The sequence below is a fragment of the Drosophila sulfurigaster genome, chromosome 3 (assembly GCF_023558435.1).
Source record: "Drosophila sulfurigaster albostrigata strain 15112-1811.04 chromosome 3, ASM2355843v2, whole genome shotgun sequence".
NCBI classification, from domain to species: Eukaryota; Metazoa; Arthropoda; class Insecta; order Diptera; family Drosophilidae; genus Drosophila; species Drosophila sulfurigaster.
Genome location: NC_084883.1, coordinates 23,966,729 through 24,038,817, shown reverse-complemented (window position 1 = coordinate 24,038,817; position 72,089 = coordinate 23,966,729). Strand labels below are relative to the sequence as shown.

Below are 72,089 nucleotides of genomic sequence, written 5' to 3'. Positions count from 1 at the left end.
CATGGCGCATGAAGTGATCAATGCGCCTAACAATGATTGACAGCGATTCAATGCGGAGGAGAGTGCGGGGGCTTTGGGCCAGACAGAGCTGCCATGAAAAGGCAGTTGAATGAGCAAAGATTGAAGAGGAAAGACTGCAGGGAAGAGGGGAAGGCAAGTCATGTTGATGACAAACAATTATGCAGAATTGCAAACGTTTGCAATTTTGTGCAAAATTAATTTTGCATTTTTAATTTCGCATGAGGGTTGTCAATGTATGTGAGTGTAAACGTGTGTGTGTGTAAGTCTATTTATATGTGTGTGTGTGTCGTGGCTTTAAGAGTAGCTTGTGGTCTTTAAATAAAAGCAAAGAGATTAATGCTGAGCCAGCAGCAGCAACAATCGAAAACACAAAACAGCGACAACAAGCTATCGCAAAGGATTGATAAGTGCTCGACTTCGACTGGCATCAGGCGAGAGCTACACTGAAAACAAAGATCAGTTTCTAAAATCAAGAACATTCATCTTACAAATTGTTGTCTTAAAGACCACTTTAAGAACGAATTCTTAAAACTAAGAACACATTCTTAAAACTAAGAACGAATTCTTAAAACTAAGAACGAATTCTTAAAACTAAGAACATTAGTCTCCAAATAATAACAAAAATACTAGATTTAGTTTACTAAATTCGGTAATCCATCGGAATTCTTATAAAATTTTTATCCAGCTTACGTGGTTTTCGTTAATAGCTCTGTTAAAGAAACCATAAGTTCTCTTCAAATACTGTTCGCAAATTGATCACATAAGTGTTTTGTAAGTAGAGTGGTTAACAACATACAACTGAATAAAATAGTAAAATAATAAATAAAGAGAAAAAATAACAATTAAACATAATGTAAAATATATTTGATCTTTCAGTAAGATTTCTGGTCTTAAAATGAACTAATTTTGTACTTCTTATTAATATAAACTTGAGCCTTATATTAAAAGATCTTCGAACTAAATTCTGTTTCTGACATTAAGATTTTTATGTTTAGTACTAAGATCACAATCTTTATTTTATGTCTTTTTTTCAGTGTACAGTGATCTCCTATATAGATGAGAACAAGCTTGATTCTAGGCGTCGTCGCTTGGTGCTGTTTGGGCCACGTGTCTTTAACAAACTGACCATGGGCTGCTGCTCAGCTACTGTTGCTTCGGTTGGTGTTGCTGATGCTTTAGCTGCTGCTGCTTCAACTGCTGCTGTAGCTGTCACTTCAGCTGCTTGATGAACTGTTGTCTCAATTCAATCTCAGCTCGTTCGTCTCCAGCTGAGGTTGTGTCGAAATAGACAGCTTAAAGATGCAGGTGAGCAGAGATCTGCAGCAGGAGCTGGTGTTGTTGCGCGCATCCTTTGAGCAGCCAGCGATGCAATTCCCCGAGATTTGGCTGCGCGACAATTGCCAATGTCCCAAGTGCTACATGCAACAGACACGCAGTCGCTTGCCACATGGCTGGAATTGCCTAGACACTGCGGTGCATGTGCAGCAGCTTAGTTGGTGTGTGGCACAGCAAACACTGAACATCGAGTGGAACGATGGACATCAGTCCAGCTACACGTACAGTTGGCTCAAAGAACGCGACTTCTCGCCAGCGAATCGCGCGCGATATCTGCGCGATTTTTATCGCCCCGAGCCGCGCCACTGGTCGGGGAAACAATTCGCTCTAATTCAACGTGAGTTTCAGTATCAAGACTTGCTCAGTTCAGATAAAGTACTGCTGGAGTGGCTGCATCATTTGGCTGTCTATGGCGTGGCGCTGATCAAGCAGGCGCCACTGGAGGCAGATGTGCTTCGAAAGCTATGCAACCGCGTCGGGTTCATGCGACGCACCACGTATGGCGATGAGTGGAGCGTTCGAGCTCAGCCTGGAGCCAGCAACTATGCCTACTTGGCAGCTCCGTTGCCACTGCACACAGATATGCCCTATTTTGAGTACAAGCCGGGTGTGACGCTGCTGCACACGTTGGAGCAATCGGATTCGCCTGGTGGTTGGAATCTGCTGAGCGATGCCTTCCATGTGGCTGACTTGCTGCGCCAACGACATCCCAGAGCCTTTCAGGTGCTCTGTGAAACGCCTGTGGATTGGGCGGACATTGGCAGCGACAAGGAGTTGAGCTTCCATAACATTTGGCGTGAGCCTGTTATCAAGTAAGTTTGGTGTTTTTTTGTATTCAAGCTATTCGCTAGTTGCTCAACTATCTCCACTGTTTGGCAGCCTCGATGCGAATGGCCGGTATAAGCGCATCAACCATAGCATTCCACAGCGTGACAGTCACTTTAGTGTGGCAGCGGGGCAAGTACGTCCTTGGTACGAGGCGATGGCATTGTTTATCCAGCTGGCCAACGCAGAGGCATGCACCTTCAAGACCACACCCGGAGATGTGCTTACGTTCGACAACCTGCGCATGGTCCATGGACGCACGGGCTACGATGACACGGATCGCAATGTTCGACACATTGTTGGCGCCTTCGTCGATTGGGACATTGCTTTCTCTCGGTGGCGTGTGCTGCGGCATGCCCAAGGCTATTGCAAGTAGTTGCGCCACTCAATCTCAACTATCTATAGAATGCTCGCTCTTGCTCAGCTATCGGCTTATCAGTGAGCAAAACACGTGAATAACAAAATACTCACTACGAGGTCAACATGCGGCACGTTTTCAGCAATAACATCAGCTTCAAATCATGTACAATAATTTCTAATAAATTACCATAATAATTTTACTTGAAATATACATTCAAATGCATTTACTTATGTCAAATTATATAACACCTTGTTAAATTAGTTATGACAAAGACTATTTATAGTCTATTCTGTAGTGATTGAATTGAGTTATGGCAATTCAGTGATTTTAATAGTTTTAGTTGGTTGACAAATTAAAGTCAAATGAAAATTTAAGTCTGTTTAGTTCGCTGACAAATTAATGAAATCGTCAATGACGTTAATAAATAATTGCTAGCTGCTGACTGAAAAATTTAATTTATAGTAATCACATTTTAAAACGGACTTCATTTGAAATATATAGTACCATTACATATTTTACTGTTACGTTTAGAGCGTTTATCATACAAGTATATTCAAATATATCAATACTCTTTAATATTAATCCCTTGTTAATCATCTGTTTATGTTATCTGAATGTTTCACCCAGTGCAAAGAACAAATTATTCATTGCAGAACTTAAGCAAATTATTATCTTTACTTATTAATTTATTGAACACTTTAGTAGTTTATAAGTGTAAAGAAAATAACACAAGTAAGAAAGCTACAGTCGAGCACACTTGACTGTAGCTATCTTACTTGTGTTACAGTCGAGTGTGCTCGACTGTGAGATACCCGCTACCCATTTCAAATAAAAGCAAAATTTTGCGGAAATAATCTAAACTGAAACAATTTTTATCTGATCGCAACCAAATTTTCAGTAATCACAAATACCATTGTTATTATTGTATATACCAAAATTCGTAAATCTAGTATTAATATTATTCTTGTTATTATTGATTTGCGCGAGCGGAAGTGGGCGTCGCAAAAATTTGAAACAAACTTGATCTGCGTGCAAACATAACAAATACTGTCGAAAAAAAATTACAGCTCTATCTCTTATAGTCTCTGAGATCTAGGTGTTCATACGGACAGACGGACAGGCGGACATGTAGAGGCAAATTCGGACTTTGCACTTAATCAGATTAACTAAGCGAAACATAAAACAATGTATGGAACATAATGTAGTATAATTTGTTGAGAGAATCTAATTATTATTACATGTTAATTTACATTTCATTTCGTTTTAGTGTAGAGCTAATGACTGAACAGTTTATTTGTCATACTTTATTTCTGCTCATTTCATTTAAGTATATAAATACAATACAAAATAGAATTTAATCTATCGGCAGACTCACTGTAAACATGTGATGCGGATGGCAACAAACTATAAAACTAGCTGAAAACTTGCTGCTAATGAATGAGCTGGGAATCTCGCCTGATACTATTACGGATGATTAAGCAACCACAAAAGCGAAGTAAACACATGACAACAAGTGAAAGTCCACGACACGTCATTGTTTACTTGAGCAAAATTTTGAGCAGAGATTGAATTGAATAGAATTGAATGCAGATGCCTGTTATCAGTGGCAGAGTGAATCAGTATTTGTGGCGAGTATTGCTGAGTTACTTTTGTGGCGTGTTTATCAATTTGTGAAAAAGCCAGAGTAAAAGGAAGAGAGATGGGAAGAGTATGAGAATGGGGTAAACAGTCATTGAAGTGTCGGCAGCTTTTAGTGTCGTCTGTAAATCACGCAAATGTGTTGCCAAGCACAGAGACAAAAAACCCTTTAAACAAGCAACAAGCCAGAATGTCCTTCTTCCCTTCTCCACACACACACAAGCACACACCTTCGGGTAAAGATTTTTACGGCATTGCCACATTTTGACGGCACCTTTTGGCAGTGCCGGAAGCAGTCCGTAGATGTTCTTGTTGTTGTTGTTCTGGCTGTTGTTATTTTTTGTTCATTTTTGTATGTGTTTGTGTCTTTTTTTTGGGTGCGGTTACCCACTGGCAAATCCTTAGCAAATCTTTTTATTTATGTCATTGATGCCAGCAAGAAACACACAAAGCACACGAAAGACACACGAAATACACACACACTCGGCATCTGATTTTCAGCTTGCGAGCAAATAGAGAAGGTAAGGAAAGGGAAGGGAAGAGAAGGGAGAGAACACATGAATTTGTGCATGCCAGCCAAGTAAATCCCTCTAATAATCCACATAATAAGCAGCTGGAGAATGTTGTAGATGCCAGTCCAAGCCAAGACAAGCCAAGCCAAGGCAGCAGCAACAGCAACAGCAACAGCTGACAAAAGGGTTGCAACTTCAACTCGCCTCGCTTCAAAGAGTCTCGCAAGTCTCCTGCCTCCTCTTGTTTATAAGTTCATAAAACTCAACGAGCCAGGGGGAGGGAATCGCATGAAATGGAATTGCTGCCACATAAAAGCAACGTAACGGGAGAGGAAATACGAAAAGCAAAAAATACAAAAAAAAATGCGACAACGAAGAAAAAAAAAAAACAGTCGCAAATCCAATTTCTGGTCGGTGGCTTTTGGGCCAAGAAAAAAGACGAAACTCTTTTACTGCCCCAACCATAATGTGTAATTGAAAACCTGCGCTATATTGCACCCCAGGGCACGGGGTTCGATATGACCAACTAATTGGCACAGTTGCCACAAAAGGTGGCAAGCACATTCACTGTGACACTGACACCAACACCGAGACAGAGGCGGAGACGGAGACGAAGACTGACACCGCTGGCCATTATGTAAACAAGGCCAAGAGAGCAAGACCAAGAGAAACCCTTGCCAAAAAGCTGTCGCGTTGCAAATAATGCGCTCAATTTGTAGACACATTTCAAGAGCAGACAGACAGACAGACAGCGACTCGGGTTTGAGGGCGCACACAACACAATTGGCAAACTAAAACGCTTACATACAATTTCCACAATTTCCGCGAGCGAGCGAGAGAGTGAGAGAGAGAGAGAGATAAAGTGATGAAGAAGGGTTTGTGTCCCAGATTCGTGCCAAGATCTGGACAGAACTTTGGCTGTCACAATGATAAACATGCGGCAATTGACGCAATCATTGTCTGTCCATGAATTGAATTAAATCAACTCAAGTGCGACAATTCTTCTTCGTTTTTTTTTCCTTCAAGCAATATGAATATGCTTGCCACATTGGCACATTTCTCTCTGTGTGTGTGTGTGTGTGTGGCAAATGAATGGGTTGCGTCATGCATGCCCGCCTCCAAACTAAAAGTAATAGAAGTATAAGTATATGCCACTCTTATATACAGAGCATGATTGTCAATCCTTTGTGTCGTATGCGTAATATGTGTTGCCCTGTAATTCCGTTTGATTTCGCTGCTGCAGGACATTAGCGCGGCTCAACGGCGCATTTTGCTTATTAGAATTCGTTTGTGCCGCTGGAGTATAATAAATTTTCCGAGCTGCCTTTCCTCCTTTCTCCTTCTGCCACGTGCCACATACGTTCTGCAGCAATTTCAAAGTTTATCACCAAAGCGTCTGCAACTTATGTACAACGTCTGTCGCTGTCTCTCTCTATATCTATCTGTGCTGTGTGTGTGTGTGTGTGTGTCTGCACGTCTGCTGTGGTTATGTGAAATCACATCGTAAAAAATGTCCAAGTCCAAATGCCGCGCAGGCAAAGCTCATAAGTCCTTGCTTGCTTCAGTTGTTGCTTTTGCTCTCTCCTTATCCTTATCGTTTCACCTGTCGCCTGGAATTGGCATTAGCGGTCCAACCCTTTGGCCCCCCATGTCCTTTCAATTTATAGATGGCGCGCATATAAATATTTATTTCGATGTGCAGCTGCCTCTCTCTTACACTCACTCACTCGCTTACACTTCAGTCGTCATACCTTTGCATCATTATTATTTTTATGATGGCCTTAAAAGCATCGCCTTGGCGATCAATAAACATTCATGTCTGCGTCTCGATTTGCAGTTTTTTTTTTTTCTTTCCCACATTTTCAATAAGCGAAAGTGCTTGCCCGCAAACGTTCTTTCTGTGCTTCTTCTCCGCTTTATGGCAGCAAATAATTAAAGGTCAACAACAACCACAACAACAACAAGCACGTGTTTTATGTAAATGCCTCTCTTAAATGGCCCATCATCTGCCTCTGTGTGTGTGTGTTTGGCCAAAAAATCAACAAAACTAAACTAAAACCAACTGAAAATTGTGCCACATCAGCAGCATACAGTAAATTATATTTTCGGATTGAGTGTTGTGTGTGGGCAGGGCAGGGAAAAAGGGGAAGCTGGCTTGATATCACGATATGAGTTGGGCCCTTTCATTATTATCATTTCGCATTAGCTGCATTTTATGGCCACTGTCACATAAAACAATGCAAATACAAATACGAGTGGCTGGCTGCCTCTGGGCCTGGAGCTGTTTTCACATTTCGTGCCAAACATATCACAATTTTAATTAGGCTAAATCGCTGCATGATGCACATTGCTGTCGCTGTTCCTGCTGTTGTCTGACTCTTAAATGCCAGCCAGCAATTGCGAAAGTGAAATTTTGCAACCAGCACGTGGCAACATTTGACTAGCTCTGCTCTCTCTATAATATTTCGTTAGTGCATCCGCATTTTGTGACGTGAATCTAACGTTAAATAAAAGCTGAATTTATTTGCGAATTCAAATGGCAAGTCATTAGTTTCTAATTACTTATTACATTCGCAAAATTCAAATATTGATTTTGAGGAAACGAAATGTTGAATATTTTGAAACAGAACATACAAGTTCTGATGTTTTCATTATACACATATATGTATTATTATTATAGTGAACATTTCATTTGTTTTGAAAGATTATATTTACTTAAAGTAACTAATATTTATTATACAACATTATTTTCGTTTTAATACATAGTTTTTCATGCTTATATTACAAGAAAAAGAAGCATAAAAAATACAATTATTTTAAAAAGTATGCAGAACTTAAGATATTTGCAAAATTATTAAATGAATATTTATATATGTATATTTTAATTTAAATCTTTGAATAAATTTGAACTAATTTTAAATCAGTTTTGAACTAAAAATTTTACAAGAATTAAATTTTGGGTATAAGCCTGCGTCGATATTCTCATGCGTTTCTTTAGTGTATTTATTAGTTTTTAATTACTTACCTGTGTTGATAAACCGCATGAAACTTTCACAGTAATCAGTTAATAGAAAACACTAATCGAATAAAATATTTACGAATTTTTAAAAAATTTTGTTCCTTGTTAGGCCGATTTTTTTTCAGCCTACCCTCGTACAGCATTTCCCAATGGAAATATAGAACATTAAAGTTTTGATATTTCTATAAAAGATTATATTTACATGGAGTAAATTTTATTTATTATAAAAGGTTAAATTTATTTATAAAAAGTATGCAGACAAATTTCTGAGTAGCTTTAACTTAATACAGCAGCTTTATGCGCTTCAATTCCATTTGATTTTAGTGCTAATTTTGGGTTAATGAAAATAATTGACAGTTGAATTGCTAAGTTAAGTACAAGATAAGCATTACAGACAGTGGAGAGAGAGGAAAAGTAAGGAAAGGGGGAGTGGGAGTGGAAGGTAAGCGACAATATCAACAATGTGGCAAGACTGCAATTATTTGGCAAATTGAGTTGTATTATGCATTAATTACATTTGCAGCATAATAATTTGGACAGCGTTCGCATATCGTTGTTTGGCCATGGCTCTGTAATATTTGTAGCCGACAGCAGTCGAAGAACAGCAACAGCAACAGCAAATGGCAAATGGCAACGGCAAACGGTAAATTGGTTAACAATTACACAAATCTCATAATGAAGTTAAAACGGTTCACTTGCACCGGAAGAAGAACAGGAAGTGGAAGTCGAAGTGGAACTGGAACTGAATTGAGGTTGAGGTTTGAGATGAGCTTGAGTTCGAGGTTGAGGTTGAGGATTATTAGCATTGCCTGCGGTTAGGAAAATCTCGCTCTAGCTTGCTGCGGTGGCTTCTGCTCCATTTGCTCCAAGACCAAGAGTCCTGGAAAATTGATTAGCTGTTGTTACCGGCCACCGGTTACGGGTTACGGGTTACGCTCTATGCTCTGCAGTTTACAGTTTACGGATTGCATTTACCCTTGGCAATGGTTTAGTCTGCTTGCTGGCTGCAGCATTTGTTCTCTCTTCTCTGCAAATGAGAATCCCTTAACAGGTGTTGATGTTTGCTAAGTAGTTGCTGCTGTTGTCCCTGCTGCTCTCTGCTGTGGCACGCTTCGCTTCGCTGCACATTGCTTTGATTATTTTCTATTTTCAACAAATTGTATGCAAATAGTTGCGGCTTCCACAGCCAAAGGGCCAAAGAGATTTAATATTTTCCAGTAACAACCACAATATTGACTTTTCACCTAAGCAACCTGAAAAAGAAGAGCCAAGCAGAAGGACAAACTAAACAGAGACTGTTGTTCAGACTCTGTTTTCAGTATGCGGGCTACAGATTCGAAAATCTTTTGCCTCTAAAACGAAACAAAGTTCAATTTTGGCAAATACACCTGTATCGATTGCAGGCTAATGAAGAGGTTTAATCAACGCCCCAATTGATTAACCATAAACAAATTGTGTTGCAATTCCAATTAGGAAACTCAAGTGCGAGTCGAGTCGAGTTGAGTTGAGTCGAGAGACTCGTAACTTGAGAGCTGAAAGCTTGCCGCAAGCTGTTGTTGCCTGGCAGCATTTGAACTGCAATTTGGTTAATTGCTTTACGCTCACTTAGTGTATGTGTGTGCGAGTGTGTGTGTTCACAGGTGTGTCTGCTATCATAATTTCATATGTATATATTTTGGCAATATTTTCCAAAGTTGGTTTAAATTACTAGCGAATGCTATGAACTTAATAGTCAATAAGCCAAAACATTTTCACAACTTACTGCCATCGTATATATGTCTATATATAGTATAGTGTGTGTATGTGTATGTGTGTTTGTGTGCGCTGTCAACCCTTTTTTGCGTGTGTGTGTGTGTGTGCTGGGGTTTGCCTCATTAGACGACAACACATTTTGGCATTGATGCTGGGGCGTTAGAATAAAATTCAAGTTTTTTATGTGAGCTCGTAAACAGAATTGAATTGCCGCCTCTATGCGTGTGACTATGAGTGTGAGTGTGAGTGTATGTGTGGGTCTACTATTGTGTGTGTGTGTGTATTTGTGCTTGCCTTTTTAATAGTTAACGAGCTCCAAAAACTTGGCGCCCTTTTGTGTTTTTGCCTCGCACATCCTGGCAATCTTCCAGGGAGGGAGGGAAAGGGAAACCCTTGTGCAAAAATGGGTACGGTCAACACAGGGCTAGGAGGGGGAGGGGTACGGAGCTCATTGTTAACCATTGTTGCAAATTTTCTTTTATGAGTTTTGCAAGAGGTTATAAAAATGGCATGACCGGAAATTACAAATGTCCATATAATGTCAATACAAGTGCAGATTAGTGGCTGTCATGTGGCTCGTTTCAGCAGCGGGGGCGGGGGGCGTGTACGATTTGGCAATTGTGCTAAATTTAAAACTGAATTGCCTAACCAACAGCCTACGCTTGCCCTTCCCCGCCCCCACCCAAACCACCTTTATTTGCTTTAAACAAACAAACTGCCAAATGCCGGAAGTCATTTGCATGCAGCGCAGAGTCTCCCTCTCTCGCTCTCTCTCTATACCTATCTCTCTCTCTGTCTCTCTGTTTTGTTCCATGCATGTTTAGATGGATTTGTCGATTTGTGGCTGGACTGCAAATGCATTAAATGGGAGCGTAAACACTGCCACAACTGGGTTCAGATGCTGCAAGCAGCAACCAGCAACCAACAACCAGCAACCAGACAGCAGCAGTAGCAGCAGAGAACACAGAGTTGCGCCCTTCTACGTGCCACGCCCACATTTGCTGGTGTTTTGGCATTTGTGTTAATTTCATGCCAGGCACACACACACACATTCACACACACACACATACGTTCAGTCTCATTGTGGTCTCTGTGCATCTCTGAATTATGTTTTTGATTTTAGTTGACAATGAGCGGGGCACAAATTTATTGTCTACAACTGCAAAATCGAAGCGTTGACAACGCCAGCAACAACAGCAGTTGCCGTTGCTATTGCAGCGTGGGCGTTTTAGCAAGTGCCAACTGCGACAAGGCGTGGCACTGACAGCTAAACATAAACAAACAAATGGACAGACAAACAAACGAACAACACACAAATGCAACTGCAACAAGCGCCTAAGCGTATGCAACATGCAGCAGCAGCAGCAGCAGCAGCCACATCTGAGTTGCAAGTGCAACACTCTCTGCAACTGCACTTGATATTAAAGTGATGCGAGTGTATGTGTATGTGTGTGTTGGTGGTGCAATTGTGGTTTCTGCCGCCTTGTTCAACCATTCTCTGCTGCTGCTGCTGTTGCTGCCTCACGCTGCTTGCTGCCATTTTAATTGAAAATTGCCACTATTTACGATCTCAGTCACAGTCAGCGAAACAATTATATAGTACTATTGTTTTTTGTTCGGGTACATTCAAAATATGCATGTATTTTATTAATTTAATATTATGAAACTGGTATTTTTGACCAGAAAGAAAAATTAAGTGAAATTCACTTACTCTTATATGATTTTAAAATTTTAGTGAAAATAATTGGCGGTAATTATAAATATGCTTTTAAATTTATAAATTTTGCTGACTACTTTATTAAGTATACGTTCCAAAAGTTGAGTCTCCAAATGTTTATGTTACTCTCAATCTATTTTTCAATCATTTGTGTTTGCTATAATTTTATTGCATTAACGTTGACATTGTAAACTCACTTTCGAGAAAATGGTTAGTTGTGGTAAATATTTGAAAATTGAGTATTCTATTTAAGTCTAAAATATTGTGTCTCCAAGTGTTTGGCATTTAACATCTCTTGTTCAATTGTTCGTGTTTGCGCATAGAATTTTTAAATCCTAAATGATAAAATATATTTTTTATTCAAGTATTGTCAAAACAATACAAAATATTTTCTGAAATATACGTAATTTTTATTCAACTTAATCTCTGCGAAAACAAGATTATTTTTCTACAAATGAATTGACAGAATAAAACTAATTTTTATTAAAATCATCTATTTTTTTATTTGCCAAGTGTGTAGAATGAATTTTCAGAAAAATTTTACTCTACGTAAATGTAGCCACAAATAAAGAATGTCAATGAATGCAATTTCTTTTAGAAAACCAGTCAACCTCAACTCACCGCAGGATGCTTGCATCCTTGCCGCGTTCTTAGAGCCATCTATTATTGCAGTTGACAGTTAAAAATGTTTTACATGGCGCTGGCTAAATTAGTAACGGGGTCATTAAGCGACTTTATTTGTGTGTTGCATAAAATTGAAGATGACATCGTAAACTTGCAACTGCCGCTGGCTGGCCTGGGCCAAGAAGAGGAAGAGGAAGGGGAAGGGGAGAGAGAGAGGGTGCATTACACTTTCAGTCTTGCAGCAGCAAATTTTTTGGCATGCAGTCAAGATGTGCCTCGACAGTGGGCCGAATGGGTGGTCCCAAGCTCAGTGGGGAGCTAAAAAGCAGCCGTAAAGGTGTTTTTATAGCTGCCATGGCAAAGGCTTAAGGTGTGGGCTGCGGGGGAGGAGCAGTGCGATGGGCAGCATGTTGTTTGCGCCTGGCAGTAGAGTCGATATTTACACGCGAAGCTGTCCTGTCCGACTGTCCGACTGCGACTGTGACTGCTGCCAGGACTTGTTTGCTAAGCGCCAAGGATTGGCTGCCAGGTAACGGCCAGCAGAAGAGACAGAGATGGAGAGACTCAGAGTGAGAGAGAGAGAGAGAGAGCGTGTGATAGCTGCTAAGTTGGCTTGCAGGTGTGATTTTATGCAATTTGCTTTCATATTAAATGAGTAGCTGCTGTCGAGCTGCTCTCTGATGTGCTAAAAGTGGGCGAGGGGGTGAGGGGAGGCGAAGAAAGGGCACTCGATAGTTTGGGGGCATGTGGGGCACATAAAGAACTTTCATTCATGGCTGTGGAAGTGCTGTTGGGTATCGGGAATCGGGGCCCCTATATGCCGGCTATATGTCGGCTATACTCCACTGGCAAAGTAACTGTGCAAACGTTGCAGCTGCAAATCCGCAATCAGACAAAGCAAATAATTTTGCAAAAATAAATATGAGGGATTATTGTGCAGGCAGGCAGTCGACAGCAGGCAGAAGGGGGGCGTGCCTGAAAAGTATGCTATAATAAAATGCAGCTAAGTCGAGAGACGACAGACGGACAGAAAGACAGAAAGACGGACGGACAGACAGACAGACGGCCTGCATAGCGATATTAAATTTCAAGTGCATGTGTTAAGCCGCCAGTCGACGACGTCGATGACGACGACTGTACCGCCTTGTGGCTGCCACTATTTGTGGCACACAGCAGAGCAGAGCAGAGTCGGGCGGGCCTGCCATTGAAATGTTGTCCTTGTCTTGTGCAGCAAATGCTGCATCAGCAGAAGCTGAAGCAGAAGCAGAAGCATCTGTAGCATCCCCTAATATGTTGCTCAATATTACGACGACATTCAACTGAATGCACTTGCCACTTGAGAGATTAGCCTGCAACCCAAAACGTGTGGTAGCCCCCCCTCCCCTTCCCTCCTCTCACTCACCCTCTCCACCCTTTTCAGTCATCATAAATTTACCTTTTGTCATTGCTTTTATTTATTCTTGTTATTGTCGTATTTCTTGGCTTAGCAGCAGCCTCAATCCAACCACAGCAGCAGTCATTATTTTGATTATGTAACTTTTTGTGCTGCCTTTTTTTTCTTCTTTTTTTTGACAGTTTGTTTGCCTTTGGCTTCACCTGACCGCACCAGCCGACCCCCTTCCCCACCCCCTTCCATACTCTTGCCAAATTATTATTATTATTATTATTTTTATTTGCTTTTGTAGCTCTTCATTGTTTGAAATTTACTTTTTAAAATATTAAAAAAATATGTAAAGAACAACAACAAAAAAACACTCTAATGTCGTATAAATTCATTGCGAAAAAAGCGCTCGGAAAAAGCCGTCAACTGACTGCTGCAAAATGCAGAATCAGTAAAAATTTTTAGACAAATTAAATGAGGTCCATTAGGGAGCAGGAAGCAGGGAACAAGGAGCAGGGAGCAAGACCATTGTTTGCGTTTGGCTGCACCGAAATGGGACAGCAATTTCACTACGTCTATGACTGTGTATTTAAAAAGTAGCTGGAACTGTATTCTCTGTTTAATTTTATGTGACAATGCATAGCTGGAAGATAGTGTAAATACCACAAGTGTAAGTAGTATTTAAAAAAACGAGATAGAGAGGAAATTGTTTACTTTTATGTAAATTGCAATAACGTTAAAGAAAATTAATGAAACTGACAGTTATGTATATTCAATTTAATAGAACTATTTTAATTCATTCGTGCACAAAGAATTTTTAGATCGTTGAACAAGAATTTGATGAACATTTCAAATTTATACAAACTAGGGAAATTTTCTTTCCATCTTCTTTAATATTTTCTTTAATAAAAAAAAGAATTTGATAAAAATGTAAAATTTCAAATATATACAAAGTCTGATAAGAGTGTCTGTAAATCTAGAATTTCAAATAAATAACATTTTTAAATTCAAAACAAATCAAGACATTTGGTGTATCTAAATACTATTCCATTTTTTGCTAACAGCACATCATCAAATTATTTTCATTGCATTCCATTGCCTAATTTAATAGCTCAAATTATGTAAAATAAGTTTTATAAATGTATTACAATGTAATAGTTATAATAGAACATTTTGAATTTCAAATATTGACAAACTAGGGAAATTTCATTTCATTTTTTCTTATTAATTCACTCTGACTAGAGTGTCTAAAAATGTCATAAAAATAATTTTATAGGAAACTAAAACTTTATATATAAGATAAATTCAAAGCAAATCAAGACATGATGATGTATCTAAGCCCTTTTTTTTATTTTTTTCTAACATTGCTTCAATTAACTTTTTCCTTCTTTGCATTGCATTGCATTGCTTATTTAAATAACATAAAATACTTTAGGCAAGCTTCAATTATTAAATTATCGAGTGAAATGTAAAAATGTTGCATTATTTTGTGAATATTTTTCACAAGACTATTTCAATTTATTTGCACATTTACCAAAACAAAATATTTAAATATTCTCTAATAAAGTTATCCAAGCAATAAACATTTGGGGAAAATATTACAATGATGAAAGTATAACTTTGTATTTCTAAGAAAAAATATTTCTTTTATTTATCAACAGTTATTTTGTCCTCCTCATTTATGCAATTTTTGTATTCAGCACAAATCAAGGAACTGTGTGCATCTAAATAATATATTCTTTTATTTGGCAATATCAAATTTATTTCTTTGAAGTGAATTGCATGATTCCTAAATGAATTTGTACTATTTAGTTATTTATATTGTTTTCTTATAAATATTTGTTGTAGAAAGAAATATAATATTGGATTTTATATTTTGTAAAAATGTTGCTGTCTTTTATGAATATTTTTAGTTTTTGTCAATTACCGCTTCTATATTTTGTTGAAGTTGTCCTTTCGTTTACGAATATTTTTTGTTGAGAGCAATTTAATTTCTTCTTGTAATTTCTTTGTAAAATAGTGAACTTTTCATTAGTTGATGTTATTTTCTATTCATTGCAAGGAAATTGATTTTCTCGATGGCATTAAAGTCAAGGCAATGTGTGGCAGCTTTGGATAAAAGTAAAATTTAATTAACAGGCGTTCAATATAATGATTCCGCTTCGTGTAAGAGCTCAAACACACACAAACACACATGCACAACCACAAATAAAGCCAACACTAATACAATCAAATGCAGATACAGAGTGAGTGAGAGAGAGAGGGAGAAAGTGAGCGAATATAGTCGTAACATGACAAATGCACGTCATTTGGCTTATTAGAGGTTTATTTCGCTTTTGGCACTCAACTACAATACAATTACGCCCCACACATACACTTGTACGCCTTTTGGCAATGAAATCCGTGTAAAATCAAAGACAGACGAAGAGAGAGCGAGAGAGAGAGAGAGAGAGAGAGAGTGCTGCTGCTGGAGCAAAGTTTGGCATTGCGTTGTGCCAATTTGCAATTTCATTACAATGCTTAATCATCATTACTTGCCAGCGCCCCATAGAACAGCTATAAAGTGCACACACACATACAGAGTATGCATGTGTGTGTGTGTATGTGTGTGTAACACATTCACAATATTGCGTTCGCACTTCCGTTTCGTACGTAAAATAAAAATCGCAACCCAAAAAATGCCATTCGCCGTGCAATTTCACAAACTCTACCAAAGTGTGTGTGAGTGCATCGCTGTGCGTGTGTGTGTGTGTATGTCTCTCTCGCTGAGGTTGTGTTGGTATGTGTGAAGAGCTGCCATGTCACCATTCACATGGCTGGATAGCCAGATGCAGGTCCGTCGCATTTGTTGCTAGTGGTATTTGATTATATATGTAGCCATATCATGCAGCAACGTTCCACCGTGCCACCGTGCCACACAGCGTGCAACACACACACACTTCGAGTGAGGCAGACGTCACGCTGCTGTTGCCTCATCGTCTCCTTTCCCCTTTCGCCACTGCATTCGCGTCAAATGCAGTTTATGCCCTGGCCATAAATCAAAATTTTTGGTTTCTGCTGTCAGCCAGTGGCAATAGCTATGAGCTCGCTCCATGAGCATAGCGAAGGGAGTACACTACCTCCCCTTCCCCCATCCCCCTTCCCTTCCCTTACTATCTCTGTGTAGCTCGATGATGTTGCAGCTGCAAGTGCTTCACTTGCTGTTGCCGCCTTTTGCGTAACTCGTTTATTTTTGTGGTCATAATTTGGCAATGCCAGCAACTCGGCTTCTCCTGGCATTTCCCATCACACTTCTATCACCCCCTCCTCCTTCTCACACCGCGTCTGCTAAAATATTGGCTTAGATTCTGTCAAACAAATTGAATTTGCTATTTTTTGATGAATCCAAATCGCTGCTGGGAATGTAACAACAACAAATTGCAACTGCATTTGCATTTGCATTTGGCAACACTTGAAGCTCGCTTCGAAAGTGTTTTGATTCCTGCCAATGATTCTATTGAGCTTGAGTCCTTTACAGTAATCACTCGCATTGAGAGCCAATCTGCTTGGCTATTTGTAACAACAAAGCGCAAGCAGTTGCTTCAAATAGCCAACAAATCTTATTTAAATCGATCCGCAACTTGAGGTGCAATTTGATTGTTTCATTTGTTTTGCGAGGGGAGAACGAAAATACTGAATATTTCCTTAGAATTTGAGAGCACTGGGAAATCGAATTGTATACATATATCCAAAAGCTATATAATCTGGTAGTTCTATATGTATTATGATAACTCAATGTCTTTAGGATCAGAAAGTGGGATTATTTTTAATTGCTCTTTCTTTTTTCGCAATTTTAATTGTTATACATTCATTTGTTTCATTTGTTTTGTGGGGGGAAAGAAAAGTAATAAAGATTTCAATAGAGTTTGTGAACTTGAGAAGACAAATTATATAATGCCTTAACTTTGCTTTAAAGGAAAGAATACTTAGAAATCATTATAGTAAACATTATTATTTAAATTTCTCATAGCCTACATATAGTTTAACAATTATTGTTATTTTATTCTTAATCTTTTAATAAAGAAACAAATCATTTAAATAGTAAATAATTATAATAGAAATAAAACAGAAAATGGTTAGAAAATCTTTAAGAAAAATAATAAAGTTAAATGTTAGTGAGTAGCACTGTTATTTAAAAATTTAATAAATAAACAACTAAAAATAAACATTTTGAATTATTCTCTTTCTATGAACATCTATTTAATAATAGCTCTATATTAATTTTTATTATTTTTATTATTATTGTATTAGTCTAGTAGTGTTATTATTTATTGTCTATTTCCTTAAAATAAGTAAAATTATTTTTTCTCTAAAACATTTATTCAGTAATTTGAATTCATTAAAAATTTAGTTCTTTAGTGATTTGAATTATTGTTTGTTTTCTCTACAAAAAAAAAATATATATATATATTTATACTAAAAACTATTCTACAAATTATATTAAATACTTAACTAAAATTATACTACTAATTTTACATTTGGTATAATTTTTAATTATAGTATTAAAAATTATACCAAACACTACATAAAAAGTTCTGCTACTAATAATAGAAAATTATATGAAAAACTATTTGTGCTGCATTTCTTGCTAAAATAATATTAAACGTAAATCAAACGTAAAAATGTAATTATAGTATATTGAAAATGTATTTCTGTGTCTCTCCTGTTCAATGCTGTGTATGTAATATTACCTAATTAAATTTTAATTAAAAATTTAATACAAATTTTGTAATGCATTTTCAGTTTAGTTTAATATCAGTTTTAGGTAAAGTTTTCTGGTTTTCCATTCAACTTTGTTTACTTTATAAGCTGTATTCTGATAGGACTAAACTTAGTTGGTATTTTCTCATTGGCAATATTTATCTCTCATCTTTTTCGAATTGAATTGAATCTTATACTCATTTCTTTGTGTGATCCTCTGTTAACCACATGCTTCTGCTGACAATTCATGCGCTGTTGCTGAGCCATGCTTAAGGTTCAATACGTGCAGTCCTCTGGTTGCTCTCAACAAATTCACATAGTAGCCTTGACCACTCAGCCATACACACACATACACACACCTACGTAACAAATACATTCACATGATTGTGTGGGAGTTCGTGCTTTTGAGCTGACCATCATTCGACATGCGAAGCGCGCCTCATTTGTTCGGACTTTCAACGTCATCATCAACAGCAGCAGCATTGCTACATGTGTGTGTGTGTGTGTGTGTGTAGGTGTGTGTGGTGTAGGTGAACCGTGGCTGCAGCGATTTTCACGTGTTGCAAGTTAATACCGAGCCAAGTTATGGCCTGCAAGTGAATTTTTGGTCAGTCAGTTTATGTATATAAACATAAAATTCGTGAACAATGCACTAGACGAAATTTTCCACATGAATGGCAAATGATTTGACCAACAGGCATTTCCACATTCCCACAAAAATATACGAGAGAGAGTGAGGGAGAGAGAGAGAGAAATGTGTGAGAACGAATTACAGACATGTTGTTCTGTTTTTTTTTTCGTTTCCGTACGATTGTGTGGCTTTTTATCGAAGCCATCGATCTTTGGCCTTGCGTTTGACAGATCAAAATTAGAAATCGTAGCATTCGTTGTGGCAACAGCAAAATCGTTTACTTTTACTCTGTGTGTGTGTGTGTGTAGCTTTTTCATAGCTAATTGAATGGCTGGCAAATAATTTGCTGCCTGCTTTTAGGCGCAGTCTGCAAAAGTGCAAAAAATTGTATCAAGCAGCTTTTGTTCGCATGGAGTGTGAGGTTTGCCAAACTGCCGCTAACTCGCTTATCGAGCATTGTTCGCTGTGGCAGCAGCAGCAACAGCAGCCTTTAAGTGATTTTCGATTTTAGTGATTTGGCCTTTCATATGCAAAGCAGCCAAAGCAAGCACGAAGCGGAAAGCGGCATGCAAACTGCGAAAACTGATGACGCAGCAGGAGCACTTGAGTTGACTTGAGTTGACTTGACTTGACTCGACGCGACTCCACTCAACGCGACGCGACGCGACTAGACTTTGGGGCGTGCCAGCAACAGCAACAACAACAACAACAAGAAGAAATTGCCCGTTTAGCGGTTTATTTTAATGGCAACAACAACAACAAGAACGGTTTATGCATTTTGTCGCCTGGCAGGTAAAATTTTCATAGCGCTTTTTTTGTTGTTGTGTATGTTTTCTGAAATTGCGCCACTTTTGGGTGCTGTTTACAAATTTGATTTTCGTGTTTGATTTGCTGTTGGGGCGTGAAAAGGGCAGGACTGTGATGGGGCGGGGGAATGGGAGAATAGATGAGGGGGGCGACGCACGTGTCTGCGAAATGGAAAGCCAAATGGCAGCCAATGTCTGCTGCCGACTATTTATAGTCTGACCCCAGCTAAATGAAACTCTAAATTAGACACTACATAGAGACAAAGTGAACGACAAAGTTGGTAGAACGGGTGAGAGGAGGGCGTGTAAGGGGGGTTGGAGCTGCGAGCGGTTAGACAAAGCCAGCGCATAATAATAACTGCAGCTAAGCCAAAAGAAACGCAAAAAAATACGAGTGTAACATAATCAAAGCGGCGCCTAAAAGCAGCAGCAGCAGCAGCAGCATCAGAGCAGCGACGGCGGCAGCGCTGCTGAGAGCGACAACAACAGCAGTAGCAGCAGCAGCGACATCGTCATCGCAGCGAAGGGGAACAAAATGAACAGAATGAACGCAGAGCCGAAGCCAGGCAGACACGAACGAAAACGAAGTGTGTCTTCGCAAAAAGCCGAAGAGCAGCACGAAGCGAAACGAGTGCACAACCGTTGGACCAATTGTGAAAAACGAAGCTTTTTGGGACAGGAGTAAAAGCTCTCGTTTGGAGATGCGTGCGCAGGCTGCGCTGCTGATGTCGAAGCCGAAGCTGATGCTGTTGATGCTGTCGTTACTGCTGATGCTGCTGCAGCTGCAAAGTTTGTCTAGCATTTCCCCTTCGCTTAGCTGCCAGCTGCGCTGTCGGGCTTATCTCTGCATCTCTAGCCGTTATATGTGTGTGACTGCTGTTATGTGTGTGTGTATGACGGGTGAAGGGGAATGGACAGGGAGATGGGGAGAGGTGAACGATGTCTTTGTGCTCTTCAGTTTTCGCGCACTCTTTTCATTTGCGGAGTTTTCCTTTTTGCGTGCGTCTTGCGTTGCTTTTCTTTTTGCATATCCCCGCCCGGAAAATTCATCGTGTCTGGATGCGACGACGTCGGTATAAAAACGCCCGCAACGCATTTCGTTGCTCATAAGTTGAAATCATTGCGTCCAGTGTGTGCTCTGTGCTGCCCTGTGTGCTGTCGTCCTGTCCTGTCCTGTGTGTTGTCCTGTGTGTCGTCCTGTGTGTGCGCTGTTTGCTGTGTGCTGTGCCCTCAAGCAGCCGCAAAAGTTCGTTAAGGATCCCACGCACACGCACACACTAACTCACACACACACACACACACGCACGCACACACGCACGAACGCACGCACATACGCACACGCACTCCAAAATTCCGAAGCTGTCAACAAGAAAGCAACTTTTGCAACAACAGTGAAAATTATTTACAAAAAAAGAATAAAACTAAAAAGAAAAGCAAATCAAAGAACTGTAAAAACGCTACAAAAGTGCAACAACAAGCAAAAAAAACTGTTGAATAATTATGAAACAAGATACAAAAAGAATAAAAGGAATTTAAATAAATTAACACGAGCGACGCGAACAGAGTTTTGATTTGAGAGATTTTTTAACTGTGCACGCAACAAAACAAAGTTTTCTTTTATTTTCGTTTAATTTGAAAAGTAATTTGCATAATTAGTGGGTCGGCAATAATTAATAGCGCGTTTCTCTTTTGTTTTCAAACTAAAAAAACATATTAAATAATTATTTAACTCATTCGCACAACTTTAACAACGGGCAATTAACAGGGCAACAGAAACAGCGACAAGAACGGAAACGGAAACCAAATCGTACTGAACTGTAAACTGACCTTCATGTAGCACATGTAATTACCACACACATGCAAACACACACACACACATACACACATACGCATACACAAAAGTATAAACAAATGTTTGTATAAAGCGGCAGTAAAAAAGACAGTTTAAAATATAATTAAAATGACATTTGACTGCAGTTGAACAGCTTTGTTAATTATGCGCGAGAATTCTGAACTGAAATGCTCAAACAACAACAAACAAAAATAAAAGCGAACGAAAAGATATTTGAAAAAAATTAAACGAAACGAAAAAAAACAAAATGGAAAATTACGATACAAAAAAACAAAAAAGAAAATGTATAGAGGAAATTCAATTGAAAATCATTTAATCATGAAAATATGTAAATTTGAAAATTATTGCAATTCCATTTGAAGGAAGGCGCCAGCTCACTTTGAGGTAAGCAAATACATTTTTGTTTAAATTCATTACATAATATCATCAGGTCGTTAAACAATGCATTAATTATACATTTCCATTCAAATTGCAAATTACAACCAGCACACATACACACACACACACATGTGGTACACATTATGCATATGGGTTTCGGCTCAGTTTAATCATCCGTTAAAAGCAACTAACCATATTCTGGAATTTGTGCATTTTGTTGCACGTTATTTGGGGTCTCATAAGCTGCACCCTGCAGTCTCGATTGCATATTGATTGCTAATATTACACCGCATTTGAAAACGTAAAGAGAATTCAATTAATAATAGAATATCACATTAAAACAATTCCCTCTAATTTCTAAACTATGCTCTACTACATTTTCTAATGACAACTACTGAATAATGGAAAACATAATCATGTTTTACATGAGAATATTTATTTTCGTCATAGAGTCGAGGCTTCTTTTTTAGTATGAAATAGCTTCACAACTTAATATTGCGATTTTATAGACAAACTCTAATATTCTCTTATATTTTCGAATGATAACTAAAAAACCTACCATGGAATAGTTAAATATTCTATATAGTACTTATATTTAGCATATCTTCAATATTTAATAGTGCCATCTGATATCAGCTAATGACAATTACAAAACCTATCATGGAAAAGATTTAGGTATACATTTTTGTCATAGAACCTAGTTTCCCTTCACAGTGTGAAATGCCTTTCCTATATGTATTCTTAATCCAATTGTCTTCAATTTGACTAACACGCATCTATATTTTTTAATGATAACTACAATACATATATACCAAATTAAGCTAAAGGTAGGAATGACTGTATACTTTTGTATGACATAGCGAAGAAGCTCTTATTACAGACTGAAATATCTATTTAGAGAATCTTATAGCAAATATTGCTGTTTATGATGTTTATAAACTCTTACTTATATTATGGTTCCATATATTTTCAAATGGCAACAGCGATATTTTTAATTATTTATGTCATAGCGTCAAAGATATTGCTACTCATTATAAACACAATATATTTTACAATATTCCATATTGCTCTTTTATATAAAAACTCTTAAAACAATTGTCTCCAAGTTGTCTAATATATTTTTATAACAATTTCTAATGACAACTGTAATATCTGTCTATAATTGATAAGCAATTTTATACTTAATTTCGTTATAACACCAAAGCTTTTCAGACTTCTTATAAGTTTGAATTTTCTACGAATATTTAATATTGTCATAAGATATACAAAAACTTAAAATAATGGCCTCCAATTTGTTGAATATGATTGTATTCTTATATGTTATTTGTGATAGTGTCAAAGAACTTCAGACGTATTCTCAATATAAACAGAAAATTTCACAATATTTGACTCTCTAATTCTATCTCTGTTCGTCGAGATTACAACTACTTAGTATGAACTTTTTCTATGTACATAAGTTAAATTATTTCAAATCTTATTACTTGACTTTATGCTCAACAAATTTTGTTAAGGAATTTCCAATCTCAAATTTAAGAAATGCTAAAAAGAAAATGTTTGAGAAGAACCAATTATAGATTGAAAAAAGAATAATAGTAGACTCTTTAGTTAAATTATGATCTCAGCGATCTTTTTGATCTGACGCTAAACATTTTAAAGAATGTGGATAGTTATGTTTAGCCGAAGGGCTTTGAAATACATGAGTGTTCATTTTTATTACTTTCAAACTTTTTAAATAAATAAATAATAATTATGTTTATTACGTTAATTAAAATATTGTTTTGTAATTTGTGCAAAATGAAATGAAGTCGTAGAATATTAATGGAATTTAAATAAATCTACCGTAATTTTAATTAACTCAAATTATTGAGCATGTGCTTTAGAGTCTTGAATCGAGATAAGCCGACATCCGTTTAGGCCGAACTGTTTAACCCGGGACAAAAGATAGAATACTTAAATGAACTGAACCGCATTGCCATTGAAATGCGTTTTAATGCAGATTCAATTAAAAAAACACATTTGATTCATGTGGCAATTGCATTAAAAACTTGCAAATAACAAAATAGCGAAGCCGTAAATAAAAATGTCAATCAATTAAAACAGAATGAGAGAGTGAGAGAGAAGGGAAGAGAGGGAAATAAAAACAATATAATACAAATTAACTATATTGTATTTATTGTGTTTAAAAATGTGTTGTGACGGCTCATTTGTGCTCGACACAACGAAAAAACGAACGAATAAACGAATGGTTGCCATTAATAATGCGAATACGCAGAACACTTTCAGTTGCAGTTGAGCACGTCTGCATTTATTCATGAATACATACGAGTATTCATATTGCTATTCGTAATTTATATGTGCAGTCGATTAATTAAATGAAACAGCAACAAAAAAAAAACACAGAAGGAATTTCAATGTTGTTTTTGCATGTGTGTTGAAAGCGGAAGCGGAAGTTGCAACATGAGATAGAGATAGAGAATGGAAGGAGACGGAGAAGGGAAAGAAAGCTCATATGAAATTTTGCAAAAGAACTGGCAGCTGCAATCAGGTGTCTTCCATTAGAAAAAGCACAGACAAAAAAAAACAACAAAAACGAAGCAAAGCTGGGGGAAAATTCCAGTGCAGCACTTTAAATTCCAATTAAAAGGAAAATGTGAATAATTGCAAAAAGTGCTTACTAATGCAGCGGGTCTAAGTGTGTGTGTGTGTGTGTGAGTGAGAGTGTGTGTGAGAGAGTATGCATTACAGTGCTCGAAAGTCGACGGCTTTAACGCAGCTGCAGCTGTAGGAGCAGCAAAAAGCCTTGTTTCAGCTTGGCTTAATTGCATTTTAGTTGCCGAGCTGCGCAGCGGTCGAACTAATGCCACATGCAACCATCCAACCACCATCACTCCAACAACAACAGCAACTACAAACAACGGCGGCAGCTTCTAAGTACTCACCCACACACACACACAGTAGCACTTGTGCAGGCATCCACATATCGCACTTGACTGCCATAAGCCTCAACGCGCGCTCTCTGGATGTTGATTTGGCGCCTTTTGCCGACTGCCACAACTGAGAACTGAGCATTGAGAACTGCGAACTGAGAACTCAGAACTGAGAACTGCCAACTGCTAACTGCGAATGGCGAATGGCGTATGCTAGATTGAGCATTTGTGGGAGACGCAGGAGAGGGATTAGGGAGAAGGACTTGCTACTGCATTTTCCGCTGACATTTTCGTTTATTTTCCGATTTCCCTTTATGCCAAATGCCGTTGCAAAGCTTCCGCATATGGCATGCCTCCATCTCCTCTTTCACACTCTTCCACTCTCCATCCTCCTCTCTCACTCTTTATCACTCTGCGTCTCGCTCTGCACCTTCACTGGCTAAATGTGTTACTGTGTTTGGTCTCAAATCAGCTTCCGTCACATGCCAAGCGGCAAAAATAAACAGCGTGCTCTCTCACAAAAAAAACGCTGCACAAAAAAATTACAAGTTATTTGCGGTCGAGCAGGCAACTAAATACTCTTTTAAATGGTCACCAGGGATTGCTTATGTGCGCTTTGAGATACATATTTAATGAAAATATTGCAGAAATATTATAAAAAAGGTTATTAGTAGTCAGTTCGTAATAATTTCATTTTTGGTCCTTTGGGAACTCAACAAACCGAAATTTTACTGTAAAGAAAGATTGTAATAAACTTGAGTATATCTTTGATTACTACTACTTTTACTTCAACAGATTTATAGAAGAAATTTAATTAATTCGTAGCTTTTTTAAGCTACACAAACTCACTTTGTTCTCTCGACTTAATAATAACTAATTTAATACAAATGAATTCATTATTTTCGTCAACTCTTTGAATTAAAATTTACTGTAATGTGAGCAAGTAATGAAATACTAAATTTATAAATTAACACTTGATTTTATGAAGCAATTTAATTCTTTTTGAGAACAAAACATCTTCTGAAACTATAGTAAAATAGAATCAACATCAAGGCAACATCAAGAATCACATCAGGACTTGTAAAATATTGCCAATTTGGACCACAAAATCAAATGTAAGAAACAAATAATTTTTAGCAATTCATGAACTAAAGTGTCAACAATTTTACTATAATTTCCTACACACACTAACTTAAGTCTTAAGTATTATAAACGCATTTAATTTGCAGTATTTCTAAGCCTTACATGCTCGATTTTTTCTTCAGGCATTCTTAATAACATTCAACTAACACCTTTCGTTAGAGTATTCGCAGTGGGAAACCCACAACTGTAGCTGCAATGAAAGGAGCAGTCCGGGAACACTGTCGCTCGTTAAAGTTTGCCTTTCGTCCTGGCAGTCTGGCAGCCTGTTTGCAACAGCAGCAGTAGCAGCAGCTCCTCGTTTGCCTCACTTCTTGCCTCTGGTGTTAGACTTGGTGATGCTTTTGCTCTGGTCCTGCACTGGCAGCGATAAAGTGCAAATTTTGTTAATTATTCGTGCGTTGCCTTCAGTTTCGTTGCTTGCTGCTTGTGCTTGTGAAACGAGTGCGCAAACTTTTTGGCATAATTGCCACAATTTTTGCAGGATATGTCTGCCAACCAGCCCGCTTGTCTTTCAGCTCTCTATCTCTCTATAGCTTTTGAAGAGCGTGGTTAAGATGAATGAGGAGTGGAGGTGAGGGAAATGGAAGATGGAATGTGGCATCAAAAACGAACGCCTTGAAGCCGCTTTTAACGATCCCGAAAAGCGTTTGACTGACTTTTCGTTGATTGTCAGTTAAATTAGAGGTGTATTTTGCCACAGCAATTAGACTTGATTTCATTTCAATTATTTACCCAAAAGTTAACGTGACTCTTCGCTTTTCGCTGACCAAGCTGACGTTACACGTTTTCCTAGTTGTGTCACATTAGGCAACAGCTGAAAGCAGCAGCTGCATGTGGCACAATGTTTGGTCATGCAGCATTTAGAGAATGCGGAGCGGAGTGGAGAGGAGTTTGTGTCAAGCAGAGTTGACATGGCTATCCGCTGAGATTTGCGCTTTGTAAATTCATTCGCTTCGCATTGCTGAGTATCCTCTCGCTGTCTCTAAGCATATCCCCCAAACACACACACACACACATATACTTAAAGACAACATGACCAACAATTACACACACAAGCTATGCATAAATTATGCACTGTAGCGCAGAGTAGCAGAAAATATTAACTGCAACGTGGCAGCAGCAGCAGCAGCTCAGCTCAGCTACTGGGTTCATGCCACTTCGTGCCACCTCTCGCTGTGTCCGTAACCAGGTGGCAGCCAAACAAACCGCACACCGTGTGGCGGCCTCTGTGGTTGCAGCAGCCAACGTCAGTGTCTTCCTTTATACACATTGCTACTCTCTCTCTCTCTCAGGACTAAGCAACTCAGCTATGCAAAGCACTTTGTCAGCGCCAAGAGTTTGTCGTCTATATAAGATTAATGGAAGCTTAAATCAAAAATAATTAAATTAAATATAATAATACACTTAAGCTAACAATAAATGTAGTTCTAAAAGTTAATGTGAGATCATGGAAATAAATAATTTGTATATGCAATATAAATTAAATAGTTAGCAAAGAACATAACTGAATAAGACATCACATATTCGTAAAAAAGATATATTTTTATTTATATTATTAAAAATTAACTAATAGCAGCTAAAAATTAAAAAGCTGAGGAAAACTTTCTTAACTAATATTTTATCTAAGCTGATTGGATTTGTTGATGTCCTGTGTTTTACACAATTTAGATTTTTCTTTATAATGATTCCAGAATTCTTAAACTCAATGAAATTCCCTCTTTCCAGAATTCTTAAATTAAATTAAATTACTTATTTATTTATAATTTTTATTCAAAAATCTTTTAAGAGTCTTTAATTTATTATTCTTCGCTATAAGATTCTCCAACCTTTTTATTTTTATCTAATACTATTTAAATTGTAATTTTTTCTATAGGGGTTCTCCTAAACTACTTCAAAAAAATAAAGTTAATAAGCAAAATAACATAAATAATTTAAAACTATTAAAAAAATATATATAAAATCAATTCAAGTTTTTCATTCTTTATTGAATCTGTACTTACAACAAAAACCAAAAGTAATTTTAATACTCAGCTTAAGCTTACTCAGCTTACATTTACAAAAGTTTTCATCATAATTAAGAAATAGTTTTACTAATTTCTGTTAGATTAAAAAACTCTGCTTCAGTTGATTAACTATGCAAATGCAGGACTTGAAGTTTTTAATTGAAACTGCTATAGAGCTAAAGTTTATTCAAAGCAGTGTATTTAATATTCGTTGTACATATTCTGCATACTTGTTCTTAGCATCCACAGTGTGTGTGTTGAATGGATGTGAGTGTGTATGTGTGTGGTGTAGTGTGTGCACAGCAACTACTTTTTGGAGCTGATACAGCAATTTATTTCGTTAGTCAGTCGCTAGCTTTGCGTTGCATACTTGCAGGGGCACACACACACACACACATATGTGCAGATACAGACACACACACACACATTTAGCGGAATAAGCGACTTAGCATAAAGTGGTTTTTGGCTTGGCTTTTGGCTTTGCATTTGACATTTCTTGGGCCAACACACAAAGTTTGGCAATTTGTATACGAGAATTGCATGGCAAACGAAACGTGAGATGCGGCAAAAAAGCAGGCGAAGCCAAAAGGAGGATTGAGATAAGCGAAGAATTGCACTAAACTTGACTGCAAGCCAAACAACAACAATGAGAAAAAAACGCGCTAAACTGATGTGATTATAATACATTTGAAGAATGCGACGAAAAAAAAAACTATAGACAAGTCAAATATGTCTTAAACATTATACAGTGAAAGTTTAGAATGAAATTTAAATCGTATTGCTGAGTTTAGAAATTAGTATAGAAATCTTGAATAGATCTGGCGTATTTTGATAAAGAAGCTGACATTTAACTCGTCTGCCTTTAAGTGATAAATATTTCTGTCATCTGATATAATTATTTTCAAGAATTCGAGGAAAACTAAGAAAAATAGTCAAAGAAGTTTTAAACATGATTCAGTCAACAACTTATTTACAGTCAGTTTCAAAAAAAAAAACTTATTAAAATCACTCCTTTATAATAGCAAATAAAACACCAATCTTTCCATCTTCAAAATCTTCTCCAAAATCTAAAAGGCAATGCACAAATTTGTTTCGATTCAGTTTTTTAAACCAAATATATTTTCTCTTATTAATACGTATTGTCATCTTAATTGAATCAATCGAGTTGAAAAATCAGATTAAGTAAATAGTCATTTATGCTTTACTTAATCAATACAACTAGCAATATCCTTGGATAAATCTTTATAAAATAGATAGATAGATAGATAGATAGATAGAATATGCGTATGTCGATGAAGTAGAGCATAATTGTGTCATCAGTCAATATCCCCAAAATAATCTTGAAGAATGTGACGCAAAGCTAAACAGACATCAAAACAGTTCATTTACAGTCAGTATAAAATAAAGTAAAAATAGATATCTTTAATGAAAAGGAGAAATTCTGTGTCATTTGCCAATATCCGATAAATATATCCAGACACATTGAGGTGTAATCATTATATCTATAAAAGTTGCATCGATTATTATCAAAGTTCGCTACGAAATGTCTTTTGTGTTTGTTTGCTTGTCAATGTTAAAATATATTGTAGACTAACATAATTTCTGGCTGATTAAATTTGTATTCTACCATCAATAACAAGGCAGTTTCAATGAATAAGATGTGCTTTGTTACAGTTTGAATTCCACTTTACAGTTTCAAATCTAGCTTGTGAATGTTCATTCTTTATATAGCAACGAAATATGCAATTATCTGTTTGTTCACTGTGTGCCAAATAATACATTATAAATTGTAATAAATGTGCTTCGATTGCCTGCAACTTTTGGCAGCCAAGCATAATACATCAAAGTATTAATTTCATTAGTTTAATGGCATCAAAAGCGTAAAGTGCATTGCAAGTTGCATAAATTTAGGTTCTCGGATAAGCATGAACTAATTTTGCATTTATGTACAATATTTCAGGCATTCCATGTCACTTTTCTATATATAAATACTATAACGTATATGCATCTCTCACTCTCTCTTGCTCTCTCTCTTTCTTGGCTGCACTCAGTTTGTTTGCTTATGCTTATGGCCTGGCTTGGCAGTTGGGTCTTGAGTGTCCTGCCATGTTGGCAATATAAATTGCATTTCAGTGCAGATCTCTCTCGCTCTCTTGCTCGACGTGATGAAGCTGCTGTCAGTGTGTTATGATTGCAAATATATGACTGTGAGTGCAACTACTACTCGAATATTCGAGTGTGAGTCAACTCACGACGCACTTGAGTGCACTCACTGTCGCTGAAGTTGCAGCAGCTGCAGCACAATTCTTAAAGCTTTTCATCGCTTTCTTGTCGCACAGTTGTGGCCAAAACGATCTCATTAGCAAATCATTTGTCATGCATTTGCAGCTTTTCGTTGCACCTGCTGCTGGCTAAAGCAGGGAAATTCAATTTTCTTTAAGCTGAAAGAAAACTGCGTTGTAAGCAGCTAACAAAGCCAACAACTTTTTGCAGCAAAGCGAAAAAGCCAGCAAACGCCAAAGCTGCCAGCCATTACAACGGGTTCATTTTCAAGCTGAAAGAATCTCCAGTGGGCCCCCGCCCCGCCCACTTTACCGCCGCCCCCTTTCTGGTTCTTGCTGCTGCTTGCGGCAACAAGCGATAATAAAGTAAACTCTGCTTACTGCTCAAGTGCAATGGCAATTGTATTCGTTTTGCTACTCGGCATAACTACAGTGCCGCCAACAAGTATGCTGCCCAGCTCAGCTTCCACCCGAAGTACACTCCATTTTATAAGCAACTGTAAGCAAAGTTAAGTAATCCGCTCTCTGTCTCTCTCTCTGTCTTTCTCTTTACAATTAGAAGCGAGCTTGCAACAAAAAGCGGCCAAAAATGTTGCACAACTTTAACGAAATGTTGAGCTTTTGTTTTTGCCGCGTCGCCAGCTAAAAAATGTTGCCTCAGAAAAAGGTATACACTACACTCTGCACTACACTACACTACACTACACTTTACTTAGTTTATTTTCACTATTTTCTTTACGTTTTTTGCTCTTGTTGTTTTTGGCCTGCTCTTGACGTCGTCTCCATCTCCATCTCCATCTGGATTCTCCATTCTCCATCTCTGTCTCGTCATCGTCCTTGTTGAGTGCGAGTCCTCAACGTAGCTGCGGCATGCTTGGAATTTGCTTTGCTTTATGCTTTACTCTCTTGCCCCTTCTTCACCTCCTCATCTTTGAGTTTCCTTTCTTTTCCTTTTCCTTTGCCTCTTCTTTCCATTTTTTTTTTCCTTGTATTTTGGGCGTCCCCGTAAGTGCACCTTATTTCTTTCATTTTTTTCGCTGCTTTATAAAAGGTAGGAATTAATGCATAGAGCTCCGTCTGAATAGCATGCCTTTAGACCAGCAGAGAGAGGGACGGTGCGGGGCGAAGCGAGGAATCCACGACTCTGGCGACTGTCCTCAAAATTTGCGACGCCTTGCACCACTCACTAGTCGAATGCAAAGTGTCTAGCAGCCAGTTTTGGACTTTTTGTTTTATGGTTTAAGTTTTAAGTGAGGCGTCGAGAATATAAAACAACAATTTGCCGATTTAAATAGAATTCATGCCAAAAGAAAAGAAATATACAATTTTACACTTAAATTACTCGCCAAGTGCGGCTATAAAGAATTCCGCTGAAATAAAACAGCAGCGTCTTCTATGATTAATGTCTAGGGGAGGATAGAAATATATTATACAATATTTAAATAGGTTGTAAAACAGTTCATTATGCAGCGGCAGAAAAATATGATGATATTTTTCAGTAGTTGCATTCAGGATTTAACATTACAAAATATTTTTATCACAGGAGCGAAAATAATATAAAATTTATCACTAATATATACCAACTTTTAAAGTTGGTATTTTATTTTGTATTTTACATATATAGTATATGTTAATCAATTATAAATCAATTCATTTCTAGGAGATCAAATAATAATGAACTTGACATTTATATATACTAACTATTGAGTTTAGTATTTTATATATGTTATATATCTTAATAGTTTGCAAAACAATTCATTTCACGGGAGAAAAAATAGTATATAATATATACTAACTATTTAGTTTATTTATTTGGTATTTTATATATGTTATACTATATATACTAACTATTTAGTTTAGTATTTTATTTGGTATTTTAAATATATTACATGGGAGATCAAATAATATAGTATTTCACACAAATATATACTAAATACTGGGTTTAGTATTTAATTTAGTATTTTATGTTTAGAATTTACCAACTGAATTTTGTTCTCTCAGCAATATAAATCTATTTATTAATTAAATTTGATAACCTTTCTGCAATATTTATACGCATATTGTTCTCTGCTGAATAGAATAACCAAATAAAGCTATTGCCATGGGAAGCATGTCGCAAATCAGATTTAAGATTTGCGATTTGAACTGCAACGAATGGCAAAGTTTAGACTCTTAAGACGGGGAGTGGAGAAGTGGAGTTAACATCAACATACTCGGGTATTGCTTATCGTTTAAAGCAATCGCAAATCGTTTCGTTTTGCATAATGGCATTGGGAAAAATTATTCGGCTATTTTGGAAATTTGCACAAAGTTTGGCTACAGCCGAAAGTCCTCCTCCGTTGTCCTGCGTTGGTTGCGTGCTTGCGGGGACAGGCCAAAGTTTAGCCAGTCATGTCATTTGCATAGTTTTGTGCCAAGACGCATCCTTTTGCCTGGTGAAGCCTGGGAAATAGCTGCCGGATGCTGTTGCTGTTGTCAACAATCTTTTATGTGCCTATTGGCAAAATATATATTTTGAGACTCGACAAGAGAGAGAGAGGTTGAAATTCAATTGTCAAACTCTGAAGATATCACAGGCTTTCCACTTGAGTGCTCAATGCAAACTTGGTAGCACAGCAAGCCAAGGGCAAAAGCGAGGCTACAGAACGGGGGAAACATGCATAAAAAATTGTTTGTTTAATTTATTATGGTCTAAACAAATTGCTTAGGTTGTTAATGCGGCCGCATGGAATGCACACAGATATCCACAGATAGATATGACAAGCGGCAAATCGGTAGACAAATTAGCTAAAATGAAGTTGCATTTGGATGATTTATGGCCAAGACAATGGCCAAAATGTGGGTCGTTGCACAAACAACAGAGCAGCAAACAGAGAGAGAGAGAGAGAGAGAGCGGGGGGAGGCAGCGAAACAATGCAACTAAATGTGCAACCTACTTTTCAATTACGAGACAGGTCCAAACCGCAGGCAGCATGCAACGTACAACGTGCAGCATGCAGCGTGCAACCTGCAGTAGCAAGACTTTGGAACAAAGCAACCTCGACAACGACAATGGACCCGGGGCCCAGTGTGGCTGAGTGCATTTAGCTGAATTACAGCTGCTTTTTCTTCACCCACACACACGCACACGTGGCACACACGTGAGGCAGCTGACACCGCACACATCCTGCTCTCCACCGACCTTCTCCCTCACTTGGAGTGCAGTGAAGTGAGCTGCAAAGTGGGTGAAGGCCCTGCACATGTCTAAGGACGAGTCGCCTTTTATGCCATTGTCTGCATTTAGCAGTGCGTCTCAGTGTCCATAATGCCAACGAGGGGGAGGGAGGAGGGAATGAAAGGGACCAAACGGGGGCGAACGGGGGGAGCCACTCAATGCCACCCCCAAGTGGGCTACAAGCATCCAGTCGAGGACTCTAAGCCAAAGGCCAAACTGAAAAGCCAAAAGCAGCATTTGCAGGTGCAGCAAGAGAGAGAGAGAGAGAGAGAGAGAGAGAGAGAGAGAGCAAGAGGGTGAGGGCGGCATTCAAATGGGCGTGCAAATTAAATGATATTTTCATAATTTTCTTGACTTGACTGCTAATTAGCTGTACATTTAGCAGCCAAATGCACTGCGAACTAACTTTTACCTAATTGCTAAATAAACTGAAATATATATATGGAGAACTCAACTGAGAACTCTCCTCTGGCAACTATAACTGACTTTCTCTCGCTGGCTGCTCATTTAATTAGACGCTCAGGCAGAGTGATAACATTGTATTTTGCATTTTGCAGACTGGGAAATGTGGCTAAGCCTTGATGCATCCGTTTTTTAGCTGGCCGCTTTTCCCACAGCCTTTGCCTTTGCTTTTCCGTTTCCGTTTCCGGTCGCCCTTTAACTATTCCCCTTCTTCCTTCCCCGCTCTACTTTGAAATATTAACCCACTAATGCCACTGACTCCTGGGCATGATTCATTTAGCGTCACGTTAACCCATTAAGCACACGATACATTTCTGGTATGCTGCCTTGTTCTCATCGCGATTGTTGTTGTTGCTGTTACTGTTGTTGTCGCGGCATAAATGCACTGAGAGCTTAACATAAATGAGGACAACGCCAACGTTGCCAGCGTGTCCGGTTACAAAGCTCATTAGCGCCATCTAGCGTGCCTGCAGCGTACTTAAGCGGAAATATTAGAACATTGCGCTACATACAGAAAACGGTACGACAATAGCAAGAGAGAGTGCGAGAGAGAGAGAGAGCGATAGAGTGGGGGTGAGTGCGAGAGCAAGAGAGAAATGCATATATATTTATGCAACAGAAAAGTATTGCTCGTATCTGGGGTATTAAAACTGGTTAATGTCGAGCAAATGCTGCTGCATAAATTCTATAATCATAATGAGCTTAGCCAAACTGCATTTGAACAGATTCTAAAAACAATTTAATATTTATTGCGTTGCTTAAATATTAATGACATTGTAGCTAATGAATAGAACAATAGTTGAACAATAAACTGATTTATTTCGAGAAACTGCAATTAAAGTTCTTAATTTATTTTCCAAATAAATTAATTGCAACAATTAGAATAGAAATATAAATTATTATGCAATATATATCAAATTTGAAATATATTTCATTTTAAAATCAAAATAGTTGATTAACTAATTATTGCTCTAACTATAGCTAGCAAAGTCTTAATGTAATCTAAATCTATTTTTTTCTTCAAGCTGAAAATGCTCTAAATAATCTCTTAAAATCTATTCAACTTTTGAGTTTACAACAAAAAACTAATTTATTATCTTATTTTTAAAGCTAATCGATAGCAATCTGAAATTAAAAATAATTGAATATGAAAGTATTAAATATGGCGCATTTTATGCCACAATTAAATTTCGTTCTTAAATCAAATTAGTTAATCAGCAAATTATTCCATCAACTAACAAATTTGTAATGTAATCAAACTGTGTTCATTTTTTTCGAATTAAAAACTCTCGGAAAAACTCTTGATAATTCTTAGAGTAAATAATTGAAAATCACTTTTGAACGAGGTCGTTTCGGTTGGTGAATGGGAAAAATGTGAACGGGAGTGGGAGGGGAAGTGGAAAGTGGGGAGTGGAAGAGATTCGGTCTTAACTTTTAGAGCAAACTGCGGAGATTGATGTTGTTTATCTTTTTGAGCTGATGGAAAAGTTTTGCAGTTGGCATTTAACTACCTGCAACAAATTTGAGAACTGTGCGCGTGAAATGTGTTTCAACAATTTGCGAGCCATTTATAAGGATAATTAAAGAAACTCTCGCAAATTAATTTAACTTGGAATTTGAACAAACTGCACACAAAACAGCGCTCAACTTTGCGGACGAGCACAAATCAACAATTACTCGCAAAAAAAAAAAGAAAACGAACAATTTTTACTCAACTTGCAACAATAAACAATCAAGATGAATTCAATGCAGAGATTGGAGAGGAAAGACTTTATGCAATTGGCAACTTTTTAATCAAGTTGTGCATGCAAATCAAGTGAATGTCCATGTTTGGCCAAGTAATTGGCCAGATCGTTGCGTTAATAATATGAGAGAGTGTTCTTCTTTTTTATTTTCGCTAGTCTAGTCTAGTTTAAATGTGTGGCATGTTAAATTACAAAGCAGCGACACAAGACGCACAGCTGACGTCAGTGATTCAATTTGTCAGCTTGTTAACAGAACGAGTCGAGTTGAGTTGAGTTGAGTTGAGGCGTGGACAGGGGCCAGGATAAGAAATTATGTGACTTTTAACGCCTGCTCAGACGACGACGACGACGATGAGTTTGAACTTAATTAAAAACCTTGTAGAAATAAAGTCGTTGTCGACGCTGTCATCCTGCAGTCAGTGACGAACACACACACACACACACACACACACATACACAAAAGTAGTTGTTAAGTTCGATTTATATCGCGTCTGCTCTGCGGTTCTTTGCCTCAAAGTGCAAAGCGCTGTAATTCTCCTGCTCCACTCGAAATGTTGCGAAAAATGTTGCCTGCCTCAAGGATGAGCCTTAGATGTCGCCAATATATGGCAAACACTTAGCACGTCCCCAAGTCCCTCTCCTCCCCTCTTCCCTCTCACACACACACACTTTAAGGGCAAAGTGCATGGATGAGGTGATGGGAAGGGGGGCAACGTCTAATTGAGTTGTACAAGGCTACTACTAATTGCATTCGATGCTTGCCGCTTCAGTTGAGGTGGCGTTGATATAATTAAATTTTATTGCAGCTTCGCTGAGAGGACAACGACTTGCCTGGGACCCCTTGGAAGGTGTCTCCAGTTGCGCGACAGTCGCCAATTTATGGACAACAGTTTTAATTAAAAACTAATCGCAGTATCACAATCAACTTATGCTCTGAAAACTCTCTAGCTATGTCATGTTAGTAAAATCGAAATTTCAGTTTCAAAGCACAAAATAAAACATAAAAAACAATTACACAAATATATACAACTTTTTGGTTTTTAAGTTGATTACATTATAATACTTGACACAAACAGACCATGCGGCGTAGGAGCGAGAAAATAGGTGATCAAGGTAGCAAGAATGAACAGCTGAGAGTCTTGTTAGATGGTCGATGGAATCAAGTTGAGAGTGCTCATCAAACTGGGAAGCAGAGTCAGCAAACACAGGTGAAGAATGCGCCTGCTTCGGAGTTGGAAGTTTGCGCCTTTTGCCTGGATGCCAAGCGTGATCCTGTGCTCCTGCGCTGCCAACACTCCTTTTGCCGCAGCTGCCTGAATCTGTTCTATCAGGCACGCAACTGGCCAGCCAAGCGTTGTCCGCTCTGTCGCAGCGATCTGGAGCCGCTTCAGCAGCAGCTCGTAAGTGTCTGAAGTCTGTTTAAAGAATGATTATTGAATAGTCTTGTCTATAGAATTGGCGTCTGTTCTTGCTGGTGATGCTGGCATTCTGTGTGCTCAGCATTGGGCCATTTTATCTGCTGCTGACTTATTGGTAGCGCGGTGTCTACGTACCTGGCCTGGCGTATTGCATAATTGCGTTGAATAAACAATTATATATATTTTTAGATCGTATCGCTTGGCATTTCAATTACAACTTTTCTCACAAGCTCGAGGCAAATTGCATTACACGCAACCTGCTCAACCTGCTGGTGCATTGTGCTCAAACTTTGCAGCTATGCGAAATAGCTTTGTGTGTGTGTGTGAGGTGGAGGGGAAAGGGGAAGTTGGACGGGGGAGAGCTTGTAAGTTGTCATAAAACTGACTTTAAATGGGTTTACTTTATCTGCCCTGCACATAACCGCAATCGAATTAACGCCTCAGCTGCACTCATTTTTTTTTTTGTGCTGCTTTTAATTGCATACTTTGTGGCGCACCGAGGGCCGTTACTCATACGCCCAGTGCGCCGCCCCGGCCCGCTACCGAACAGCAACGCAGCAGTGCGCTGTCCACCCATATAAACGCCAAATGCATATCGAGAATGCATTGCATTTTAATGCAATTTTCTACATGAATAAATCCATCAAAATGCGAAGCGCCAGCTGAACATCGCACAGCGTCGTCGTCCATTGCCCAGCTGGTCAAAGTTACAAATTTTTTATAAAATATTGTTTTCAATATGCAAAAAGTAAATCTAAACAATAACTGATGCACACACACAGTTGCATTCGCAGTGGGGTTGCATGCACTAAAGAGATACTCTTCAGAATTCTGATAGTAATTGAAATATTTCATATTTTGCTTGGTTACTCAGAGGCTGTTAATAGTTTGTTCATTCATTAGCTGTGCTCATAGCTGCCCGCTGACCTCTTCACATGTTTTGCAGGGTATTAACATGGAGAAAACATACACATATCACTGAATCCCCACCATATCCATAGATTGTATTCATTTCAAGCAGTAAATCAAAAATCCAAGCAAGCAAAAAAAAATCCAGCTTTAAAGTGCACATTTGCAATTAAATTGCGAGTGGGGCAAAAAGCTGCCACAAAATGTATTTGAAAATGATTTTGAGCCCGCGTTGTTGATATCGTTGTTTGCCGTTGCCAATGTTGCTGTTGTTGCTCTTGTTGTTTCTCTTGTTGTTGTTGTCGTTGTTGTTGCTCTTTTTCAGCCTGTTTGTTGACTGTGTGGCCATAATATCGGCACAGTCAGTCCCCACAGTATCTGAACCCAGTATCTCGCCTCTACTTCTGCTTCCCCCCCCTGTGGCAACCCCTCAGTTACAGTTGTACTCGTAGTTAGTTGCAGTTGCCGGTTGCCGGTTGCCAGTTGCCACAACCACATGGCACAAACAAAACAATATGGCAAAGTGCGGTGAACGCTTTTCGATTTTGTTATTTTGATTGCTCGTTTGGCTCTGGTTGCGGCAGCCCGCATTGTTGTTGCCACTGCTGCTGTTGCTGTTGTTGTTGTTGCTGCTGCTGTTGCCGTGTAGCATTTGTGCCGGTTGCATAGATTTTGATAGCGCGATATGAACACCTGAGCATGTAACCAAATATTTGCGCTTTGCATGCCAAGCAGCCAACTAAACTAAACTAAACAGCAAATCAAGAGCCAACGATGCGCCCGTGTTCGCTTAACTATGATATCTATGATGAGCTCAACGAATCTCTCTCAATGAAATTCGAAGGGGGAATTGATTCTCAATAAACTTCGATAGTTATCTGCACTTTAAGTTTATTATATTTTAACAATTTCATTATAAATAAAATGATACTTAAATTAAATGTATTTGCTATACAGCTATTACTTTAATTTTATGATTTGGAAGGGGGAATTGTTTCTCAATAAACTTCGAAAGTTATCTAAATAAAATGATACAACTGTTATTTTAATTTACTATAAGTTTTTCAGAAATATATCAGATTTTCTGATTTTTATATGAATTTCATATTTTAGTTACATATTTAAATTTCAGCAAATAATATAATAAACTTTTTCGACAATACTAAATGAAATAAAATAACCAAAATTTCGAAATAAACAAATTTTCAAAGTCGATCACAATTTTCAAAAAATAAAAATTGAAAAAATCTACAAAAATTTAAGTATTTCAAAAATTTGTAAATTGAAATTTAGAGCTATTTTATATATATTTTGTACTTTGACGCTTTTAAATGGAGTTGATTTACATCTGAAAAAAATAGTTTTCAAGCTAAAAAATATTCTAACTAAAAATCTTAAAGCATTATTTTATTTTGCCATAATATTTAACATTTTATTTTAATATTTTTAATTAACTGCTTTAAGTCTAAGTTTAATTTCATGTGTTGTATTTTAAAAATATGTTCATAAAATATATTTTACATTTTCTATGAATATAAATGGAATTAGTTATCAAAATATTTTTAAAGAAGCAATGAAAATTTGTTTAAATTTAATTAACAAAATATTTCTAAAGAAGCAATGCAAATATGCTTAAATATATACTAACATTATTTGAATATATTTCCGATTTATCATACGAGATTTTTTCATATAAACATATTGCAGCTATCAAGTTGCACTGCGATAGTTTTGTGTCGAGGAACGTGAGACATTTGTTTCGTCACAATTGTGACAGATCTGGGTAAGGCAGACAATATGTGGCATAGATCTGCGACAGTTGCAAATGCTCCAACGGAGAGGCAGAGAGGGAACGGTAGGAGGAATGTAGGAGCCTACTAATCCCATTGGCCATGACAGAGCCTGGCTTTGGGTTTCACAAAGTCCCTTTGGCTGCCACTTCCGTCTCGCACCGGATATGAAATGGCGTTTTTGTGTGCGCCATTTGTCCGATTTGTGGACCATTTTCGTTTGCATTTCTCGTTTGATTCCTTTTTTTGTGTTTTCTTTTTTTGGATTTCAACTAGGTTGCTTTTTATGGTATTTTTTGTCGTGTTTTTTGATGCGCTTTGTCGGGTTTGTTGTTTGGCTTTTGTGCGGCGCCCGTTGGCAGGCAAATTGAAATGTTTGCACGGCTTGCAACTCGGCAACTTGCAACTCGGCAGCTTGCAACTCGGCAACTTGCAACTGGGCGTTTTTGTTTGTTGAGCGATCTTTGACACCCTATAATTGAATGCTTTGTTGTGTGCGTGTGTTAGTTTGTGTGACAACGACATTTAAAGGATTGCATTTTGTTTGCTCTGTTGAATGCTTGATTAATTTTTACAAGTGCTGCACGACCCCATTGTAATGCACCTGCTGCCACGCCCCCCAACACACCTCAATTGCCACGTTTTGTTCCATTCTGTGCTCTGTGCTGTTTGGCAAGCAGCGGCTTTATCGCTGCCTGGACAGGCGTGACTCTTGCTCTTGCTCTTGCTCTCAGACGCTGTCCAGAGTGTGTCCTGTGTCATGGCCACAATTTCATCGATAGCAGGCGCAAACTTTGCGCCACACACACACACACATAGAGCGACGGCAGCTTGCAAACACAAACATGGCCAGGACACACAGCCTTTTGCCTTGGCTCATTGCCAATGCATTGTGCGCGATTATTTTGCCGTTTATTTTGCGCGCTTTTCTTTTCTCTCTCTCTCTCTCTCTCTCGACTCGTCTCGTCTGCAGCAGGCGAAGCGAAACGAGAAGGCGATAGGTGCAAGCTCTCTTTCTCTTCATGTGGAGGTGCGGGTCCATATTAAATTTTTGTCACTTTGCCATGTCTATGGTCGTTCTGCTGCTGCTCGTCTCCTCCTCCATCTCCGTGTTGTCCTCGGCACCAAATTGGCTGCTTTTCAACAGAGATGCAACATCTGTTTCTGTGGCTTGCATATCCTTTGCATATCTTGCCCCCAAAATTGAAGTGCTCAGTGCCACACTTTGCTGCCTGCAATAACGATTGCTGTTGTTGCTGTTGTTGCTGTTGTTGTGCCCGCAAAAACCCAAAATCCTATTCATTATGTCACCGTATCGCCAACAACTTTCAGTCTCTCTCTCTCTCTCTCTCTCCTGTTTTCTTCGTCTGTTGTTTTCCCACCAAAACAGAGATTTGCCATTTGAACATGTGCAGGCAGGTTCACTGACTAGTTAACTGAATGGGGTTTTGCTTTCATTAAACGAGAGCCTCAGCCTCAGCCACCAGCCTCAGCTGCCTGCCACATCAAATTACCAATTTATTTTCTTGGCTCGCAACTAGTGCATTTGGCAGCCAACGTTTGCTACACTTGAGCTGATAAATTTTTATGCATTTCTCATGCTGTCTCGACTTGGCAAAAAGGTGCAAAATTACGCTGCGCATTTTAATGTTATAATTAATTAGTCAAACAGCCGCCCACAGCAACTGCACGCATCACTCTTTCGCACACACACACACACACAGGCAGACAGACAGACAGCCACACAGTTGCAGCACTGAGAGAAGGACACACGTGTGTATCCTTGCAGCACGCTGTGTGTGCTCTCTGATTGCCTGGGCTGATGCTAGGAGGCGACGACCTCTGGGCTGCTTGTCAAAGATTAAGCAAACTAACCTAAGCGAACAAACAAACACACACACACACAGACGCACACACATACACAGCCAGAGGGGCACACACACTCATACAGAGTCACGCACTCACACAGGATGCAGAGGCTGGCAATTTCTGGGCAGGACATGCAGGCGCTGCATTTAGTGCGCTATAAATTCACTTTTAATTTAGTAAATATGTTTGTTGTCTCTCACGCAGTGACAAAAGGCGACCGCCATGTCCATGTCCATGTCCTAAACTCTGTCTCCGTCTCCGTCTCCATCTCCTTCTTTTCCATCACCATCTCCACTCTGAGTGCGACTCCAATTCGGACTGCATCCATTCCCCAGCTTCGTGACCACGTCCGGTTGCATATCCTGTGCGTGAAAGAGACAAATGCCTGCAGAAGATGGATGATGCAATTGTCTGGGTTCAACATGGCTTTAGTTTACAGATGAATCTCTCACTTGAAGCATGCATTAATTGCATCGCATTCGATAAAGCATTCCAATGACACTGGCTGCTCTTTCTCTCTCTTTCTCTCTCTCTTTCTCTCTGTGTGGCACTTGGGTACTTAGATTAATATTCTAAAGTTACGAGCGCATGTGACAAGCAATTGAAATCAAAGAAAACTTGCTGCGAATGAATAAAGACAGAGAAGCATTTGAATTAGGTTCACCTAAAGTTTTGCATTACAAAATTTACATATGAAAGAAGTATTCGAAATAGAATATTAATCTAGTAAAATAATAGTATATAGAAGGATAGAATGGTATTATAACTTTATGCCTCCAGGATACGTATGTAACATCTCTGAGCCTATAAAGTATATATTCTTGATCAACGTCAACAGCCAAGACGATATCGATATGTTAGTTGCTTTGTTTGACAATCTGGCATATTTTTCACTATATGGTATATTTTCAATGTAGTATTTTACCGATATACCAAACACGATCTTAGGCATATATTAGTATTTTTGCGGTATATTATTTGGTGTATTTTAACAAATAATACCGCATTAATTTGCTTTTATTCACAATTAGTGAGTGAAGTCAGTATGAGTTTCTTACTTCTTCTTTCTTACTTCTTTGTAATATACATATAATATTATTCTACTTACTTATTCTTCTTCTTTCTTACTTCTTTATAAGTATGTTAATATTATTCTACTAAAAGAATAAACTTGTAATTTTGTTCTATTTAAAGTGTAAATTGTAATTAGTCATATCTTGTTTTAATGACCTATTTTAAAAAATACTTATTTGAATTAAATGACCAGAATAACAAGCATATCTATTTCTAGTTTAGACAATTGTCAATTTGTCAAAGTGTAACAAATAAATCATGTTTCCACTGGCATTCTATTCCGAGTGAAAAGCTTATATTAGGCAGTTGACATTTGGTAAATTGGCCTCTCGACTTGACCATCATTTCCGCTCATCTAAACCTCAATATTGACTGTTTGGTTATTACACTTGTTTTCATTTTCAATTATGCAAATTTTTTTCTTGCGTTTTTTTTTGTTGTTTTTTGATTTTTGGACAAATTAAACGGAAAATTGTGCAACTTATCCGGTTGTGTATTGTTTGATTGCTTGATGGTTTTGTGGTTAACATGATTTGTTTTTGCGGCCAAATGCTGTTGTTTGCTGCAGCTACAGATGGTTGGATTGTGTGTGTGTGTGTGTGTGGGTGAGTGTGTGTGTGACCGCACAATTTCCTGTCATTAGGGTCAACCAGATGCTATGCGATGCAAATCAAATTTGGCTCATCAGCAGCAAATTCTTGTGCTGATTGCTTTATTAATTGCAATACTTTGTTTTTGTTTCCTGTGTGTGCAGGCAGCACTTTAAAACATTCTTCCGCCCCCCTCAAACTACACTCGCACATTATCTATTTATGCAATATTGCCTGCTACTTGATGATGCCCAGTTTAAAAGCCAACTTACAACACATAACTGTTGTAGTTGGACATTAACCTAAATTCACACACTCTCTCTCACACACACACACACTGATTGTGTTTACATCCATTCGGGCTCATTAGCCGTCGCTTCTCATCATCAGGGCACAAGGTGAACAGCCGAGGGGAGTGTCAGGGGAGGATACAACGGGAAAAGCGGCCATGAAATGGCTCTGGTGTCGTTTAATTATGTTCCGTTGTCCTTTTCGAGGGAGTTACCATGTTGATGTTGACATATGTGAGCTGTTGCTGTTGCTGTTACTGTTGCCATTGCCTGCAAAATCAACGCAAAATTCATCAAACATGCAGCGGAATTGCTCCCAATGGGTACACACACACACACACACTCACACACACACAGTTTTGTTGCCGAGACGTCAAAAGTGTTGGCCATAAAATATCCAATTAGATTTTCGGCCACAACAGATTTCATTGCTAGGTGCAATGCTCCTAGTGTGTGTGTGTGTGCGAGCATGTCAATCAATTTTTAATGAGTTTGAAATTGTTTGGTTTGTTTGCTTTGTGAACAACAATAGCAACATTAACATCGTCATCAACATCCACATCAACATCCACACAATTGCATCATCAGCAAACAAAAGCTAATTTACGCACATGCTGAAAAGTATGCTACACAAATTTGTTAAGCTGTTGCATATGGCCGCTAAGCAATTAGTCATGAGTTAGTTTATTTAATTCAAACATTTTATGTTGTTCTATCTCTCTCTCTCTCTCTTTTGACTGCTGACAGTTGTCACTTTCGATTAACAAACAAGTGTCGGACATTTTCCGTTTGCTGCTGCACGTCTTCTTGGCGTAAGCCAATTTACGTTCAAGCTGAAAAGTATGCTATGAAAAAAGTGTGTGTATAAAGCTGTTGGACAAAGTTGGTTTATTTAATTTTGTAGCAAACTGTTTGGAAAAGCATTCATAACACGGTTACACACTGCTACCAAACTGTTTCAAATGATGGCAGGAGACACATTCAATTAACAAACAACTGGCTGGATGGCATATTGAGTGCACAGTTGTCTTAATTGCTAACTTCGTTACATAAGCAGCCAGGGGAAATCGAGAACTGAGTCCAAGCGACAGCGACAAGGACGTGGCCAAGGACTGGCGTTGTGCAGAGCACAGCACAGCAGGTGCCACAACTGCGGTGGCTCGACAATTTTAATGCCCGCCTAAGCCCCGCGCGCATTGTAAACATCATTAGCCAATATTATATGCATTAAATTTAATGCCGAAACGAGAAACGAGAAACGAGTCGAGACGAGAAAAAGGCAGGCGCAGGACATTTTGCTTTTGCTGGCAGGGCAAACTTTTCGTTGCCTTAGTTAAAAATGTAAACATCAGTTGTGGCTTAATGCGGGTGCTGCGATTCTGCGTCGCCATTGGCGTAGCTCCTTTCACCTCCTTCACCCCTCAACCGCAACCGCACACCATGTCCTGGACCACCATTTATACACTGCTGGCATACAAATTGTCTAATTCCACATAGTTCTTGCCACCTTGGCTGGCTAAAAAGTTTGTCATTGAGTCCGCAGTCCACAGTCGGCAGTTGCTAGTTGTTGGTTGCTGGTTGCCAGTGGGTTGTTGCTTGTTGTTGGTTGCCGGTTGCCAGTTGTTGGCTCTTCACTGTGGATTGTGTTGGTTGCTCTTCTTTGCTGTGCAGTCCAAAATCTAAGCCACTTGGCCAATGCGGTGCGCTTTGCATATAAGCCAAAGCTCGAGTCCATGGCGCGGCTGCATATTTGAAACAAATGTGCAAAGTTTAAATTGTTTTCTAAATACATTTTTGCACACAATCGTACAAGAAAAACCAAGAGCCGAGGGTCGTTCATTAAGTTGAGAGTTTCAACTGCGATTTATGTGTATCTTCAAAAACATATTAGAAATGCAGACAAAACTTGAACCATTTAACTGACTACTTTATGCTTTACCCTCGCTTGAACCACGCAAATTTTATTGTATACAATTCTCATTTCATTTTAGTTCATTTCATTATGTTCTGCATTGCATTCACTACGTTTTACTGTCCCCTTTTTCTCTTCTGGTTACATTTTCGTTGCGTTTATTTATGTTGCCTCAGTGGCCGCCACTGGGCGCAAAGTGTATTAAAGTTTGCTAATGATGTCAGTTATGTTTTGGCTTCGTTTGGCACACAAAATTCATTTATTTAAAACTTTTGCACTTTGGGGCATTTAACACATACCCCCCTTCCCACCTTGAATCACACACCCACACACACACACACACATGGACAGGACTGAAAATTTATTATTGCATGTCAGATATTTTTAATTAATTATGCCGTGGCAAAATATGCGCTGCGCGTAAAAGTATGCTATAGTTTTTTTTTGTGTGTGTTTGTGGCCATATTCTGCTTCATTGGGCCAAGGCGAGGCAGCACGCTGTCCTGCTCTCTCTCTCGCTCTCTTTTGTCGCCTTCTCGCTTGCCAGTCACTTTTTAATTAGAGGCAACCACAAAAGATTTTTGTCAACGACAGCCGCGGCGTCGAGCTGAGGACATAGGCTGAGTGAGAGTCGAGAGTTGCCACGCCCATTACTTTCTAGTTTGCCGAGGGGCACTTTAAAACGCAGCGAGCTGCAAATTGTTTAACCCACTTTACACACACACACACACATAGAGAGAGAGAGAGAAAGAGAGATAGACAAACCAAGAGTCCAACAAGCCAACAAACAGAAAAACAAACAAAAGAAACGTTGTCAAAAGCTAATCCAAAATATGATATCCTTTCTATGTACTTTACAGTCAAATGCGCAACTGACTAGAGAGAGAGAGGGAGCGAGAGAGAGAGAGAGAGAGAGGGAATTAGAGCGAGTGGGCGACTCCTCGACTGAAGCTGAGATGCTGCTGCCTGCTAATTAAAAAAGCATTGCCCAAGTGGACTCGGGTAAGTTGTTCATGTTTTTTTTTCGTTGTTGTTTTTTATGCGAACATAGTATTTTTTTTTGCTGGCTGTGTTTGCACAGCTTTTGACATAATTTCATGGCGGAACGAGGCTTTTGTGCCTGCTGCTGCTGCTTCTGTTGTTGTTGTCCTTGTTGCAGGTGCTACTCCATGATCCTTTTGCCAACACAGTGTGTGCTGCAAATATTTACACATGTTTAATGCGTCGTCGTTCGACGTGTTTGCCATTTATTTGTTTTATATTTTTGTGTGCTGTTGCTATGCCCCTTTTCTCTTTTTCTCTCTGTTCTTTTCGTTGTGCGTCGAGCGTTGTTCGTTGCATTGTCCTTTGGCGCTCATTTAAATATTTACAGAGTTGCCGATTTCCACAGTTTTTTTTTGTTCTGCCTTCGCCTCATTTTTTTGTTTCCTCTTTTTTGCCTAAGAGTTGCCCTATTTGTATTTGTTTATGTGAGTGAGAGAGTCTGCGTGAAAATTAATTTAAGTAATGCGTTTGCCAACGGCCATTTATCTGCCGCACGGCAAATCCTTTTTAATATGCCCGAAACATTTTTCATTTGTCACTCGGCCACGCAGCCTTCGCCTCGTTAGCTTTGAATTGTGAATTGCTTTCAACTCGAGATGCTGCGAAAAACCACATCAAATGCCGCACAAAGTTTCAAATCGAAACCTGAAGTAGAACTTTAGTCTTTTAGTCTTTCGTCTTCTCATCATCATCATCAGTTTTTCTGTTAACCTTTTAACCCTTATCGGACATATCAACAGCAGCAGCAACAGCAGGAGCAATCATCGACACTTTTCGGTTTTTGAAGCTAGTTTTTTAGTTGTTTTCATTTGGTAATCCGTAAGGGAAATTGCACTGCCTGTTGTCGCATGCTCTTTGTTTGCAGCCTGATGAGTTACCAATTCCAATCCCAATCCCAATCCCAAGGTTACTCAATCAAGCAACTGTCCTCCTGTTCCCGCTCCTTGCTCCCACTTCGATATCGAGAGAAAAGCAAAGTAACTGGAGAGATCTTTACTCAGCCGTTGACGTTGGCGTTGAAATCAAATTTCATTTGCAGGCAAAGTTTTCGGCTTTTAGTTTTACTTTGTTCTCTCTTTCGCTGCCATCGACAACTGTGCGACGCTCTGTTGACATTTCCAAGTTCTGTGCAAATCAACAACAACAACAACTGGTACAATGGCAATGCCAAACGGTCATTAATCATTTCGGCTCTCTGCTCCACTGTCTGTGAGTCTGTGAGTGAAAAAGAAAACAAGCGAAAAAACATAAACTACGTGAAACGAGAAACTTGACGCTGTCGAACTGAGATTGAAGTTGCGTTGCGTTGCTTTTCCATTTGATGGAAGGAGGACAAAAAACGAAAGAAAGAGAAAACAACATCATTTATACACTTTTTTTTTGGCGTGGTAATTGATCAAATTATTCGTTCGAATCTTATATTGATTTATCTGTACGTTGCATGTATTTAACGCACACACTTTCAATTATCTCAGAATTTGCTCCACTTTCAACTTTCACATTGCAATTATATCAAAATCTTTTTCGCCAATTTGCTTGGCACCTCGACAATTAATAGTTGCCTTGTGAAAGGCAATCAAATCAAGGTCCGTCAAGTCAAGTCTCAGTTTTTGATTAATATGTGCGCCTCAAAGTATTCAGCAGCAGCAAGCGTTGGTCAAATCTTTTGACTTTTTCTTTGACTTGCTTGTTGTGTTGCGTTGCGTTGTGATGTGTTGTGGAGAACAAATTTGCCTTCATTCAGCATTTGACGTGCCCAAATTAAAGCTACTCGGATTTCGGTGGGATGCCGACAGACGGCAGCTTTGCCGGACAAGGGTCTGCCATATATAGTAGCTATGGTTCGGTCCGGTAAGAGGCAGCTAGGTCCTTAGAGCTCCTTTTCTGCCTTTTGTCTCTGAGCGGCTTTTGTTTGTTGTGTAATCTATGCGCTTGATGGCACAGCTGTTTGTCCAGACAGCAGAAGAAAAATGCCAACAATTAAGTGGGCAGCGCCAGCAATAGCAACAGCAGCGCCAAGCTAAGTCTATGACGAAGTGGGGGGACGGGCGGGTGAAGCAGTGACTGGCTGAGTTAGCGTAGGCGCCGCAATGTAGGCAATGCATTAATTTAATTAAAAGCCCAAGCTAGTTGCGGTAAATTTGAAATTTGTGTAAATTCAACTTATTTATAAAACACTCAAAGGCATTTAATTGGCATTTATAGTAGTTATGTTGACTGCAGCACAAAAACGGTGCTGCCAACCTGATTTGTATGTGACAGGCAGTCAAGTACACACACACACACACACACACACATTCGCAGAGTGCAGGCTAAGCTAAGCCACCCTTCAACTGCTTGCTGATGCGCTTCGGCTGCTGCTACTGCTGCTGCTCTGCTTTGCTGTGCTCCCTTTTTACAGGACGCCACTGCACACGGGCACAGAGGTCAGTAGCCTTATCAACACATCCACCCACGCAGCAGCTTGCTCTCTCATTCGCTTGCTCTCGCTCTCTTTGTGCTCTCTCTTTGAAGCTCGCGCTCTTAAGCTTAACTGCTGAAATATGCAAGCGGTGGCTAATTAAACTACACAGCCTCCCATTTCGGTTGTTTACATTTCCCCTTTTTGGCGATGCTTTCGCTCTTCTTGTGCAGAAATCTTTCCCCACGCTTTGCGCAAGCAGTGCAACCTATTTATTGTGCTCTTACCGCTCTCTCTCGCTCGCTCGCTTGTTCATTCTCTCACTTTTGCCTAGCAGTGGCGCGTTGTCCCATTTCACGAAGCTTTTTGTCGCGGCTTCGTGTGTTCGTGTGCGGTCGGGTTTCATGTTCGCAGCATCTTTGGGGCAAGATTCACTGAGTTCTCTGATTCGAGATTCATTTGGCTGCAGAACTCGCTCGTGTCAAGTTGTCTGGCGCGGCAAAAAAGCATCAAGCGACTTTGTCTGCTGCTGCCCAGTTATCCAGTTATACAGTTAACCCATAGATTACAAATTGTGTTAGCAGTTACTTACTAAACGTTCATTGTGTGCGTGTGCCTGAGTGTGTGACTGCGAGCGTGTGTGTGTGTGTGCCATAGACAAACAATCAATAGGAGCACCATGAGAGCAAGAGAGTGCAAAGTTGATTCCGGCAGTGAGCAAAGCAACAGCCGTCGGCATTTCTCTCGGACAGCTATTTAAATTTAACATCGTACATGAAGATGCTGATGATGATGATGATGGTGGAGATAGTGATGGAGACGACGACGACGATGATGATGTATAGACAAGAGATGTTGCCACTTAAAGCCACTAACCAGCGGCCACGGAAGCAGCCAACGGAAATTGCACAATGCGTTGACAGCGGTCTCTTCAGATTGCTCAGTTTCGGTTCATCGGCTGTCTGGCATAGCAGTCAGCTTAAGACGTCACAAGTAAGTAAAAGTGTCATATCAGCCAGCCTCTCTGCATTTAGTTAAACTGCTTGCAGCTTGTGTATTCTGTTGTCGGTTGTGTTTTGTGTTGCATACTTTTAAGCTGTGGCCCAAAAATAATGTTCGGTGCGTGCGTGCGTGCGTGTGTGTGGTGTGCGTGCAACCATATGTGAAAAAGTTTTACCCATTTAAATAATAATCCGGCAACTTTTTAATGCTCTTGCAAATTGTTATATATGCGAGTTGTGCAACTTTTTAGCTCTCCCACTGTGCAAAAATTGCAAATTGTTATTTACTGCTAAGCATAAAATGGCTTATTTATGCGCAGCCTAGCAACAACTTATGTTGGCATTGCAATGAATTAAATAAAAATAAAATAAACTTACACACATGGAGAGAGAGAGAGAGGGAGAAAAGAGACAGGAGGAAGAAGAATGGGGAGCATGTTCCCATAGGCAGACAAACAAACGCGTGAGAAACCAAATTGAATTGAATTGCTTGACATGACGACAGTCTCGGCTCGGCTCACTCGTTCAGTTCCGTTGTTCAGTTGTGTTCACATTCACATTCACAACCCCAGCCCCTGAGGCGTGTGTAGATATTGAAACTGTGCTGCAGGCACTCTCTCTCCCACCTCCGCTTTCACCCCCTCACACACACACACACACACACAGACACACACTTATATGGCCTCCCCCTTTGGCTTCCAGCTGTATGCTGTTTGGTTTTTGTATGCGACTTTTGGGTAAAATTTTATAGCAATTTATTTGCTTAGCTGCCGCTATCTTTGCCAGGCTCACATCTCGATGTTTGGGGAGAGGGAGGGAGGTAACTTGTGTCTGCTTCATTACAATTTGCCAGCCGCGCCTTTGGCTTGGGCCTGGCTAAAATGCCTCTGCACTTAAAGTGTGTATTTGCATGCGAAATTCTCCATCTTCTTCGCACACTCTGTCTCTCGCTGTCTCTATCGCAGTGATGTGGCTGAGTGAAGTTCTGGGTCCTCACATCATCATTATATATTTATGATTATTTTATTATATGTGTGTGTGTTTGTGTGCGTGCCCAGAGGCTGAAATTGCAGCTGAATGCTTCAGCTGTGCTTATGGATACTTATGTACATAAAAGAGATGATATTATATGTAGTAGTCGGTACTCTCGGTACTCGGTACTCGGTCCATGATTATCATTAATGTTAATTAAATTAATTATTTAGCTAATGCCATGCCCAGTCATCCACTCTGACAACCTTTCTCTCCTCCCTTTCTCTCTTTCTCTGTGTCTTTCACTCGCTGTGTGTTCTGTCATTTCCCAGAGCCAATCAGTTATCCAACAAACGTTGGGTCCCAGCTCAGTGCCAATGTTTGTTATTTGCGCACAAATAGACGACACTTGCGAATTGGCAGCTGCCTCCTGCCCCTCCTGCCCCCTCCTGCCCCCTCCTGCCCCCTCCTGCCCCCTCCTGCCTTCTGTCTGCTGCTCCTCCTCCCCCTCCTGTGGATGTGGCCAAGCTGCCACCTCTGACTGTTGGCCACTTGTTGATTGATTTTGATTTTTATTTATTTTTCGCCTTTTCAAACAAGTTTAGCTTTGCTGTCCGCATCGCATTTTAAAGCAGATAACGAGTCTGCTCGACAATTGCTCGGGCTACACTTCCGCTACAAGTTGCAAGGAGAGACAGAGAGAGAGAGAGAGGGAGAGAGAGCAGAGTGCGAACATTCGATAAGCCCTCATTATCATTTGCAGGCATTTGGCGTAGCTGTCGCTCTCGCTTTTGCCATGCTCGTTGTCGTATTTCGATAATGAAATGACAGACATGCACCCGCACAAAAATCAAACATGCCTCGCTCTTCTCTCTCTGTGGCACTGTGGCAACAATGTGTGCTCATTGTCGCCGTCACTGCCACAGACTCAGTCGCAGATACAGATACAGCTACTGCTACATCTCGACTGAGATACAAAGATACAGATACTACACGCACTGATTTAGTTTTGCCTGCCTCTGTCTTTCTGTCCGCCTCACAATTGTGGGCAGGCACGAACAACGTCTCTAATCTCAGTCATGACGCATGCAGATATCGCTACAGCCACAGCTAGAGATACAGCTAGAGATACAGATACAGATACAGATGGTTGTAGTTGCGCATTGGTTTGTGCCCACGTTAAGCTGCATTTCAAATGGTTTTTGGGGGACTCTCTTCTCTCAATTTATTCACATAGATCCGAGCGTAGCGGAAATCATTTATTAAACAGTCCTCACTTCCCTTTCTCTCTATCTATCTCTTTTATGCTTGTCTTTCTCTCTCTCCCTCTAGTTGAACTACAAACAGAAACTAAAACAGTTCTCGTTTATTTCAATTACTTTATATGCATCGATACCAGCTTGCTTTCTCCTCCATTTCTCTTTCTCTCTCTCCCTCTCTCTCTCTCTGACTGTCTGTCTGCCTGCCAATTTTCCAATTGAATTGTCTTTAATATTTTAATAATATGGAATGTGTCGCGCTTTGTTGCTGCTTTCCTCCTGGCTGCTGCCTGCTTTCGTGCTTCCTGCTGCCTGCTCAGCTCGAGTCCTTGTTCTCGCCCATGTCCTTGGCATTTTCTAAATCACTGCCGTTGCCTCGTGACTGCCGCAAATTAGTCACAATCGATTTAGCAGCTCGTTACAACCGCCGCCAAAAACACAACAAACAACAACAACAACAACAACAAGAGGAGCGTCAACAACTAAACACTGCAAATGCGTGAACTAAACACAAATCGCTTCACGCATCAACTAAATTGACTTTTCGGTTGTGTGTGCGTGTGTGTGTGAGAGTGTGTGTGTGGCTGAGTATATTTGGCAGTTAATGTGGCTGTGACTAACTGTAATTGTTGTTTATGGCACATTATTTGATGCCGTCGCTTAAGTCAAGTTCAAGCTGAAATTTATACGTATTACATTGTCATAAAAAAGTGTAGTAGAAAAGCCTTTTAAACACAGTTTAGTTACAGGTTAGGTCTAGGGGGAAAACGTCAACTTACTACGGGTCTTAGTTGCTTCAGCTGACAATCTGGTATATTTTGTTAATTATGGTATATTTTAAATTAGTTCTATATTCAATCAAGTATGCTATCAATATAAAGAATATAACATTTGGTATATTTTAGTATTTTCGGTATATCAATTTCGTATATTTTACGAATAATACCGAAAAGTTTAGTTTTGATTTAATACGAGTATCGGGTATCGGAATATAGCCTTTGGTATATTTAAGTATTTTTCGGTATGTTAATTCAGTATATTTTAAGAAGAATACCGCACTGTTTTACTATTGTTCAAAATGAGTATCTAGCAGCCGAGTCAAATATAACCTTTGGTATATTTCAGTATTATTTACGGTTTATTAATTTGGTATATTTTACGAAGAATATCGCTCTGTTTTGCTTAAATTCCAAATTAGTAGCGGGTATTTCACAATCGATCCAAATATAGCCTTTGGTATATTTTAGTATCGATATACTAATTTGGTATATTTTAGAAATAATACTGCACTGATTTGCTTAAATTCCAAATGAGTAGCCTTTGGTATATTTCAGTATTATTATCGGTTTATTAATTTGATATATTTTAGGAATAATACTGCACTGTTTTCCCTTAATTTCAAATGAGTAGCAGGTATCTCACAGTCGAGCACACTCGACGCTAGCTTTCTTACGTGTTTTACCTCCAGTTAATCGCAAAGTATTCAATTAAAGCTGTAAGTTTGCTCAACTGCTGACAGCTTGTTAAATTCGTAAAGTAGCATAAATTTCGATATTTTGGCAGGTTCTAATGGTTGCAGATTTAAGCTCGACTGTATATACGAGTATCTAGCATTTATTTTATTTTGTTTTCATCTTCTTTTTGATAAACCCATCAAAAATACGGCAAAGTTTTCTAAGCTGCAGGCTTAACGGGCATACGCATAAGCACACAACTCGAGCATGGTTATGGGGCTCTGCCGTTGTAACTAATCCTCTGGTTCGGAGCATCAGGAGTAGCAACAGCAACGAGAGTAATAACAACAGTTACAGCCGCAGAGCAGAGGCAGAAGAAGAAGAAGCCGATGAATAGGAGCAGCAGTAGAAGCCCAAAAGCGCCGCAAAAACCCCGAATACCCAAAAACCGAAAAACCCTAAAAACCCTCAAAACCGATGCTCATGCAAACTAAATACCGTTATCGTTTTTTCAACACACTCACACAGACAACAAAAAAAAACTTTAGCGAAACAAACTGTGCGGTTTCACTTTGTTAACAGCTCAGAAAATGTTTTTGGCCAATGGCTCGATGATGGAGAAGGATGGAAGGCGAAGGCGCGGAGCGCAGACTTCAACAAAATTACCAACAACAGTAGCCGCAAATAATGCAAACAATCTTTTAAAAGACCACAGAGTTGCACACCATTCAACGCATATGTGTGTGGCTGACAGTGAGGGGAAGGGAGAGAGACAGAGAGGGAACCACACATTGAGAAAGAGAAACAGTTAAGGTTGGGAGCGTGTGGGGTTAGTTCAATGTATTGCCATATTATGAGTTCTCATAACTTTTACTCAACCAAAAAGAAAAGAAGACAAAAAAAATTGTACCAAACTTATTGAAATAACAATAGAAAAAAGTTGCTCTCTTTTTCATCTGCTCCTTCTCGATGTATTTGATTCCGGTTGAAAGTTTCCACACAGAGTTTTTTTTTACTCCTGAGCAACAACGCAACATTTTGCACCTCACGTGCAAAAATATTGCAGCATACTTCAGGGGGCTGCGTCAATAGATTCCCGGGCAGCGTCAGCAGCACAGCTCAGCACAGCAGCTGCTGCTGCTTCAGTTGGTCTTACAACCAATTTTTTTTCCAGTTGATTTCTCGCTCTCTGCACAAACACATCAAACAACTTCTGACGTGCCTTTGCATAATCCTTGCAATGCCCCCGGTTCGCCTCTCTGCGTCGGTCAGCAGCAACAGCAGCAGCACGTTCGCGTCGCCTTCTCTTTTCCCCTTCCCCTTCCCCTTCCGCTCTTGTCGTGGCCCCCTTTTTGGCCAATATTGTTGTTGCTGCTTGTTTTCGCCTTGACTTTAATCATATTTCCATCAGAAACACGCTGTGCATATTGATCAGGATCAGTACACAGCAGCAGCAGCAGCAGAAGCAGTAAAATAAACATAAAGATACACACACACACACACACACAATCATACACACTCAAACACACACACACACACACATAACGCACGCAGTGAATTTTTCCCGTTTCCTTTTGTCAACATTGGGTAATTTTTTAATCTCCGCTTGGCATTGAATGCAGCTTAAAAAGCTCGCAAGCTGCACATGACTTGACTGCTTTCTTGTTACCCTTGCTCAGGGCATGTTGAATATGCTATTTAATTCGAAATATAAATATATTATATATTTGAATCAAGTAGCAAAAATAAGTAATAATTTGATTGAAGTATTTATATTTCGAAAAATGAACAATGGGAATAAAATAAAAATTCCAATGAATATGTTAAATATTTATACTACTTGATTAAGAAATCAATAAATTTTAAATATAATTCCGTATTAGTTTAATAAATGCTTGATTTATAATCAGAAATTCTGGAAAATTGAAACTAAGATGATGAAACTCAAATTATTTTTTTCATATTTTTACTACTTGATCCTGAAATCTATAAATTTAAATAATTTAATACAAATTCAAATAGATTTAGTGAGGAATTTGACAATAAATTCTATAAAATGGGAAATTTCAAGAGACATTCAAATGAATTCTGTACATAGTTTTGCTAATTGATTTAAATAAAACAATTGGGATATAAATAAATAAATTGGGAAGTGGAATAAGATTTGAAATGAAATGTATTAAATATTTTTGTAACATAATTTCGAGTACTTCTTTTTCCCAATTTATTTTCGATTTATAGTGTTTCTCTAAATTACATGAGTATCTTTCTTAACATAATTATCAATTCAACATTATAGATAATGACAATCACGCCAATATACGAGATATAGTCTAAGCTAGCAAAGCTCAAGTTCTTCCTTGGCTGATTCTTTTCGTAACAACTTGATTTATTTTCACTGCTGAGAATATTAGAGTATTAACCAGTCGGTGTCGCTTTAGCAGCATACAGCAAGTTTATAGTTTTGGGCAACTGAGTGATAAAGTCAATGGCGCAACTTCTTATGCAAGCATAATGCCACAGGAAAACGAATGCGAAGAAGATGAAGATGAAGATGAAGAATGGCCGAATGAGAAGAAAAGAGTCAAAAGCATGTCTTCAACAAATTCAAAATGGCGTCGCGTGCCCCCCATATGAATGGTCTTGTAAATGCATCACGTATACGCAGCCAGCCATTGTCCCGTTACAACAATGAGCGTACTAGGTGACTGTGGCAACTCTGGCAAAATCTAGTTACATTTCGTCCAGAACTTTCAACTTTATTCTTTCTGCTATTACATTCAATTTTTGTCAAGTTTTGTCTCTCTGTCTGTCTGTCTGTCTGTCTGTCTGTCTATCTCTTTCTGTGACTCTGACTTTGTTTCTGTCTCTATCTCTGTCTCTGTCGGCGTCTGTTGCACCTCGAAGCGGCAACATTTCCGGCTGCGGCAAATGAGAGCCAAGCGGATGCCGAGTTTCAACTAAATTAACGTTAATTAACGGAAGTTTTTCGGTAAAGTGCGCGACAAAGTGGCACCAGGTGCGCCCGCGGCATTCAACAGCATCAACTGCTGCTAATTTCCTGGCTTCAGCTCCTCCTTCTCTTCTTCCTTGCAAACTGTTTGCAACTGCTTGAAGCTTAAGTTAAAGTCAGTTGCTGATGTCAGTTGAAGTGGCAGCTACGCTGCTTGGCGCTTGGTGCTGCAAAGCTGCAAATTAGCCATGAGGGAGCTGAGCTGATGTGGAATCCACGACGACTCCCATTGCTCCCTTCGAATAACAGGATAACAGCTGAGAGATGTAAGCACATGTGCTGGCAGGATTCGTTGGCATTGCCTGTGGATTTGGCATTGGCTTTTGCGGTTGCGAGTATTCACAGCGAGCTCTGGGGACAATGGGACAAGCTCCGTAAGCATGCTTCAGAGATCAACTCAACTCTGTTCAGCTCTGAGCTCTCAACCAGCTCGACAATGGCGACAAACAATTGAAATCTCTCGGCTTTTGTTTCAAGGCGTATGCAAAGACTCTTCCCCTCTCTCTCGCTCTCTTGCTAGCTCGTGCTCTGTCACACTTTAGTCAGGGGTGTGACTGGGCAGCAATTTGCTATCGAAATTTGTACAGCTTTTAATTAAGGCCAGCAAAGACAAGACCAATGCTCAAATGCCCAACCAAATGAGCCCAATGCAAAACAGAGCAGAGAATAAACACAAAAAAATGGGAAAAATGGAATGAAAAAAAAAAATGCGAGTGACGAAGGACAATCATAATTGCGGAAACCGAGCTGAGCTCAGTTGAGTTGAGGTTGAGGTTGAGTTCAGTTGTTGTTCGGAGGGTTAGCAAAAGGACTCGGCTCGTCCAAACAATGCCACTCACTCTCCAGCACTTTCCCCTCCTTTGCTCTTTGCTCTTATTTTGCACACGGCATTCTTGTACGAGAAATTAATTATCGCATAATTTTATGGCTCACTGACATCTGAAGAGTTTCATTTACCACTTTTTGACAGATTTTCGCCCTCATTGTGCACTCGCATACCCAATTCGCAATTCGAAATACTGAATTCCCAATACTGATTTCGATCCGTTCGTATTCATATTCCAAGTTGTAGTCGCGTAGTTCGTAGTTCGCTGTATTGATTGCAAGCTGTGTGAAGAGGATTTGAAGTATGCGATTGGTTGCCAGGTGCCAGGATGATTGCATTCACCAAATGGAATTTCATTTGGACATTTTTTTCCCTTTTTTTTTTTGGGTTTTGAATTTGCAACTGGGTAACCAGCTGTGGGTTAAAGTGAAACCTCAACATACTATAGTGCAGCACTTACTAACCACTCAATATTCACCCGAAATCGAAATCGAATTGATAAATTATAATTCATTGCTCTGCAATATCATTCGAAAGCATGCGAATTGAGTTTTCAAATATCTCAATGCGTTCCCATTGTCTTTTTTGGCCTTCGTTATCCTTGCTCCGCCCACATGCCACAGCTCAGAGCATCATTATCAAATGTTGTTTGGTAAATCATTGCAAATGTTAATTCAATAGCTCAATCAGAATCAGCATCAGCATCAGGGTTAGCCCCCGAGCACACACAACGAACGAAGCACACAAAAGAACTGCGCCTAAGTTCAATGCCAAGTGCCCATTGTTGTTGATGTTGTTCTCGTTGATGTTGTTGTTGTTCTTGTTCTTGTTACTCTCCTTTCCCGCTCTCATTCTTGCTGCTCTTATTCGACTGCCCTTAGACTTGAGCATTTCCATTGTGGAGCGAAACCCATACCTCGCTTTTGCATCCCCCTCTCCGTCTCGACTATCTGCCGCTTGTATTTTATCTGTTTGGCGCTTTGTGTTGCGTCGTGAATGAAAATAAAATAAGAATAAGAGCGCAGCAGCGGAAAAAAAGAACGAACAAAATGTGCGATGTCTATGGAGATGTTCGCATTTTTCTGCTCTGCCTTCGACTTAAAAGTGCTTGCGTATGTGTGTGTTTGTGTGAGTCTCTTTAGCGATATTCAACAGATGTTGTAATTGCTCATAAAACTTGATGACGCTGGCGCGTTTAAAGCAACAACAACAATGAGAGCAACAACAAACAGATCAGAGAGCAAAATATTCCAAGACTTTGCATATGGCAATGGCAATTTAGCAATGTGTGTGAGTGAGTGAGTGCGCCATACATTGTATTTAAAGATGTAGGATACGTGCCTGTGTCTCTCTCTGTGTCTGTGACTCTGCATTGAGTTGCTTGACATCAGCATTCATACGTCACGCACACTCAAACTCACACACAGACCTAGACAGCAGACACAAACACAGACGCTTACTCCGACTCTGACTCTGACTGTGACAAACACACCCACAGACTTAGCAGTGAGATTTGCATATGCTTATGTATTTATATATATGGCACAATATGTGACTCGGCGTTTTTCATGATTTTCCTTTTTTAAATTTTGAATGGCCTTTTTTAGTCGTAGATTCAGCATAAAGTTGTTCGCTGATGTTAACTAATTTTTTTGTTTTTCTGCCGTATTTCTGCCAATTGCTGTTCTTGCTGTGACGCAAACAAAGGACACGCTGTCTATATCTCTATCTCTTTCCCTCCCTTTCTGGGTTGGACAAATCCCATTGCAAAACGGCAGACGAAACATGCCGTTGACATGTGTTTTGCAAATGTTGCCTTGCCTTTGGTATTTGCTTATTTAATTTCATTTTATTTCGCCTTCCCCAGCATGCAAGCGTTTTTTACGCACAGTAAGAAGAAAATACACAAATACTTTTTTCTAATGCGGGAGAAAATAAAATTATGATTAACTGTGCTAACTCTCGCATATTGTCATCTCATTCTAGCGCGCAACGGCAATAACGCAACAGGCGATCGACGTCGCTGTCAGCGTCGACAGCTCTGCCCACTGATAAGCTGAGCGCACTGGCACAAAATGGCAATGGAACGAGCGACGCTCTCTTCGGAATACTCTCTCTAAGAGAATGGTAATTGGAATGTGTGCAAGCGAGTGTCATGGAGAGCGAGAGTTGTTTAATTTAGGCACTTATCAACAGTCATAGAAAGAGAGAGAGGGCATACAATGTTCGGCGCGTGAAAGTGTATTGTTCTTTTGCGTTTGCGTTTCACCTCATTTCGTTTCAGCAGCCCGCGCGTTTCGAATACTGAATTCAATTTCAATTGAGTTTTTCAACGTTTTGTGTTTTTTTTCGTCCCTCGCTTGAGTTCAGTTGTTATTCGTCAGCGTTGGCGTGTGCAGGGCGACGGCAGCAGTAGCGGCGGCAACAGCAACAACAGTGGCAGTGGCTGCGTTTGCTCAAGGATATTTTGGCGAATTGTGGATGTGCTGATAAACCCTGTACACATATATTATACATAAGAGTTGATATTCTTAATCAAGCGAAGTGCCTAAGTTTCCATATATAAATTCATAACATAAACCGAGTTGAAAATTCGTCGTTCACTTGTGCGTTATCATGGGGCGCATAATTGCCCTCAATCGGGTTAAATGAAAACAACTGGTTGACGTTGCCGCCCCACAAATCAACAAAAAAAAAAACAACATACGAAAAACGAAACGAAAAAAAGCATTCTAGAAATATGACAACGAAAACGAATCGTCTATAAGTACTCGCATTCGCTCACATAACAATTAAGCGCCCCGCGACTCTTAATTGAAATGTTTTAAGGCAAACAAATCAACGGGACCGAAGAAGAAAGACCTCTCTCTATCTCTTTCTGCCCCCAGGCCAACAATTGAGTCCAGCAAATTGGAATTTCATTGTCTCTCCACGGGTGAGTTATGTTTTCTACTTCATTTCTACACACACTCGCAGATGATATTGGGATAGAGCTTTGCTATCGATGGATCCGTCAGACTGCTATACCATATAGTAAGGTGGTCTCGCCTCCTTTGGGCATGTGGCACATGGCCATCATAAAAAGTACACGTACTATAAATGGAATATGGAGGCACTACTCAGTATGCAAACATATATACGTACATATGTATGTGTGTGCATGTCTGTGTTTTTCTGTATATACCCACTTATATGGTCGAGTAATACCAAAAATACATAGACTTATCGCAGAGCACAAAGTGCTCGGTTCACATTGCTGATAACGAAAATGCTACTCACAACAATTACACACATACTCACGCTTACAATGTTGATAATAATTCGTTTATAAAACTCTTTCATGAGCATTCGAGTACTTTGAATGCTCGCGAGTCGCGAGTACTTAGCATACAATGGAGAAGAGAATTAGCTCCAAATTTGTATTACGTATCTATCTATCTATATTATGATATCTTTATCTATATTTCTAATATTGTAATGACTAATCCTTTTCGATGGCCTTTAACCCCCAAAATACAGTGAATAGATTGTTTCGTTGCCATTTGTTCACTTGAAATTACCTGGAATGAAACAGATTCCAATTGAAAACAGGATATCGAGTCTCAAATTACATCATAGATTAAGATCGGATAACAACTATTGCCTATTCTTTTTCTTCCTTGTCTGCTCCTTTTAAATTCTTTGCGAGTGTTTCATTAGCTTTGGGCAATTGTCTTTGTTGAAGGACCTTTTTTCGGCGGTTCTTTCACTGGCCAAACAGGATATTCGGGTTGTTCATTAGTGGAGCGAACTGCAAATTGCGCTGCATGAACTTTCCTCACCACAATACAATAAAAAAAACACAGTCGAAAGACATTTGATGCAGCGATGCTTCGTTTTAAATACCCTATATTTAATGCGAAAAAGGGGTGTGTCAGTATTCACATCAACAAATATGATCTGATTTGTTGCAAATATTAGTAAACTTTTGTTCCTAAATTAGTTTTTCAATTACATTTTTATTTTAAAATGAAATATTAATATATTCAAATATTCTAATTATTTTCCCCTTATTTTAAAGGGTATTTGGTGCATTATCAACTTCATGTTTCGTTATTTTCTTTTCGTATTTAAATTCTTTTTGGTCTGTTTTCATGTTTGAGCTTCGTGTTGTTCGCATGTGTCATAAATTTCGCTTTTATCATATTATTTAATTTCGTGTGGCGTGCAAAAAGTAACGGAAAGCAAACACACACACACACATACAGCTATCATATGCATATACATATATATTCTATATATGTATTTATGTGAGATTGTGTGCGTTATAGAATAAACAGTGCTCCAGTGGGAAATGATAGCGACTGGTACAACGCAAACGGACAGACGGACGGACGGACGGACGGACGGAAAGACAGACACAGACACAGACATGTAAATACATGTGCACAATCTGTAGCTGTATCTGTATCTGTGTGTGCAGCTGTGACTGCATACGTGTTTGTAGATACATTTATATTTATATGTATGGCTATATAATGCTCGTCCCGGGGTTTTGTTTGCGCTTGTCTGCGTGGCATGCCGGAGCAATAACAGTTAATTTATTCCAATTAAGGGATTTTCCTGTTGAATATGCGACTCTTTCAGCCGCTGTTTCGCTTTCGATCTCCGCCCCCCTCCCCCCTTCCTTCCCCTCTCCGCTCTTGACTTTTCCGCCCCCAACCCACACACACACACACACACAACTAACCCCAACCGCTGGATAACGTTACCGACCCCTTGACAGTTACAAGCCCCTCTACCCCACCCCACACCTCTCTTCCCTCGCTCCCCTCTGCACTTTTTGGGCTACCTTGCAAAATAAAATTGTCCAGCTGGCTCCCGCATTTTCTCTGTTTTCCACATTACAGCCCCCCTAACCTTCCCTTCAGCCCCTCTGTGGCTTCCCTACATTGTTTTTGCCTCCGTTCTCTCATTCCTTTGTTGAATTGTTTGCGTTTTGGGTTTTGTTGTCTGTTTGTTGTTGTTGTTGTTGCTGCTGTTGTTGCTGCTGTTGTCAACAGTCTTGTCGCTAAATTTATATATACAACACACACACAAACACACACTCACACTCTTAAACACATTTTTTCGTTATATTACAATGGAAAAAAAATTAGCAACATGTCGCTAAAGTCCTTCGGTCTCCCAGCCCAAGCCTGGCACACATTTTTTTTTTGCTCTGCTCTGTTTGCTTAATCCTTGTGGGATTTGCCACACAACAGCAGCAGCAACAAGGAATTCCGTTGGCTGCTGCTTTGTCCTTGCGCTAATTTTATGTCAGCCCTGCTATCGCCCCATCCCTGCGAATGTGGCAGCCTCAGCCTCAAACTCAGCGTCAGCCCCGCCTCTGGCTAATTTTATTTATGTTTTCATTTAGCTTCCAGCTGCAGAGAATCTTCTGAGCATGTGGCATGTCCATCAGCGGTGGCCAAACATTTTGATAAATGAAAGAAAAAAGCGTTTGAAATAAATAAAAATGCGGCACAATTTCAAAATTGCTGCCAGGGAGAAACGGGAAGGAAGGGTTAAGGGGCAACCGGGGGCAAAACGGAAACCAAATTTATGTGCACATTCAACGCACAAACACACACACACACACACACATACACATAAACACACGCGAGTCGCGCGTTGCTTCGATTATTAAAATTCTAATTGAAATTCAAATATGCGTCGCTCTTGTTGTAGTTGTCGTTGCTGTTGTTGTTGTCGCTTATCGTTCAAGTGCCCGCCGATGTTGGCGACATAGCTGTCGTCACATTTGCCCCATGTTCCATGCCCCTTCCCCCCAACATGCCCCACTTGCCCATATGCCCCCCACAAGTCGTTGCTATCCAGCGTCAACGACGGCTTCCGTCATGCGGGCCAGGAAGTGGACAGTTAAGCACATACATCATATGATATATGTATAAAGTACTATATATGTATATATGCTTATGTATAGCCCATATATGGTTTATGGTTAGTGCCAAAGAGGAACTGTGTCTGTTCCTACTCCTCCTCCATTTCCACCTTCTCTTTTATTGCTTCTTTGGGGCGCCTCTTGACAGTTAGTTTACTTATTGTTGTCGTTATTTTTTATTGATTATTGCCCATATTGAAGCATTAAAAAGTCCGAAGAGCAACGCACCACAAATATCAAAACATAAACTGACCAATTTGAGTAGTTTTGTAGTTTTTGCATTATCGATCCATTGATTGATATCAGACGCTGATAAAAGGTAGTTTAATAATTGAGCACTTTCGGCCATATTGAAGCATTAACAAGTAAGAAAGCTACATTCGAGTGTGCTCGACTGTGAGATACCCGCTAACAAACATAACAAATGCTGTCGAAAAAAAAATATTACTATATCTCTTATAGTCTCTGAGATCTAGGTGTTCATACGGACAGACACACAGACACACAGCCGGACATGTCTAGATCGCCTCGGTTGCTAATGCTGATCAAGAATGTATATACTTTATAGGGTCGGAGATGCCTCCTTCTACCTGTTACATACATTTCCAGTCGGCACAAAGTTATAATACCCTTCTACCCTATGGGTATCGGGTATAAAAAGTCTGAAGAGCAACGCACCACAAATTTCAAAACATAAACTGACCAATTTGAGTAGTTTTGTAGTTTTTCTATTATCGATCCATTGATTGATATCAGACGTTGATAAAAGGTAGTACAATAATTGAGCACTTTCGGGCATGCAATTAATCAAAAAAAATAAAAAGAAAGCACAAAACTAATTGCAAGAAGTGCGTCGTCGAATATGCCTCAATCACTGTGGCAATGCCAAGCAATCTGTCAAATTATCCATGCAAATCACATGGCATAGTCCCAACTCTGCAATCTCCTCCCTCTCTCTCTCTCTCTCTCTCTCTCTTGCTTTTTCCTCACCCTCTCTGATGTATCGTTACACACATGTAATTGAGCCTGCGGTTTGCTTCATCCTGACCCCCCCTCCACAAAAACCTGGTAATGGTAATGAATGGTGGTGTAGCATAGAGTATAGTATGTTAGATGATGCTTCTCTTGCTTCTCCAGCTGGTGGTTGTTTTTCGCCTTGGCTTCTTTGGGCATTTTGCCATCAATTAAATTGACTTTGCTGCTGCTCGTGTTGTGGCTATGTCACAGAATCTCTCCATGATTAATTAGCGTCTTAGACTGACGGGGTTTTTGGCCAATGCCAATGCCAATGCCCAAAATCCAACAGAGTCTTTAGGCTCAGCTGAAGCATTAAAACATTTCCAATTGATTGCCTGCTTAGCTTACGTTTGGCATTTTGCGTTTCAAATGAGTCTTGAGACGATTTGATTGTCTCTCGCTGTCTGTCTCGGGTTAGATATCAATTATGCATGTGAATGTGTCTGGCCTCAGCCAACAACAACAACGAGAACAACAGCAATACAATGCTTACAATTGACGTGGGCGCTGTTTGAGTTATCTGCAACTGCCCTTTCCTAATCTCTGGCTGCGTTTGCTTAGCTGCAAAATGAGGAGCAAAGTTCCGGCAAAGTTCCATTCCCAATACTCGTATGTTGATGTTTGCTTTACAATTTCTATTTGCATAGCGCATGAGAGTGTGAGGTCTGTGAAGCCTTATCTTTGCTGCTATTTAGCTCGAATGCAGAGAGAGAGATAAGCGCAGTACAGTGCTTGTCAAACTGTGCGCTGTGGGACGTCGCCGGGAGTATTTATCAAATTAATGGTATATATTTATTGTAATCAACATTGTTGCGGGGAATTTTTTTTGTGACCACAGCCGTTACAATTTCAATCTCTTGAGTATTCGAAATTCAAATCTTGAATTGCATGCAAATAACAAAAAACTGTGTGGAACGTCATCGGAAACGTCGCGCATTCCACAAAGTGCACAGCGAGGCGAAATTGCAAACACACACACACACACACAGACACACACACAGACACAGACGAGGCGACACACACTCACACAATGTTGGGCAAATAAACACAGAGCTAAACCAAACCAAAACCGAGGCAAACAAAACAAAAACCGAATTGAAAACAAAGTTGTGGCATCGCATGACAGTTGCAAGAAAATTTTGCGAATCACAGCAACAAATTTCAATGCAGAATGTGATGTTTGCTATCTCTTTCTCTTACAGAGTTGCATTTCGATAGTCATGCATAATTTGTGAGTGTGTATAAGTGTGTGTGTGTGTGCTTATCATTGAGTTTGTATCAAACAATTGCACATTTCCGTTTTGCAACATTTTTCAATTATGATTTAATGTTAATTACATGAATATTGCAAAGCAACAACAACAGCAACAACAACAACGATAACTGCAACTTCCGTTGATTTGATTTTGTGGTTTTGCTGAGCCTTAGTTGAGCTTCATTAAACAATTTACAATGTGCGTGGAATGGGGAAGAGACATTGCATAATTTATAAACGTTTTATGTAATTGCCAATTCTAACAGTTATCCATAAACAAATTAATATATATGCAACTCTCTATGTGTCTCTCCCTTTCTCTGTGTGTTTGTCAAATCAACAATGCCAATCTATGCATAGTTTTTTGCTAATTAAATGCAAATATTCACACACACACACACACATACACACTCGAATATTTACCTAGTCAACCACACATAGTTACAAATGGATTTAGGAGTTTTGGTCTGGAAAATCCTTTGCTCGTTTGTGTGTGAATCGTATCTATCGCTCGATCTGCTTTCAATTTGCATTTGATTTTATATTTATGACATTTGTTTCGTTCATTTCGTTTTCGTTTTCGTTTTACTGCTGCTCCCCTCTTCCCTCCCCTCTTTAGATTCCCGCATTTGTGGGCTGGCTAAACGCTTCACTTGATTGTTTTGATTTTCACCATTCGAAACATTTTACATGCGAAAATCATTTGAAATGCAGCCACATTTGCATTTTGAATTTCTATACACCCAATACACACACACACGCGTCTATTCATATGGAAATGTGTGTGTGTGTGTGTGTATTTGTGTTTGGTGGCCTTTTGCGTCGTAGGTTCTGCATGTCAACAGGCCATGTCCATTTTGGCCTTAGCACTTTGTAACACTGTCAACAAAAACTCACAACAATATTCAAATTCAATTTGATTTCAACATATTTCATTTGCTTTCTCAACTAATTTTTATCGCATGTCACACAAGCTCTAAATCCAGTTCAAAACAAATAAATTCCAGCATAAATCAAATCAGAGCACAGATTACTTTATTCCATATACATACATATATGCTTGATTCAAATCTTTCACTCTTTATTGAGCAGGATATGCAAGTATGGAAAAATAAATAAAATCAGCTGTTGATCCGCTTAATTGTTGTTATATTTGTTTTTTTTTTTGTCGGTTGCTCTGCTTGTTTCAAGTATTTTATTTATTCCGCCCAGTTGTTTATGTCTATTCATTAATAGATTCAACAGCCACTGACGCACAATTTTGAAACGCTGCCAAAATATAATTTTCCGCTTGCCAAAATGATTTTACCATCTCAACACAAATCACTCTCGCTCTTTTCGTTTTCTCTTTTTCATTCACTCTCTTTATAAATTGGATAATAATTTTCAATAGACGAGAATGAAAATATCCAAATGCCAAACCAATTTAAGCAAGCGCCGCAAAATATGCCATTGAATAACCGATTTGCTCCTCGTTGTATGGAATTCATGGCGAATTTGTCAAGTTGCCACATCAGCGCCTTAGTTTGCGGCCTTCCATTTGAACGGCAGCCACATTCTGCGGTGCCAAAAGTTGCAAAAGCCTTTTGCGTTCCCAAAAGTTTTGCAGTAAAGCAAATCACAAAAGCGACCGCACATCACGACATAGACATCCTGCAGCGATCACAATGTTCTCGTTGTCGTTGATAATGTTGATGATGTCAACGATGACGATGACGATGAGGTTGCCCACACAGAAATCTATTCAAAATTCAAAATGGCAAGCGTAAAATTGTTTCAATATTCATAACGTTGGGCGCTAAATGTCCCGTTTTTCACAATAGCATCGGCATTCGCATCGATTCGCTGCTGCTGCTGCTGCTGCTCTCTCAACTAATATGCAAACTAAGGATGTCTACCTCTCCACATCTCTCTCGCCCACTTCATACACAAAAACTGTGCTTTTTGTCGCTTGCCATAGGCACAAGCCCTGCGTCTATCTTTGTGTGTGTTCTGGCTGTGTTTGGTCAACATGTTGGAAATTTAAAGCACCTGCGCCGCCCGGCAGCGCTCTGATAACGCCGGCCTGGGCGGTGATGGGCCAAAGGCCAAAAGACCCCCAAACTCTAGGGCGAGGGCGACATCGTTCCGTGCGTGGCCCATGGCGATAGCAACAACGACAACAACGACAACAACGACGACGACAACACGACACGATGTAGTATGAAAAGGCCTCTGGCCATGGCAATTGGCCAGGCCATGGCTATGGCCATTATTGGTTAGCCAAACCACCGCACTGGCCCAGATGCAAACAATGGTTGTGTCCAGATGCCACTGTTGTTGCCCTTCGGCTGCCTTGTGTGCTCCACTCCGCTCCGCTCTGCTCTGCTCTGCTCTGTTCTGCACTAAATGTCGCCACATAAAAAGCGCATAAAAGCCGATAAGCGGACATTTATGCTCACAAAATCGCTGAAAATGCCAAACACTCAGCCAAATTGAATGTTTGGCCAAAAAGTTGACATTTTGCAGCAGCGTTGCACGTTCAACGTTCAACGTTTCTCGTTCTCTCTGCGCTAATTGAAAAACAAAGCAAGTTGACACTTTGTGTTGCATACTTTTAGGGCTGAACATTTAAAGCAAATGTTGGCACACATTTGTGTTAAACTCTTTAACTTCCGCCGGAAGATTTTATGCACGACAGCAACGAGCAAAAGCGACACCGAACACAGTTCCCCACCACCAAAATACAAAAAACCCATCAACATGAACGGCCCGAGGAGCAGGCGATGCGATGCGATGCGATGCGACGATGGAGACACTCGTCGTCGCGTCCTGGGAGCAGCTTTAGCTTCAGAGTTGCCATGCATCAGCGAGCAGTGAGCATGTTTGTGCCGAAGATTAAAAGCATGTGTCCGGTTTTATGTGCCATCCACCCCTTCACCCCTTCAGACTCGTGTATCTGTGTGTGTGTGTTAAAATTTATAACCGTAAAAGTGCAACAGTGAAAAAACACAGGCAAAAGCAAGCAAGTTAGCAGAGCTCTCCCTCTCTCTCTCTCAACTTTCGTTGGTCCGTTGGCTGTTTGGCTGTTTGTTGGTTTTGCGGCTGTCGCCTGTCGAGGTGAACCAGCTGCTGGCTTGCTGCTGTCCAAAAAGCGAAGCACTGGGCAACGTTTTAACGTTTTATACAGCACACCAGCACACACAGATAAGTCCTTTGGCATGCTTGTGGCGCGTTTTGTTGCATAGTTTTGATTTATTACACAGCAGCAACGGCAGCAGCAGCAACGGCAGCGAATTCCATTTCAAAATTCATAACAGCGCACACATAAAGTGGCCCTGGCAGCAAGGTGCAGCAGCAGCAGCAGCAACCCACAACTCTGGCAAATGTTTTCTCTCATAGTTTATATGCACAATATGTATGTATGTAGTTGCAGCTAATTTTGCACTCGTTTTTCGTACAAGTGAAAACACGTTTGAAGCAAGGTAAATGCATTGCATTTAGTTTCAGTTGCAGTTTGAGTGCATTCCGGCACTGAGATTTTCGCTTCAATGCACATAATATGCGTCAACTTTCAAATGCCAGATGGGGAGGGGATAATAAGGCGCTCTCAAGTGCGCACATATGAATTTTCGGCAGCAATTCTCTCAGCAAAGGAATCCTTGCAGCAAAATGCCAGCAAATTTTATTAGTACAAATACAAAATTGTCAGCATCTGTGTGTGTGTTTGTTTGTTTGGCAATAAAACTGCCGAGCTGCATACAAATTGGAAAACTGAGCCAAGGCACTTCACAAAACGATGACGATGACGAGGACGATGGCAATGGCGGCCTATTGAAAACTCAAATAACCCATTGGCTTTGCCACGATAAACTTCATATATGACTGAATCAATTAGTGAGCGCTGAGAATGCACTTCAAACTAAAATCGATAGCGAAAAATGCTTTGCAAAATGCTTTTCAAATCGCTCGCAAATTGCAGTTTTTCGGCGGATTTGCTTTTGAGCATTTGTTGAGCATTCAAAAAGGCATTTTATTGCGCTGCGCGCTCAAAAGTAGGCAACACTTTTTTCGACGCTCGGTTAACAAAACATTTGCTTCGCTTCTATTCGATTGCTGAATTATTTATGTGTGTGTGCGAGTGTGTGTGTGTGTGTATACCACATGCATATATGTATGTGTCTGTATGCAAATACAATATGCACATGAGCTGGAAGCAGACGCTTTCATTCGCAAATTACTATTTGCTTGCTGTATTTTTTATGAATCTCTTTTGTTTCTTTCACTTTTTATTTGTATTTTCATTTTGATTTATCTATGCTTCTATTTGCATTGTCCAGCTGGCGTTTTGACAAATATTTTTTGTGTGTGCTTTTCTAACTAATGCCATTTAACATTTGACTTTTTTTTCTTTTGGGCAGCCACAAGTTCACAACTGGAAAATGATTGATTGACAGTTGAAAGCCAAATAATGATGCAGCTGCCAACGGGTGAGTATCGAGTGAGTGTATATCTATATCTATCGCTAATGGTCAGCTATTGAGGGCTGATCGGTGCATTCGTACCCTTATCATTCTCGCGCCCCGTGTGCATATCTAGACAACTGGACGGAGAACTGATAAGGGCTCGTATCACCAATTCAACATAAGTGATGCGATAACAAAAAACACAACATGAAATGAAGCCGCAAATCCCACAACAAACTCCCTCGACTGCGAGTGCATTAGATGAGCATTTTCATGCTCATTTTGCAGCATGTTGCACAGTGCCAGGATGTGGCAGAATCGTTCTCGTTCGCTTCCCCCCCGCCCCGTATTAAATATTTATGTGCGGACAAGCGTGAATAAAACTGACATTGCAAAAAACTGACTCGGGTGAAAATTAATGAAAATATGAAAATGCGAAAAATGAAAAACGAAAAACAACAAAAAATAATAATAATAATAACGAAAACAAACAAACATTCAATGCCCTCGAGGGCAGTAGAAACAAATGCTACAAAAAATTGTGAGTGTGTGTGTGTTAAAAAAAAAGGTGAAAATCATTTACAAATTAGCAGAACATGGAAAATGGGGGAAAATGAATACAACTTCAATATTTGCGCTGTTGTTTAGTGTGTGCAAATTTGCAAAATTGCATAAATGCTGAAATGAAATTCAATTTGCAACTCGTTGAACAGATTGCAACATTTTTGCATTGCATACGGTCGTTAAATTAATTAATTTATTTGCCAAAACTATTTTATTTAAATGTAATTACAAAATTCCATTGCCATATTAATAACTGCTGCTCAAATAAATTTATCTTTTTTGTCTTTATAGGCCCCATAATTACTACAGCAAATGTTGCATAAATCTGCCAAGTATTTTGACAGCTCATTTTGCAAAAGCGAAAGCATAAAGTATTTAACTTATTGTTGAATTTATTTAAAATGATTTAAAGTTGCAATTATATGTTTAGCTTAATGACGAAAACATGAATAAATAATTGCGAATTTTATGTTTATTTTCCTGTCTAATTTTTTAAATTCTACATTATAAATGAGTTGTGCTCAATTAATGAATAGCGCGTATTTGTTGAAGCGTTGCTAACGTAATTTGTATTAAAGTTTAATGAATAGATTTCATTCTATTCACACTTTTGTATGCAGTCTAAAAAATACATAAAATATATATATGACTTTGAAATTCGTAAAAAAAAATATTAAAATTTATTTCTGTTATTAAATTAATGTATTTCATATAATGTATCTTACATTTAACGTTTAATTTCGTGTGCATGGACTTTTATTAAATAGTGTAAATTGTATTTAATTTTGATGAATAGATTTCATTTAATTAATATTTCATGCCTTGAACAAATAATAAATACGAAGGTTGCGATAGATTTTAAATTCTTAAGAAACTCTATTGAACTTTATTTTAATTTTAATTACAAAAATATTTATAGAGAATAGTGTATGTTATATTTTATGATAAAGATTTTTGATATAGACTTTGTTTTGGTGTATTGTATAAGATTTTAATGTATAGATTCTCCTAAATTTCAAACATTTTTATTCCTTTGAATTCTTATAAAAATTTTGATTAATAATTTTCCATTTTTGAATAATGTTATTAAATTTTGTGTAACTTGGGTTTTAAATATATATTTATGTATATTATTATAAAAATTATTATTATAAAAATTTTACCTTGTAGTTATTATTTTAAAGTGGCATTAATATCTAGCCAAAATTTAAAAAACAGCCAATGCTAGTAAATCTACGCTAGGTTAAAAATTAATTTATAATCTGAACTTTATAATAAATAAATAAGTGATATTAATATTGTGTCAAGTAATCGAAGTTTTCAACAAAGAAATATATAGGAAATTCTCCTCCATCTAAAGTGAAAAAAATCATTTACCAACACATTTTTTTTAGTTTTAGTAAAGATGAATCTTATAAATCAAGTTTAGCACTTTATTTCAAAACGAATTTCGAATTACTTTTCTGAATGATTTATATATTTAATCGTAAGAGAGAACATTTTCCTAAAATCGATCTTAGTTCTTAATGTAGTGCTAATCTAAAGCTATAAGAATAACCTTTACTTATTTTTAAAATTATTTCAGCTTTTGTTTTTTTTACTGTAAAGAGTGACGCATGCAATAAATTTTTTAAAAGATTTACCCACATATATTTATATCTCTGACACATTCCTTCAAATAAATTTAACTCTTAA

General features: G+C 39.0%; 2 protein-coding genes and 1 long non-coding RNA gene across 3 annotated transcripts; all 3 read left to right on the top strand.

Moving 5' to 3' along the window:
* Positions 1–1,205: 1,205 nt before the first annotated feature.
* On the top strand, positions 1,206–2,752 carry LOC133842034 (gamma-butyrobetaine dioxygenase). The gene is made up of 2 exons (XM_062274930.1): positions 1,206–2,168; positions 2,236–2,752. The coding sequence occupies exons 1-2, from the start codon at positions 1,321–1,323 to the stop codon at positions 2,555–2,557; spliced, it is 1,170 nt and encodes a 389-aa protein (XP_062130914.1). The 5' UTR covers positions 1,206–1,320; the 3' UTR covers positions 2,558–2,752.
* Positions 2,753–20,486: 17,734 nt separating this feature from the next.
* Positions 20,487–59,929, top strand: LOC133842443 (uncharacterized). The gene is made up of 3 exons (XR_009894398.1): positions 20,487–21,598; positions 46,081–46,222; positions 59,177–59,929. It is a non-coding gene; the product is annotated as an uncharacterized LOC133842443 (long non-coding RNA).
* On the top strand, positions 36,336–36,973 carry LOC133842297 (E3 ubiquitin-protein ligase RNF187). The gene is made up of 2 exons (XM_062275340.1): positions 36,336–36,768; positions 36,822–36,973. Exons 1-2 carry the CDS (start codon positions 36,448–36,450, stop codon positions 36,903–36,905), a joined length of 405 nt encoding a protein of 134 aa, XP_062131324.1. The 5' UTR covers positions 36,336–36,447; the 3' UTR covers positions 36,906–36,973.
* Positions 59,930–72,089: the final 12,160 nt, after the last annotated feature.

Bases quoted from the DNA above. Each gene is read 5' to 3' on its own strand.
- LOC133842297 (XM_062275340.1), top strand. From the start codon at position 36,448: ATGCGGCGTAGGAGCGAGAAAATAGGTGATCAAGGTAGCAAGAATGAA. The intron at 36,769-36,821 runs GTAAGTGTCTGA...TCTTGTCTATAG, and splicing joins AGCCGCTTCAGCAGCAGCTC to AATTGGCGTCTGTTCTTGCT.
- LOC133842034 (XM_062274930.1), top strand. From the start codon at position 1,321: ATGCAGGTGAGCAGAGATCTGCAGCAGGAGCTGGTGTTGTTGCGCGCA. The intron at 2,169-2,235 runs GTAAGTTTGGTG...ACTGTTTGGCAG, and splicing joins TGGCGTGAGCCTGTTATCAA to CCTCGATGCGAATGGCCGGT.